This window comes from Pongo pygmaeus, chromosome 22, assembly GCF_028885625.2.
Source record: "Pongo pygmaeus isolate AG05252 chromosome 22, NHGRI_mPonPyg2-v2.0_pri, whole genome shotgun sequence".
NCBI lineage: Eukaryota > Metazoa > Chordata > Mammalia > Primates > Hominidae > Pongo > Pongo pygmaeus.
The window spans coordinates 35884152-35956240 of NC_072395.2; the positions used below are offsets into that span (position 1 = coordinate 35884152).

Consider the following 72089-nt stretch of genomic DNA (forward strand, 5'->3'; position numbering starts at 1 on the left):
AGCAGAATATATTTCACATATGAACACAGAAACACATGGATAAACAAAAATAATGAATAGTTCACAGTAGTAAAAAAAATACTATGTCTTCAAAACACTTAAGGGTATATACATAGGCAGAGAAATGGAAACAGAATCAGTAGTAGAAGTAAAGAAGAGCTAAATCACTCAGTCTTGTACACCATTTAAGATGTGTGAACTTTACTATAAAGCAATAGAATATAGAGTAAATTATAGTTCAGTTAAGAATCATCAATGAATTTTCATTCCAAATAGTCAAAGTATGATCAGTAACCCAATATTAATATTGTCTCAAATATCTCCTCTAAACTTATTTAGTAACTGCAAACGAACTTAAAAAAGTATTAACTAAGGAAAAGAGTAACTCGACAATTGTTTAACTATATGATCAAAATTAAAATGACAAGTAAGACTGAGGGGATCTTGTGCCCTTGGAGGTGTTACACTAAAAGAACAAAGTACCATTTATAAAATATTGTAGCCAAAAATTAGTAACAAACTTAATCACGAGAAAACATTAGAAAATCCAAAATTAAGAAAAAGAGTTTTGTTTGTATTTTTCAAAAATGTCACAGGTATGAAAGACAAATGACAAGAACACTTTTCAGATTAAAAAAGAACTAAAGAGAATGACAACTAAATTTAGCAAAGGATACTAGACATGAATGGGTGCTGGGAATAAACAATTACTTTAAAGGACATTCTTATTATTATAAAGCAAGTGACATATTTAAAATATAACTTTCAATGATTAGATGCTAACATTGAATCAAATATATATTTACTGACTTTTAAAATTATATTGTTATAAAAGAAAATGTTATTATTCTCAGAAAATACACAGCGAAGGCTGAGGGGTGACGATGCATGATGCATGCACTCTGCTCTAAAAGTTTTCATAACAAATAATATGGAGGAGGAAAGAGAAAGAGAATGATAAAGCAACTCAGGCACAGATGTTAAAATCTTGAAGAAAACAGTATATGGAAAATTTTACAATTTCTTTGCAAAATCTCTGTAAATTTAAAATTATTTCACAATAAAATATTTTAAGTATTCTGAACAGCAAACATAGAAGTTTTCTTCAAAGAGTTAAAATGTTATGATTTTATTTATTTATTATTTATTTATTTATTGAGAGAGAGTCTCACTCTGTTTACAGGCCGGAGTGCAGTGGTGCAATCTTGGCTCACTGCAACTTCCACCTTCTGTGTTCAAGTGATTCTTCTGCCTCAGCCTCCCGAGTAGCTGGGATTACAGGTACCTGCCACCATGCCCGGTTAATTTTTGTATGTTTAGTAGAGATGTACTTTCACCATGTTGGCCGGGCTGGTCTCAAACTCCTGACCTCAGGTGATCCGCCCACCTTGGCTTCCCAAAGTGCTGAGACTACAGGTGTGAGCCAACATGCCAGGCCAAAATGTGATTATTTTAAAATATTACCCTGGGTGCAGTGAGGAGGACAAATTAAAAGAGTTTTTATCTGATTACAGGCAGACCAGTTGTGAAGGTCTAGTAGTTATTTAGGTGAGTGATGACTGTGCCTTTTCATACTTCATTGAGAGCAGTGATGGATAGAGGCAGAAGAAAGAACTTGGTGATATACAAGCAATAGAAAACGGGGGAGGGGCGTAAAGAAGGTATTGTGTAGATGGTGCAATCAATGCAGTAGGCATCCAAGAAGGAATTAGGTTAGCTCAGAATGTGAAATGCCTATAGAACTATTACATGATAATATCTAGTAGCCATTTATCTATACTGATTTATAACTCAGGGGACAAATAATGGTGGAAATATAGTTTGAGGTTCATATTTTGTCAACAAAAGCATGCTTTATTCTGTGATAAACATTAGAGTTTTAGCATTTGTCCATGGAAAAAGTGGGAAACAAATGATTATGGAAGACAAACAGAAGAAGAATTTCAAGAAGGAAGAAGTATTCAGATTTGTTATAAACACAGCAAAAGTCAGGTAAGATCAATGCATTACTTTTCTAGGATTGTTATAAAGAAGTATGACAAATTGAATTGCTTAAACAATGGAAACTTATCATTTCACAGTTCTGGAGGCTCAATGTCCAAGATCGAGGTGTTGTCAAAAGGGTTGGTTCCTTTTAAAGGGGGCAAAAGAAAGCTCAGTGTCAGGACTATCTCCTGGGCTTACTGATATCCATCTTCCTTGCTTCTTCACATCCTCCTCCATCTATGGGTGTTTGGGTTCAAATTTTCTCTTTCTATAAGGACACCAGTTATACTGGACTAGGCACCCAAACTACTCTGGTATGAACTCATCTCAAATCACTACATCTGCAATGAACGTATTTACAAATAAATTCACTCTGCAAAGTACTGGAGATTAGAACATCAACCTGTGAATTTGGGGGATACAATCCAACTCATAAAAATCAGAAATAAAATATTTTTTGGGTTGGCCAAGGAGGGTGATATGGTTTGTCTCTGTGTCCTCACACAAATCTCATGTTGAATTGGGATCCTGAGTGTTGGAAGAGAGGCCTGGTGGGAGGTGATTGAATCTTGGGGGTGGTTTCTAATGGTTTAGTGCCAATCCCCTAGTGCTGTTTCATAATAGAGTTCTCTTGAGATCTGGTTGTTTAAATGTGTGTAGCACTTCCTCTTCACTCTCTCTCTCTCCTGCTCTATCATGTGAAGATTGTGCCTGCTTCCCCTCTGCTTTCTGCCATGACTGTAAGTTTCCTGAAGCCTTCCCAGCCATGCCTCCCACCTGTGGAACTGTAAGTAAATTAAACCTTTTTTTCTTTATAAACTACCCAGTCTCAGGTGGTTCTTTATAGCAGTGTGAGAATGGACAAATGCAGAACATTGGTGCCAGAGAAGTGGACCATTGCTATGAAGATACCTGAAAATGTGGAAGCAACTTTGGAACTGGGTAATGGGCTGAGTCTGGAACAGTTTGGAGGGATCAGAAGAAGACAGGAAGATGAGGGAAAGTTTGCAACTTCTAGAGACTTGTTGAATGGCTGAGACCAAATTGCTGATAGCGATATGAACAGTGAAGTCCAGGCTGAGGTGGTCTCATATGGAAATGAGAAAATTATTGGGAACTGGAGTAAAGGTTACTCTTGCTGTGCTTTAGCAAAGAGACTGGTGGCATTGTGCCCATGCTCTAAAGATCTGTGGAACTTTGAACTAGAGAGAGATAATTTAGGGTATCTGGCAGAACAAATTTCCAAGCAACAGTTTTCAGGAGGCTGCCTGGCTGCTTCTAACAGTGTGTACCCATATGTATTTGCAAAGAGAGTTTCTGAAACTGGAAATTATACTTAAAAGGGAAGCAGAACATAAAAGCTTAGAAATTTGCAGCCTGATCATGTGGTAGAAAAGAAAATCCTATTTTCAGGGGAGCGATTAAAGCTGGCTGAAGAAATTTGCAAAAGTAAAGAGTTGCTGAATGTTAATAGCAAGACAATGGGGAAAATGCCTCCAAAGCATTTCAGAGACCTTCCTGGCAGCCCCTCCCATCACAGGCCTAAAGGACTAGGAGAGAAAAATGGTATTGTGGGTGCAGGCCCAGGACCCTGCTGCTCTTTGCAGCCTCAGGACATGGCACCTTGCATTCCAGCAACTCCATCTCTAGCCATGGCTTACCTTGAGCCAAGGTACAGCTCAGGCTGTTGCTTCAGGGATGCATACCCCAAGACTTGGTAGCTTCCATGTGGTGTTGGGCCTGCAGGTACACAGAAGGCAAGAGTTGAGGTTTGGGAGCCTCTGCCTAGATTTCAGAGTTTGTATGGAAATACCTGAATGTCAAAGCAGAAGTCTGCTACAGGGGAAAAGCCATCATGAAGAATCTCTACCTGGGCAGTAAAAAGGGGAAATGTGGGACTGTAGCCCCCACACAGAGTCCCACTAGGGCACTGCCTAGTGGAGCTGTGCAAAGAGGACCACCGTACTCTAGACCCCAGAATGGTAGATCCACTGACAGCTTGCACCATGCTCCTGGAAAAACCACAGACACGCAATGCCAGCCTATGAAATCTGCCACGGTGGCTGTACCCTACGGAGCCGCTGGGGCAGAGCTGCCCAAGGTCTTGGGAGCCCACCTCTTCCATCCTTCTGTCATCGTGGCCTGCATGTGAGACGTGGAGTCAAAGGAGATTATTCTGCAGCTTTAGAATTTCTGACTGCCCTGCTGGGTTTTGGACTTGCATGGGGCCTGTGACCCCTTTGGTGTGGCCAACGTCTCCCTTGTGGAATGGGAGTATTTACCCAATGCCTGTATCTCCATTTTGTCTTGGAAGTAACTAAGTTGTTTTTTATTTTATAGGCTCATAGGTGGAAAGGACTTGCCTTGTCTCAGATGAGACTTTGGACTGTGGATCTTTGAGGTAATGCTGGAATGACTGAAGACTATGGGGGGATGGTTTGGAAAATGTGGTTGTGTTTTGAAATGTGAGGTGAACATGAGATTTGGGAGGGGCCAAGGGTGGAATTATATGGTTTGGCTCTGTGTCCCCACCTGCATCTCACGTTGAATTGTGATTCTGAGTGTTGGGATTGGGGCCTGGTGGGAGACGATTGGATCATGTGTGTGGTTTCTGATGGTTTAGCACCATCCCCCTAGTGCTGTCTTCTGACAGAGTTCTCACAAGATCTGGTTATTTAAAGGATATAGTACTTCACTCTTTTCTCTCTCTCTCTCTCTTTTTCTCTCTCTTCTCTGCCATGCAAAGACTGTGCTTGCTTTTCCTTTGCTTTCTGCCATGCTTGTAAGTTTTTTGGGGCCTCCCCAGCCATGCTCTCTATATAGCCTGCAGAACCATGAGCCAATTAAACTTCTTTTCTTTATAAATTACCAAGTCTCAGGTAGTTATTTATAGCAATATGAGAATGGACTAATACAGAAGGCTTAATTGAAGTTCAAGTAAGAAGTTAACTGCATGTTAAGGGAAGCAATGAGGAAACACCAGCTGTCAGGGTTGAGAAGGAAAAGTGAGGTGAGGGAATGAGGGCTACCAGCCACGTGGTGGGTTCCAGAAGTATGGCTGCTGTGGAAAAGACAAAGACCTAAAGAAACTTAATTTTTAAATTATGGAATGTAAAAGTAAAACAGAAGCTTGAATTCTTAAATTTCAGAATTTTCTTAAATTCTGAAAAGAAGCTTAAATTCTAAAAGAAGGCTCTAAGGCCAAATTACGAAAAACGGATAGTGAAGGTATTAAAAGAAAAAGAAATTTATAAGAAAATGGTAATCCATGAGCCCATGGGACTCAGAGAAGTCCAGGACCACCAATCCCATAGTAACAAGGAGATAGGGATAACAAATAATTTATATCTTTGCATATCTGTAGGTATTTTAAGTGAAAAATGTGGGACATTATTTTGCAAACAATTCAATGTAAATAACATGGCTATGCATGTAAATTATATAGATGTTATTATATTTTTATTACTATGGATAGCACTATAAAATCTTGTATTATTAGGTACACTTTGTAATTCTACTGGGAAATTACCAATTTAGAGAATGAGTTATTTTTCTGGAGCCTGAATAGTAAAAGAAAATTTTATGCAATGTATTGGATCACATCCAAAGCTAGATATCAATAAATTTTATCATAGATTTTGCCCTCTCATTGGATAATTCAGTTTTCTTATTTCTGAAATGCATAAACTAACCCCACCTTTATTAGGTGCATATAATCCTATGTAAATCAAACAAGATTAAGAAGACTTGTAATTCTGCATTCAAAAGTTAAAAGTATCTAATCCCAGTACTTTGGGAGGCCAAGGCAGGTGGATCACGAGGTCAGGAGATCGAGACCATCCTGGCTAACACAGTGAAACCCCGTCTCTACTAAAAAAAATACAAAAAAAATTATCTGAGTGTGGTGGTGGGCAACTGTAGTCCCAGCTACTCGGGAGGCTGAGGCAGGAGAATGGCGTGAACCCAGGAGGCGGAGCTTGCAGTGAGCCAAGATCGTGCCACTGCACTCCAGCCTGGGTGACAGAGTGAGACTCAGTCTGAAAAACAAACAAACAAACAAATTAAAAGTATCTCTAAATGGTACTTTTGAAATCCATTTTTATTGTTCCATAATGAAAATAAAATGAATTCTCAAAAAATTTAGTCATAAACTTTTCACAATATAATACTAGCTATATTCATTCTGTATTTCCATTACAATATAAAACTTTCTCTGGGATATGGATACCTCACACTTTTTTGTTGAGCATCAACATGAGTTTTTCTAACCACAGATTTCTAGATACATAACCTGATATACTGAAGTTCACAAGAAATCGGCAATCATTAGTGATCCAGCTAAAGTAAGTGATTAAATTCCTATGGGAAAATATAACTTTTTAAAAAATTAAATTTAGTTAGCTGAAAAATGTCAAGCACAATTAAAATTGACATTTTATTTTATTGAGTATCATATATTTTAACGAGCTTGGGTCCTAAAATGGTTTTATCATCTCCTCTAGTTCTTTAATTCTGGCATTCACATTTATCTAGAACACAAATCAACAAGCATGATCAAAAGAAAACAAAACTCTGCACTTGTAACTCAGATCAGCTAAACAAATATGGTAAAGTAATCAATTTGAGATTTGCAAAAGCTATTTAAGTTCTTTGAGGTAGGTAAAATTTTAAATCTATTTACTAAAAGGATCATGTGTGGAGAAAAATCTAATATATTTTGTTTTTTCTAAACATCATCTATTATTTTTATTATTACTATTATTATATTTTAGTTTAGCAATCCCTGGCCTCCTTGCTGTCAGCCACAGAAACTAAATGTTAAACTCAACCTATCACCCTAAATGAACAGCCTATTATACCTAAATACAGCCTAAATTACCTCTACATGCTTTTGAAGAGTCCATAATGTTGCTAGTTGTTATCTTTAATATCTTACAACAAAATAGTGAAGATAAAAATCTCGATGAATGTTCTTCATTTCACCCTCACCTGCTTCTGCTGGGACCTGGTTGTCCCCAATTCCTCACTCCCATAATTTTTACATTTTTGTCACCTATTCCTTTATTTTAAACAGTATACTCAGGATTCATCCTTAAGAAAACATATCATTTCCCAAGCTCGCATCTTCTCATAAAGATACAGATCTACCTCTCATTTTCCCTTTTAGACTCTGCAGGTCTCTACAGTCATGGCTTTGAGGATTATCAATGCCTCCTAATAATCACATCCTATATTCTACACACTGATATTCCTCTAATGTCCTGTGCCATTAATCACATTATACAGCCCCTTCCATTTTATCCTCAGAACAGGGTTTCAGGTAACCTAGATTCTCCTTTCTGACTCCTGTACTATCTAATCATAAGTCTCAGGACATATCGGTTAGTGATTTTTGTCTTCAATTTTCTCAGTAGTGAATTGAAGGATAGGTTTCATTTCTCATTCCTCTTGGGCAACAAAGTTACATAATGGGAAAATTACTGACACTGGAGCCACTCTGAAGTGGGTACAAATTCTTTCAGACAATTTATTACTATGTGAACATGATGAATTTACAGAATCACTCAGAAGCTGAGATTTCTCACTTACGGTAAAAGAATATCAATTCTTCAGATTTTACAGCATATGCTTCCTACTGTTGTGCTATGAGGCAAAAATAAAAGACCAGAATGTTTTATAATCTTAATCTTACTCTCTTAGATGAGCATCATCTAACCATAACTGTGCATTAGGCCTTTATTTTCAGACGAGTGCTTGATCACCCAGGATGTCCAGTGTAGTAGACACACCAGGGTTTATCTATATCCGTTTGTCCTTTTCTCCAGGCATGAAAAAGTTATACATGCTGCCCTCCTTGTGTAGGAAAGGGTCATGTGGCTAATTTGAACAAGCAATTGTAAATGCAAGCCACATACATTACTCACAGTTTGAAGAACTAAACTGCCAGTATGAGAGTCTCCAGCATTTTGTGTGGGTGTGTGCTGTCCAGAAAAGGCAGCACCAGATGATACATCATTATGGCATGGTGCAGCCTTTCTAATTTGATTCCTAAGTTGTCCTGTCGAACACAATTGCTTGGAGAATGACTCAACTTTCTGTGAACTTTCTATGAGAAACAGAGAGAGAGAAATACTTGTATTAAGGCAAGACTGAAACTTACACATGCAAAAAAATTCTAAGATATTCATTTTATTCAGTCAGCAGGATGCTGCCCCATTATTAGATAGCAGATTTTGGAAAATCTCAGTACCAAACACCTATTGAAATGTAATTTGAAAAATGTCTTAAAACTAGAGAAACAATAATATTTCAAATAAATAAAATGATTGTATTTCTTGAGAGAATGTTATTGTTTGCCATTATTCTCTCAGGCATCACATTCAGATAAAGACACAAACTTTTCCATTCCTTAGCCAACTTCCCACTATGATCCCAGGACCTCCTCCCTCCAAGATCTTTCTAAGTGTGCTGTCTTCTTCTCTCTCTCAGGTACAAAATGGTATTTTTAAGTAAACAACACTGAGTTTTTAACCACTTAGTTCTACTTTGAATGTGTACTCAAAGAGTTAATAAAAATTGCTTGAATTTTTATTTTAGTGGAAGTGTAAGCAACAAATAGCCAATTTGGATTTTCACAGAATCAAAACTCTGTCTTCTGCTTCTACCTATATTTTATTATAACGATTTTTGTATTTCACAGACATGTAAATAAAACTGCAAATTTCAATCAATTTACCTTTCTGAAAATAGTGACTTTTATTTATGTGTGCATATATGTATGCATAAGTATATCTAATACATACATTATTAGATATTTTAATATACATTATCTCATTTGATAGCAAATATATTTGTATGGTGGCAAAGGATTCTAAAATGACATTTAACACATACACTCAAATACAGCTCTGCTTAATTTTATAATCAAACAGGTGTTATAATATAGAAGATGATTTTTTAGAAATCCCTAAAGAAATTGATAGACATTTGTATTTCCTGTTTTCTTTGAAGGAGAGATTTACACAACATTTTTAAAAGCTCCAGTGCTTATAAACATCCCCTGTAAAACAAATTATAGTTTAAATCCATTATGGTTTCTATGTAAAAGGAACTCAATTTGGTTAAAAACATAAAATTTTCTTTATGTAAATTCTGAATTTTATATTTTATTAACATAATTAAGCTTTAGGGGGTGACAATATCCTTTAACGGAATTCAGCATATAATATATTGCTCTTTGTTTTCAGAAAAGAAGTAGGAAATTATGAAGAATACATGAATTATAGACAATAGCCCAGTTTAAAGTGATTTTACACTCAGAGATCTGAACCATTCAATTCTAAGGTGGAAGAAAGACCAAACATAAAAGATTTTCACATTATTTTTAAAAAACCTCCACTGTAGACCATTGTATGTAATGATTCTTCAGCCAAAGGCAATTTTCTTCTCAAGGTATAAAGTCTAATTAGGTATTAAGTCATAATCATGTGTTTTGAGGCTTTATTCTCGTAAATTAAGTCTTTTCTAGACTCCAGACTAGGCAGGAGAAAATAAGTTCATGAAGGAGAAAGAAGGAAAGGAGAGAAAAATAAATGTATATGCAGGCTGCAATTATTTCTCTTTACAATACGAACATTCATTACTAACAGAATTAAAATAGTGCACTTGGATATACTGGGGAGCCCAATATGATGGTCATTGCCAACTTCCTCAGGAATTACTGATCAATAGTTTTCAGGTGGTATCCTTTGGAATGTAACAAACTCACCTGATGTTATTACTTTTGTGTAATTTCCCTGCCAGTGATATTTCTTTTCTGGAGTGTCTGAAGTAAAAATTCTGTTCAGCTCCTACTTACAGTTTGCTCTCATAATTTTTATACTCCATAGACAGGTCAATGGAACTGCAAGTTTAAATCAATTTGTCTCTCTGAAAATAGTGACATATTTATTCATATGTATATACATATATGAGCATGTCTAGCGCATACTCATATACATTATCTCAGTTGAGAGCAAATGTATTTGTATTTGCTGGTGGCAAATGATTCTAAAATGACATTTAACCCATATACTCAAAAACAGTTTTGCACAAGTTTGTCACCAAATAGTAATCATAGTACAGAAGATGGTGGAATTCTCAACAAGAAGAAAGCTAACACTGTCAGGCAATGTGTTGGCAGAATTGTTGAAAATCTATCATTAAATTAAATACCACTGGCATTATATAGGGAGAAATGCTGCCATGCACATCCTTAACTCATTAAAAAATGCAGTGTTGGAAAGAATAGAAAATAACATATCCCTTTCCTATTGTCACCCTCATTACAGAGAAAAACTTAGAGATGTTATTTATCAGAAGAATAAGCAATTATTTTCTATGATGAAATTGGCTGTTTTTGAAATCATTCTGTAAGGGAAATGTGAAGAGAGGGTCTCATACAATTCTTTGGAATAATGTTATATGGAGAGCTATATATTTTTAAATATATCATTGTGTCAAAAGATTAGCGTGGAGTATTAAAACTAATGTGGTCTTACATGATTATCACAGGAATATAATTAAAAAAATAGTGAAGAGTTGGGGGAATTGACCAGCAACTAAGGAGAAAACAGCAGAGCAAACAGAAGCGTATACATCCATAATTAATAGTTGCAAATGTATTTTTTAAATAAGAAATATAAAAAAACACACCAGGACAATGAAGGTCTTGTAGAAGTCTGACAAAAATAACTTTCTAAAATATATGCTAACAGAAACAAAAAATAATTTAAGAAAACTTCTGGCTAGGCATAACAGTATTTATCTTCTGAGAAACAGAAAGTCATAAAAACAGCATAAAATAAAATAGAAACAATAATGAAAAAAGTCAAATGAAATGAAATAAAAATAATGACCAATGTTTTAGAAAAGACAAAATTGAGAATGATAAACTTCTTATGAAACTACTATGCTAAAGTAAACAAATCTATGATTAAAGATAAATCTATGACCTAATGTCATCAAACATTAAAGGATATAGACTTTGGTAACTTGCCTGTTGGATACCATGAACACTGCCGAAATAAAAACACATTTAGAATGCCAGATGAACTGTTATATAGGTAATTGTTAATTCATAGTTGACTTCAGATATGTACAAGGTAATATCACTAACAATAATTTCAGAATATTACATAATATTGAAAATGAGAAACAACCTAATTTGTACATTAACACAAGAGAATAGAAACTAAAATAGAGTATGCCTAAAGACTGAAGTAGTATGAGTATATAAATGAAAAATTAAATTAAATACATAAGTATATATATATAAATATAACACACACATATATACACAATGCTATATAAATTTATTATAGTTATAAGAGTATAAATAGTATTATATACTGTTTAGCAATGCTAAGTAAAAAGGCAAAGGGATAATATAATTGTGATTAATTTGGGGAAATAATGAGAGAAAGGGAAAGCGATTGAGAGGTGTGGATAAAAATGTCATGTGCAATGTTCCATTTCTCAACCTTTTTAAATATTACTTTTTTTTTTTTTTGAGACGGAGTCTCGCTCTGTCGCCCAGGCTGGAGTGCAGTGGCGCGATCTCGGCTCACTGCAAGTTCCGCCTCCCGGGTTCCCGCCATTCTCCTGCCTCAGCCTCCTGCAGCTGGAACTACAGGCGCCCGCCACCACACCCGCTAATTTTTTTGTATTTTTAGTAGAGACGGGGTTTCACCGTGTTAGCCAGGATGGCCTCGATCTCCTGACCTCGTGATCCACCCGCCTCAGCCTCCCAAAGTTCTGGGATTACAGGCGTGAGCCACCGCGCCCGGCCAAATATTAAATACTTATAATGATAAAAGTTTATTTCTGGATTCTCTATTCTGTTCCATTGGTCTATGTGCCTATTTTTATACCAGTACCACACTGAAATTGAAATGAAAAAATAAAAAAAGGTAAGTGGCTAAGAGAAATTTGTAACAGAGAAAACTAACAAAATTGATGTTTGACATCTTTGAAAATGTGTAAAAATTAGTGATATGGTTACGCTTTGTGTACCCGCCCAAACCTCATCTTGAATTGCAATCCCCATCGTCCCCCTATATCGAGAGAGACCAGGTGTAGGTAATTGACTCCCCGGGATGGCTTCCTCCATGCTGTTCTCAGGATGGTGAGTGAGTTCTCACAACATCTGATGGTTTTATGAGGGGTTCTTCCCACCTTCACTGGGCAGTTCTTCTTGCTGGCCTGTGAAGCAGATGCCTTGCTTCCCCTTTGCCTTCCACCGCGATTGTAAGTTTCCTGAAGCCTCCCCAGCCATGCTGAGCTGTGAGTCAATTAAAACTCTTTCCTTTACAGATTACCCAGTCTCAGGCAGTTCTTTATAGAAGTATTAAAATGGACTAATAAAATTATCAATTTATTTTTATTTACATATTGATAATTATACTATTATTTGAAAGCACTGTGTGAACAGAAGCTTTCTTAGCCAATAAAAATAGAAACGAATGCACTACTAATGTTACAGATTCATATAAATGAATCTGAAAGGCACAAAAGTCATTTTTAAACAAATCTATAATATTATTGATGCCCAGGTATAGGAATTTCCTTCCTTAAGTTTTGGCAAGGAAACTATTCTTACTGAGTTCAATTTTTGTTTTGTTTCTTTGTCTTGTCAGCTAAGGCATGACTCATAAATGTTTTTGTGCTTTACTTCCAACAATACATAGTTACACAAGCTACAACATGAATATTCTGTTTATGTGTGGATATGAGAAGGTAAAATAAATATTTTGTTTAAAGAAAATTTCTTCTTAAATTACGTAAGCCTGAGACTTATGTCTTTCTTTCAGCACCATAGCGCTCTAGCTTAAACGGTAAAAACAATCTCTGTACCACAGAACCTGTGATTTCCTTAAAGAAGATGTATAACAAAATAGGAGATTTTGCATTTAATTCTTATTTGTATTAATCTTAATGAAAACAGAGCAACTGCTTTGCTGCATGGTAAATTTGGGGAAGACGAAGCAAGGAGACGGCATGAGCCCAGGATCGTTGCCAGCAGCCCGAGTAACATGGTGAAAACCCATCTCTACTGAAAACACAATTAGCAAGGCCAAGTGGTGCGGGCTTGTAGTCCCAGCTCTTCTGGAGACTGAAGTGGAGGGATCAGTGGGAGGTAGAGGTTGCAGTAAGCTGAGATTGTGCCATTGCCCTCCAGGCCTGGGCAACAAGGAGATCTTGTCACAATAATAATAATAAATTAATAAATACTAATTAAAAGATGAAAATATAGGAAAGAAAAAACTTACCTGCAAAGGTAAATATATTGCCAAATTGGTAATACTCTAATACTGTAATGGAGTATGTAAATCACATATCTCTAGTATAAAGGCTAAAAGACAAAACTGTTACAAATAACTATATCTATGATAATTTGCTGAGATATACAAGGCAAAATGTGTACAAGATATATAAGATGTAGATTGTGGCATCAAAAATATAAAATGGGAGGATGTCTTTAATAAAGGTTAGTTGTTATAGCCTAAAATGGACTGCTATGATCACCAAGAAAAAACCTATAATAGATACACAAAAGATAAAGAGAAGAGAATCAGAGCATGCCATTAACATAAATCATCAAATCACAAAGGAAGACAGCAAGCGTGGTAGAAAGGAATAACAGATCTAAAGAACACCCAGGGAACATATAATACAAGACAGTGGTAAGTCCTTACCAATTAATAATTACTGTGAATATAAATCTATTAAATTCACTAATTAAAAGACACAGAGTGGCTTAATAGATAAAAAGACCCAGCTATATGCTGCCTGAAAATAAAATACAAAAATCTAAACATGGATCTATTTTGTTTTCTGCAGATACTCCTACTGGCTCAACAATAATCAGAATGGCCAAAATAGCACAAAGAAAGCTCTCAGCTAAAAACCACAAAAATAAAACATTATTTCAACATGAAAACAGACCACTCCCCCACACCACACTTCATGATTTAAGATTAGATTCAGCAATAGTATTGCAGTCTAATATGTTCTACAATTTGCTCTGTTAGTGTAGTGTAACACTATTCATATTTTTTTTCTGGGAGCATGACAGCGAACAAAATAACTTATTGCAAAGCCCTCATCTCTAAGAAGTCTATTATCTCAGTCTCATTGCTAACTTGTGATGAGAGCACTTAAAACGTGGATATTAAGATCAACTCATTCCATTTAGTCCATAAAATGATGGCAAGTAGTATTTCAAGAGTTGAATTTTGAAGTATTTCTGTAACGAAACAGAAATATCCATAAGCTAAACTACACACTTACTTCAGAAGTTAAACCTCATGTAAAATAGATGAACATACGCACATGTAAGTACATTATTTTTTCTTACTTTGATACTGTTAATTGCCCCATAAACATAATTTATATAATAAAATGCAGCGTAGAGTTACTGGAGGTGGTTGAAGGAGTGAAAGTGTTTAAAATTATCTTTAAAAACTCTTCACATGGTATTGGGCTCAACAGTGTACATATCACATCAGAGGGAAATGATCTATATGTTTTGACAATGTATGATATAAATCATGCTCTGTTATAAACGCTGTGCCTTAAAAGATTAATGTTGTCTAAAAAATGGTTTCCTGTGACTTTCCTGTTTAATAATGTTCAAATTACCAACAGTAAGATCTACACTTCTTACTAGAGCATTTAGAGGCAAGTAAGTCCAGTTGGCTAATCTAACTCGATTCATTTCCTGAGTTGTTTACTGGGTTTCAGCAACACAGATCCTTCTTCATGACATCAAAGTTTAGTTTATATCTTTCTTCCAGCTTATCAAACGTACTGTTTAACTTCCAAGGAAACACTTTTCCATCTCCTTCCCTTTGGTTTTTCTCTCCTGATTCTTCAAAATAACTTCCGGCCTCTAATTATATTGCATTTTCCTATAGAAACTAGGATTGCTTCACTGTCCGGACCAGTCTCTTTAGTTTTTTTATACAGGTGTTATTTTAATTGCTTTTTTTTCACTTGTTTCTTTGGAATTTTTATTTCCAGACAAGAATGTAAACTGCATTCAGGCAAGCATCATGTATAAATAACTCCTTCTTGATTTTCCAAATCCCAACATGCTATTTGATATGTAGCAGTAACTCAATAAGTATCTTTTGATTTAATGAATAAATAAATGAGAAAAGTTAACATAAAATATACAACAATAATAATACTGTGGAGATAGTCTTCTAAGATAGGCTTCTGTGATTTTCACCTCCTAGGATTCATGACCTTGTGTATTTACCACTCCCTTTCAAGCTGGCTGCACTTGTTGAGTTACTTCTGATGAATAGAATATGGCAAAAATTATGGTGTTTTACTTCCACGTTTAAGCTATACACGTGTATATATATATATATATGTATAGCTTATCTAAATGCAGTGTTTATATATAAAATATAGGTATATTGTTTTGTATTCAAGCACATATATACACACACAATATACAAATATATATCTATAGTGTGTATATATATATATATATACACAGAAAATATAGAAAACAATGTATAAATGCTCTGACATAACAGTGTGTCAGCACAGTGCGTGTGTGCGTGTGTGTGTGTGTATACACAGGACTGACAAACTCTTTTGCTGTTTTGTTGAAGCAAACTGCCATGTTAAAAGAAGCTGCTCATGTAACATAAATAAGGCTGACCTATGTTCAGCAGCCAAAAATATTATAAATATTATTAAAAAATAAAAGCTCTGATGTCCTCAGTCCAACACCTCCTGAGTAAATAAATCCTGCCAACAGACACATGTGCGAACTTAGGGGTTACTTCCTCCCTATTTGCACCTTCAGATGCAACCCCAGCCCTGACCCCCACCTTGATTGCAGCCTTGAAACAGAGGACACAGCTAAGCCACAACTGGACTCACAACCTACAGAAACTCTGAGATAATAAAAGTGCATTATTTTTAGTCTTTACATTTTTGGATATTATTCTGTGCTGTTTTAGGTAACAGATTTGAGCTGTTGGAGAGTCTGCAAGGGAACAAGTTTCACTATTATGAAGAAGGAAACATTACGGTAGAAAAGGTATAGAAAGAAAAGTAAAGATTGGAGAAGATGAATCTGTGCAGAAAAGGCTGGGTAATTTTTGCTTGTGATTATCCATTCCCTATGTCATGCAGCTTTATATTTCTTGAACTTAAAGATCAATAACATTTTCTAGTCTATGACATATAAATTTCTGCTTTCTTGAGCTAGTCTTGCTAGGTTATTATTTATTAAAATCAAATTTAAAAATCACTAAAACAATGAGCATCCTTATACAATTGAAAAAACAGGCAATGTTTAAGTAACTAATTAAGGGAAAGAACATAAAACTTGGGTACTTAGGATGTGTGATCCTTGAGGGTTAAAATATAAGTTTGGAGAAATTCAGAAGCAGAAGATGTATTTAAGGGGAAAAAAGAAGCATGATATTGAACACATGAAATTTAGAGTGACGAGAGGGCGGTTCTTGGTGAGGAGACAAGGAAGTGAGTCTAATTATTTAACTTACAGGATAAATAAAATCAATGCAGTGGTAATTTGGTTGATTAAGCATCATTTTCCATTTTAATGCTCTATGTATCTCAAATTACCTTTGTATTAGTTAGACTCATTTGCATGAACGGGAAGAAATCTCAAAATGACTTAGCTTAAAAATAAAGAAACAAGAACTTTCTAAGACATTGAACTTAGTATCAAACAATTTTACTAAAATGAAGCTGAGAGACAGAAGTGGGCATCAGGGGCACTGTAACTTGAGGCTTGAGTAATCAGAACTGTATCTCAGGCATCGTCTCTCTGAGTTTCTTCTCATATTAGTTTGATTTTAACAGCAGATGTTCTCCATGGGGTAGGAAATGCATCTATCAACAAGATTATAATTTTGTATCCCATACCTTCTGACATTGCTAGTAAGAGTGTTATGTACTCAAACTCAAGTCAAAATGCCATGACACACACATATTGACCCAGACTGAGGTATATATATATATATATGTATATAAAATATATAATATATAATTATATAAATATATCTAATATATAATTATATAAATATATCCAATATATAATTATATAAATATATCTAATATATAATTATATAAATATATCTAATATATAATTATAATTATAAATATATCTAATATACAATTATAATTATATAAATATATCTCATATATATTTATAATTATATAATATATCTCATATAGATTTATAATTATATAATATATCTCATATAGATTTATAATTATATAATATATCTCATATAGATTTATAATTATATAATATATCTCATATAGATTTATAATTATATAATATATCTCATATAGATTTATAATTATATAATATATCTCATATAGATTTATAATTATATAATATATCCCATATAGATTTATAATTATATAATATATCTCATATGATTTATAATTATATAATATATCTCATATAGATTTATAATTATATAATATATCTCATATAGATTTATAATTATATAATATATCTCATATAGATTTATAATTATATAATATATCTCATATAGATTTATAATTATATAATATATCTCATATAGATTTATAATTATATAATATATCTCATATAGATTTATAATTATATAATATATCTCATATAGATTTATAATTATATAAATATATCTCATATAGATTTATAATTATATAAATATATCTAATATAGATTTATAATTATATAAATATATCTAATATAGATTTATAATTATATAAATATATCTAATATAGATTTATAATTATATAAATATATCTAATATACATATAATTTAAATATATAATATATTTATAATTATATGAATATATATAATATATATATATTTTTTGAGACAGAATCTCGCTCTGTCACTAGGCTGGAGTGCAGTGGCGATCTCGGCTCACGGCAACCTCTGCCTCCCAGGTTCAAGTGATTCTCCTGCCTCAGCCTCCTGAGTAGCTGGGACTACAGCCTCACGCCACCATGCCCAGCTAATTTTTGTATTTTTACTAGAGATGGGGTTTCACTATGTTGGCCAGGATGGTCTCTATCTCTTGACCTCCTGATCCACCCACCTCGGCCTCCCAAAGTGCTGCGATTACAGGCGTGAGCCACCATGCCCGGCCGGTTTACATATTTTGACCAGTTAGCTGTCCCATTATATGAACACAACACTGGTGATGGCCATGTGGACTGAGGACATGATAGTTCATACAAATGGGGAGTTCTGTGTTAGAAATAACACTAAAAGCATAGGCAACAAAAGGTAAAACATAGATGAATTGGACTTTATCAGACTTTAATGTTTCAAAAAACACTATCAAGAAGGTGAAAAGACAACCTATACAATAGAAGAAAATATTTGTAAATCATATTAGACTCATATATGATAAGGGTCCAGTATCTAGTATATAAAGAACTCTTATAACTCAACAACAAAAATGCAAGAAAACTCAATGAAAATATGGTCTAAGGACTAGAACTGAGGTTTTTCTAGAGATATACAAATAGCCAAGAAGCACATGCAAAGGTGCTCAACATCATCAGTCAGAAGAGAAATATAAATGCAAATAAAAATCTTCATGAGATACTGCTACACAATGGGATAGCAATAATAATAATTATTATTGTCAGAAAAAAAAACTGTGTTGGCAAGAATGTGAGAAATTGGAATGCATTCCTGATTGGAATGTAAAGTTGTTCAGTAGCTATGGAAAACAGTTTTGCAGTTTCTCTAAATGTTAGATATAGAACTGCCATGTGACTCATTAACTGTACTACTAAATATATGCACAAAATAATTAAAGCAAGTATTCAAACAAATACTTGTATATGAAAATTCAGTACGGCCAGCATCCCAATCCAAGTGTTTATATACTGTATATTTTAAGTGTGTGCTGGGAGTTTTTCAAAAAGATTCTAGGCAAGAATAAAATTTTAAAATTGATACGTGGATTCAGTAATTCAGACCACATCTGCACATTTTTTTGTGTGTATTTTCAAAGATGTAATAATAATTTGGCTATCACTAAGAAAGAATATTTTCTCCAAAATGAAACACAGATGTTGAACACAATTATTACAACTTGTTTTACAAACTATTTTGAGTTATTAGGATTATAATAAAATAATTACCTACAACTTCACATGTAAAAGTTATTGTTAGCCAATGTTGGTGTGTCTGTATATGTGATGCTACATTATTTGATAATCTTACCTTGTATTCAGCAACAGTAGTTTAATAATATAGTCTAAAACTAATATGACCATTCATTTTTAATAATATATGTGTGTGTGTACACACACAAAGTTATTGAATTTGGGGGCCTAAGAATCAGCATTTTTAACAAATATATTCTCATTGAAGAGTCTGTCTCCAGGTAAAATCTTATGTGTGGCTTTTCAGGCTTAATGATAGGCAGTTACAAATGTTTTATCTCACAAGTCTCATGGGCAAAACTGTCCTCCCATCCCACACTTGATGCACAGCCCGTGCCTGGTAGGTCTCTAAAGGGAATTGCAGTAAAGGACTCAGGTCACTTTGGTAGGCCATGCTCTTTGCATATCTGCATTTCTAGTAAAGCCATCTCTATTCCCACATCCTTTCAGAGGCTTCTTTATTTGGGGTCTATGACCAAAAACTTCCCCACGTGCCTCTACTGAGATCTTTTTATGAAACAATGGGAAGGGACATGGAAATACTTTCCTTCACTGCCACTCAGTACTCCGTACTTTGCCACACCTAACTCTTCTCCTTCTCTCCCCCTCTCAGATTCCAAGGTCCATAAAACAAAAACCTTTTGTTTTGAAGGCTTCCTTGGCAGTGAGATAATTCCCTTATTGATGCTGACATATCTGACCCTAAATGATTTTGTGGGAGAAAGGGAAGATTTGGGGATCTGATCATTTCTCTTCTTGCTTATACTATCACAATGATTGAAGGCTCAACTGTTGCTGTCATTTGGTTTGTTGTTTCATTCAACTACTCTTGACACATGGCTGGTCAACTTTCTCCATCTCAACTCAGCTCTTAATCCTCATTCCATCAGTAATTCTCATATATAATAGACATGGCACAGGACTTTTAAAAATGCAACGAATTAGCGGAACTTTGTGAAGTTATGATTAAAGTATGTAGTTATAGCAGACACTCTCTGTGTTCCCCAGACACCCTCTGATTATCTGTGCTGGGTACAGGTTAAATATTTCAGCTGTGATGTCTTCCAGAAAATTTCCCAAATACTTAGATATGTGCTTGGGGTTTATGAAGCCTTCTCCTCCGAACTGTACCCCTTCACCTATCCTCCATGGTAGTTTTGACCAAAGATAGAGTGGTATAGAAGTATGAAAATACCTTGCTTGCCTGGCACTGGGACAACCTCAGGTATTACTCATGCTGCAGAGCTCTCCATGAGAAGGATGCTAGCAGACATTTCAAGATATACGCTTGCTCAGTTCCTTTCCTCTTCCTCTGTCCTGCTTTACTCCCTTTAGAATTACTCTTGAGAGCAGTTCTTTGATAAATCATTTGCACAGGAATTCTCCCCTCGCCTTCTGCTCCTGAGAAATTTGACATAAGTATATAAAATATGGATATAAAATATAAAGAGAATTGTTTCAAAGCTTTTTCTTATTATCAATCTAAAACTACAGAATAAATGGAAAAAAATCTGAAGAAAGGTTTAAAGAGAAAATAGGAATAATTCTTATTTAACCAATAAACATAGTATCACTTCAGAAAGCAGATTTTCTCTAAAACGTCTTCTTTCTCTATTTTCGCTAAAATGATTTTATCTAAAATGTCAGCAGTCCAAAATGTTTTACACAAATATTTTATTAAGCATATGAGATATATTATGTTACTTAAATCAGAGTCCCCAGTCCCCGGGGCCATGGACCAGTACCAGTCTGTGGCCTGTTAAGAACCGGCTGCACAGCAGGAGGTGAGTGGCAGGCGAACTAAGAAGCTTCATCAGTATTTACAGTCGCTCCCCATCGCTGCTGGCATTACCACCTGAGCTCTGCCCGCTGTCACATCGGTGATGGCATTAGATTCTCATAGGAGTGTGAACCCTCTTCTAAAGTGCACATGCAAAGGATCTAGGTTGCGCGCTCCTTATGAGAATCTAACTTCTGATGATTTGCCACTGTCTCACATCACCCCCAAATGGGACCATCTAGTTGCAGGAACACAGGCTCCGAATTCCCACTAATTTTACATTATGATGAGTTGTATAATTATTTCATTATATATTATAATGTAATAATAATAGAAATAAGATGCACAATAAATGTGCTATGCTTGAATCGTCCCAAAACTGTCCCCCCAACATCCGTGGAAAAATTGTCTTCCACGAAACTGGTCTCTGATGCCAAAACAGGTGGAAACTGCTGACTTAAACTATTAATTATATAAAAGCCAGTATCTCTTACAAATATTTTGAGGGAAAAAATCATCATACTAGTGATATCAAAATAGGATATCACAAAACACAATCACAGACCAATTGTATTAGGTTGGTGCAAAAGTAATTGCAGTTTTTACCATTACTTACACTAGGCAAAGTAGAAGCCACAATTTTTAACAATATTATCAAGCATATACATCTCATTATTTCAAAAAGTAAGACACTTAATAAAGCCGGGTAGTTTTTATTATGAGAATAAGTTATACTTATTTCATAGAAAATATGTTACTGTATCTCACCAAATTAAAGGAGTAAAGAAGAAATTCCTGGTCACATTGATATATGGATTTAATAAAGTTTTACATTGATTTTAAAGAAAAACAAAAATATTTTATTTAACTGGAATGAACAAATTTCTTAAGACTACCTGAAATTAACAATAAATATATCATGTAGATTGGCAATTAAAACCTTTCACTTAAAGTAAAAAAAAAAGACAAAGTTACTACCTAACAAAATTGTTATAAAATATAGTAGTTCAGGCAGAAAGAGGTTGAGTAATGTGAATATATAAAAAATGAGGAAAAAATACTCCAAATAAGAAAAGTAAATTAAAATTATTTGCGTATAATTTTTACCCAGAAAAATCGAAGAGAAACAACTGAAAAATATCATTAGAACTAATGAAGGAAGTTAATAATATGAATAATAAGATGAATAAAAAATAGGTAAAAAGATTTACCAGCATCCGAAAGTGTTATGAAAAGATCCATACATATTAGGTAGAAACCATTAAATATTAATTCATAATAAGAAACATGGATAAGTAATATGACAAAATTTCAATTCACTAAACTTATAGTAGGTTTGCAAATTGGAAAGAATATCAAATTCTTTACATTATATTTACACACTGTTTCTCCAGATTAAATTTTCAAAGGATCAAATCCCAAAACTAAATATACTGGGAATTTGATTGGAAGATCACTGCGATAAAAGTTTTACTTGAAGAGAATTGATATCTTAATATATTGTCATTCAGTGAATGACTGTCACGAATGTCGTGAAATATGTTCTCACTCATTCAGATTGTTTTACCTGTTTCATTTCCTAATTCATTCTTCAATAATTTTTTGTTCCATAGAGAATTTTTTTTTTTTTTTTTTGAGACGGAGTCTCGCTCTCTTGCCCAGGCTGGAGTGCAGTGGCGCGATCTCGGCTCACTGCAAGTTCCACCTCCCGGGTTCACGCCATTCTCCCGCCTCAGCCTCCCGAATAATTGGGACTACAGGTGCCTGCCACCACGCCCAACTAATTTTGTATTTTTAGTAGAGATAGGGTTTCACTGTGTTGGCCAGGATGGTCTCGATCTCCTGACCTCGCAATCGGTCTGCCTTGGCCTCCCAAAGTGTTGGGATTACAGGCGTGAGCCATCATGCCCAGCCTCCATAGAGAACTTTTATAAGACATGTACCACTAAAAAAGAATGGAAAAATTGACCAATAGATGTAATAAAAGTCTAAACAGAGGAGTTTGTATTTATTCATTCAATAACTATACTAAGCATATGACAAGTATTTTTCTAAGTATATGGAATCCTATTATTTGCCTATATAAAGCTTAAAGAAGAATATCATAACATTATACAGATGATATACCTATCTGTGTGTGTTTTGGTAGAAATTATTCACTTTACCTAAAATATATGTAATCCTCTGTGATATAGGATTCGTGATAAAATATTCTTAAATGATCTAAATTATATAAAAATCTTAATTTGAAAAGCATAAGAAAATAATTTGGACAAAAAGAGGGGTTAGGAATAAAATTCCAAATCAATTAGGAACCACGGTATGATATTAAAACTACATTGTCAACTGGTCATGGTGCTCGCGCCTGTAATCCCAGCACTTTGGGTGAACCAGGCAGGAAGGCTGCTTGAGGCCAGGAGTTAGAGACCACCCTGGGCAAGATAGTGAGACCCTGTCTCTAAGAAAAAATAAAAATAAAATAAAAAATTTTATAAACCACATTGTCATTTAGTGACGTAATATGACAAATGTATACTTATTTTTGTTGTAGCACTCCCTTTCATTTTCAATTATACCCTCTCATTAATGTTAAATTGTATTATTACCTAAATTAATAATTAAGACTGAAGTTATGCACACTTATTGGCAATTAATATTGAATATCAAGCCACAGGTGTGCTTGGAAAAATATATGTTGCTTTCAAACTCATCAATAGTATGTCTTATATTTTCAGGTGTTCTAGTTTTAGTTTACACTTTTATTGTTAAACATGTGCCAGCAAATGCCTAGTAAGAATATACTTAAATTTTCTAGTTATCCAATTTTGAAATTAGTGTTTATTTCATCTCATTACTCTAAATATAGAGTAAAAACAAAATACAAAGCGTTGCATTAAACAGTTCTAAGAAATAACTATCATTTTGATTTGCTTCTTTTTTTTCCCCTTAGGATAAAACAAAAAGGTCAATTTATATCTTGAATTGCTCTCAAAATAATCTTAATCTGAGAAGTAAAATGATTAAATGTTTAAGGAAAAACAAAGAGTATTGTATAGAATATTTAATTTGACTTGATAAACACTATGAAGAACATTCATATACTTTAATAAGTAATGCTTATTTATTTGGAGCATATAAAATAATCAGTGGTATTAGTATGAGAATTTTAATGGTCATCAAAAATCTGACAAAATGTTTATCCTCTTTTGTGAGGTAAACAACCAAGTGTATTTTAAGAATCTGAGAAAAAGGAACAGAACCTGTGTAAAATGGCTTATGAATTGGTCTTGTACATTAAATGCCACCCAATTGCTTGCACTGCTCATTCCAAAGGCATTGAAGAGTTTCATTCCTATCAGAAATAACAGAAGTTGGTGTAGCCAGGGAGGAAAATGAAACTCTAGATGATTGAGTTGGCTGCAGAATAAAAGTTACAATCTGATTCTTCTTATTGTTTTCCTAGAAAGAAATTGGTACAGGTAACTGGCATACCAGAAATTTCTAGAAAAAGTTGGATATTTGGAGTGAAAATATATAAATGAGTGCAACTCATGATTATTTGGAGAGGAAAATAAGCTATTATAAAAAAGTTGCAATTAAATAAATCCATATTATACATATCCCAGCCTTATATTTTTGGTTATTTATGCTTATGCTCCATACATAAAATGTTTTAAAATGCAGAAATAATTATTACATTACTTTTTATTTAATTACGTATTGTTTTTCAATAAGATACAAATATAATCCTATTTTTGTTATCAAGGTATTTAAAATGTGTTTTTTGTTTTACTTTTTAATTTTATCCTCTGACAAAATTAAACACTGTGGGGAAAGAAGTAGTTGTTCTCCATTTTTCCCTTGTGCTTAGATATGGTGCTGGGCATATATTTCTTTGCAGTTAATAGGATGAGAAAATGTTATGGCAGTGACAACTTTTTATTTTGTGACCAAAAATTACCTACCAGCAGAAAGCTATACTGTGTCCCTAAATTATAATTTATTTGAGGAATAGGAGGATGTTGATATGAAGAGAAATTCTAATTAGTGAATGTAATTGAATGTGATTAGTCTATATTAATTTCAGCATCCAGAATAAGCTATTGTTTAATTAACTTCTTATACATATAAATTAAATTTTATTACATTAATTGTAATTACTAAAATATACATGTAAATAACTATATAGGAATAAATTGCAATCAAAACAAAGTTTTTTTTTCAAGAATTTCTTTTATGAGTCACAGAAAGTCAAGACAAGCCAGTAAGATTTAAAGAAGGTCTCATGTTGGAATTTTTATAAACTGACATACGGAAAGGTGGTATCTCATCACTGGTATGCTAGTAAAATGTCTATCTTTCTGAGGAAACAAAACCTATTATTGTAATGTTTGCTGATTTTGTGATACAACTATTTCCACTGTTGACAATTTCAAACTCGCAACATGGAACCACTGATAAGGGAGTTGGGAAAGAATGTCCGTGGTGGTCTCTTGTAAGCCAATGCACGCCAGTAGCTCCAGCACACCCTGTTACTGATGATTATTTTATTATGATGAAATGATAGCAATTGATTCAATTAGAGATCAGCTGCATAGAGTTGTTAAATACAAGATAACCACAAAGTAGAATAAGAATAAATCTCTGATGACCCAAGCATAACGCTAATGCATAGAAAATCAGAAACACAGTATCAATGTTAATTAATTCCAAAGATCACCCAGAAAACGAAATGTCACTCACAGGCTTTGATTCCCAATTATATACAGATAATTGGAGCTCAGTGTACAATTACATGTAAAGTTGGGTACAACAATTAAATAGTCCACTGTGTACAAATAAAATACATCATCAAAATTAACTGAAGATTAGTTAGAAAAATAAGTGTATTAGCAGAGTTTGAAAACACTGAACAAGCTACAGAAATTATCTCTCAAAAATGGTCAATGCTTTTAAAATGATAAAAAATAGATTATTAAGTTTCAAAATGTAGAAATGAATGACTGCCATGATCTTTCATTGTCTGAACCTTTCCTTCCTGTCCAGACTCTCCCCTAGCAGACTCCCTTATGACACCTCTAGCCATGTACCCTCTTGCTCTGTCATGTACCCTCCTGGCTCTTCTTATAATGTGTCAAATTCTGCTCTGCCATGTACCCTCTTGGCTCTTCTTATAATGTGTTGACTTCCCTTGAATTTCAGCAACTTGAGCCTTCTTGTAGTTGTTACCAAAATACCAGGAGTTCAGTCTAGGTCCTGCTGCTCACTGCACAGAAAACCAATGACTGAGAGGATGAGCATTGCCAAAAAGGAAGGCTTTAATCAGGTGATGCAGCTGAGGAGATGAGAGATCAGTCACAAACCCATTTTCCTGACTGAACACAATTAGAGGTTTATATAGCAGGGAAGAAATGTAACTGTGTGGGGAACTCGGGGAGGATAAGGAACAATCATGATGAATGAGGGTCCTGGCATCTCATCATCTGAATGCAATAATCTGGTCAGTTTCGGGTTTTTTTAATACTTTTTTAGAGGCCTTAGGGATCCTTTCCTGGGGAAGGAACTCAGATAAAACAAACGTAAGTTTCAAGCTTAAAGCCCAGAAGGGTCAATTTCTATGTTCATCCAACAGAACTGTGTATGAAAAAACTGGGTGGGTTTAATAGTGTTTTGGTATCCACACTTCTATCATTGAGACACTATTCACCTTCTCTTACACCTCACCTATATTAATGTACTCCAAAGCACTTATTTTTCTGAAATTGTATTATTTACTTTTTGGGCAGATATTCATAATGTGTCTCACTTAATACATTGTAAGTTCCATGAAAGCAAGTGAATTAGTTTTTGTTATTATTATTATTGTTGTTGTTGTGTAAGGAACTATTACAAACAGTGGCTTAAAACAGTGAAAATTTATTATCTCACGGTTTCCTTGAGTAAGGATTCTGGGCAGGGTTCTCTGCTTATAGTCTCAACCAAGCTAAAATAAAAATGTCAGCCAAGCTATGATCTCATCAGAGAGTCTCAGCATTCAGTTGTAAGCTCACTGTGTTTTAGCAGAATCCACTTCCTTGTGTTAGTGAATGAACCAAACATAGGTCGGCCTCATTCGTGCAGCAAAGCAAAATACTGACATCCAAATTGCACCACAACAGTCAGGCATTTATTGCAGGGCACCAAGCAAGGAGAATCAGACAGCTCATGTTCAAGACCCAGATTCCTGGCTGGCTTACAAGCAAGGGTTTTCAAAGCCGGGGGAAATTTTCAGGAGTGCAGAAGTTACAGTCTAAATTAATACACAGAGTTTATACATTGGTTTGGCCTAAGAAAAGTTGTGATATATTGAAGCAGAAGCTTACAGGCCTTAGGCAAATTTGAAGATTTTCTGATTTGCAATTGGTTAAGGAAGAGAAGCTTTGTTTAAAAATTTGGGGTCAGCAGAAAAAGGGTTAGCTCTGGCTTGTGGACGTGACTTCCTCCAGGCCCCTCAGGAAGAACAGTAGAAAAAAGAATTGTGATCAGAGCTCAGTCCTCAGTTCTCCCTTATCTGAGGTCTACATGCCAACAGGTCTTTTTGTTGGGGGCCCAGGTTTCTGAAAAACAATTCAAGGGCGTATGTTAAGATACTATCTTTAGTTTCTATAAGGAAATAACCTCCCATGATTCTAACTTCCTTTGCTTTTTTTTTTTTTTTTTTTTTTTTGAGACAGAGTCTTGCTCTTCTTGCCCAGGCTAGAGTGCAATGGCACCATCTCGGCTCACTGCAACCTCCACCTCTCAGGTTCAAGCAATTCTCCTGCCTCAGCCTTCCGAGTAGCTGGGATTACAGGTGCCCACCACCACTCTCAGCTAGTTTTTGAATTTTTAATAGAGACGGGGTTTCACCATGTTGGCCAAGCTGGTCTCAAACTCCTGACGTCAGGTGATTCACCTGCCTCAGCCTCCCAAAGTGCTGAGATTACAGGCGTGAGCCACTGCACCTGGCATGCTTTGCTATTTTTTAAGCTACTATTCCTATATGTTTATCAAGTTGCCCATTTACTTCTCAGAGCTAGCTAGATGCCTGGAATTTCCCTTGATGGAACTAAAGATTTTTCTTTATTTTCATGCTGGGGGTACTGCAGCCCCCTAAGAAGGTTTTTGCTCCATCTTACTTGCAGTTAAAGACAGTGGTTCCTGCTTTCTCATTAGTTGTCAACTGGAGCCATACTCAGATCCTGGAGCCCACTCACCATTCTATGCAACATGGCCCTCTCCAGAGGTGGGACTTTGCTTCAAGGCCAGGTGGATACTCTCTGTAGTCTGCTAGTACAGAATCTTATACAGTCGTGCATTGCTTAACTTAATGATGAGGATATGATCTGAGAAATGCATTGTTCGGTGATTTTATGATGTAAACATTGTGGAGTATACTCAAACAAATTTAGATGGTATAACATACTATGCACCTAGGCTATATGGTAGAGCTTCTTGCTAGTAAGTTAATGTATTAAGTACTGTTACTGTACTGAATACTGCAGACAATTGTAACACAATGATAAGTATTTGTACATCTAAACACAGAAAAGGTACAATAATAATATGGTATTATAATCTTAAAGGACCATCATTGTATATGTGGTCAATGGTTGACCAAAATGTTATGCTGTGCATGACTGTACAAGGTCATGTAATCACTGAATTGACCATCTGTAATATAATTAAAATATATTTGCTTTGCCTCTGATTCCAGGCAAAGAGATCCTAAAACCCCTGGAATCTCCCGAGTGAGAACAGTATGTTTTGTATGTTAATGAGACAACTCTTTGGAATAGGGGCTAGATAACTTCAGGATGGGGGCTGGAGTCATCAGTTCATCAATGAGGAAAACCAACCTAGAGATTAGAGGGTTAGAAATTGTTTTCTTTTTGTTTTGTTTTGTTTTCTTCTCTTCTTTCTCTCTCTCTATTTTTTTTTTCCAGTCAAATGGAGTCTCTCTCTGTTTTCCAGGCAGGAGTGCAATGCTGCAATCATAGCTCACTGTAGCTTCAAACTTCTCAGCTCAAGTGATCCTCCTACCTTAGCCCCCCTAAGTAGCTGAGACTACAGGAGCACACTCAGCTAATTTTTGTATTCTTCTTTTTGTTTTCTTTCTTTCTTTTTTTTTAGATGAGGTTTCACTATGTTGTCAAACTGGACTTGAACTCCTAGTAACCTCAAGTGATACTTCCATCTCAGCTTCCTGAGTCTCTAGGATTATAGGCATGAGCCAGGGCACCGAGCTCAAGGGTTAGATTATGCCTACTTGAAACTATGAAACTTGTCATGAAACCACGGCAAAAAAAAAAAAAAAAGAAAGAAAGAAAAAAAAACAACTCTAAATGGAAAGATTTGGGTAAGCTTGCAGGTTGGTGAACACATTTACCTGCTAGGAATCTGACACACCCCAGCTACCCTGGGGAGTGAAGCTTCTGTGTGCTCAGGACCCTTCTGGATGTCACCTTATGTACCACATTATTAGTTTGTTTATTTGCATCTTTAGGGTAAAGCTGTAATTATAATTATAGTGCCTTTATAAGTTTTGTGAGTTAATCGAACAAATTATCAAATCTGAGGTCAGGTTTTGAAAACTCCCAAATTTGCAGTAGGCCTGGAAGAAGTATGGGTTCCCTGGAATTCCTACTTGCAGCAGGCATCAAGATGTTGGAAGTCTTCTGGAACTGAGCTTTTAACTAGTAGGATCTATGCTAACTCTGGGTAGTTAGTGGCAGAATTGAATTCCATTGTAGTATACCCAATTTATGTCAACATTTGGAAAAGTGGGTGTTATATGAGAAAACCAAGCACAATCTCATCGCTTTTGCTATATAAAGTAACCAAATTAAAGGGGTGAATATTCTTTCGTGTTTACGGGTCTCACCCACAGCTTATGGGAATTTGATTTTACTGAGCTTGTACAACAGACTGAGGGGTAACATAAAAACTACCTTAAAGTTCTTCCAACCATGGAAATGATGTCAGATACCTAGTGTCTAAAATAATACTTGACATATGTCCAGTATTGATTTGCTTCTTGACAGTTAAGTTTTTTCATTGGGTTTATTGCGTATGCAAGCTAAAATCTTATTTCCAAAGATTTAAAATATTGAAGTCATTTTAATGTTAAATAATAGAAGTAGGCAATATCCATTTTTTCTTTTTTTGAGACGAAGTCTTACTCTGTCACTCAGGCTGGAGTGCAGTGGTGTGATCACAGCTCACTGCAACCTCCACCTCCTAGGTTCAAGCTATTCTCCTGCCTCAGCCACCGGAATAGCTGGGATTAGAGGTGCTACTAGGAATGCTTGCTCCCCAGTGCAGTAAAGAAATAACACTTGAACGTACATTTAATTTCCTCAGCAAAGCCCCTTTTTTTTTTACTTTCTGCAGAAAGGGTACACTTGCCAGCAGTTTTGCTACAAGAGTACACCAAACAAAGGAGACAGGGTCATTTATAACCTGATGCGTCAACCCTACTGCTGTGTCCAGTTTCCATTGGCTGGAACAGGACCTCACATTGTGTATTTGTCCTGATTGGCTAGCAACTTAGAACTTTTAAAAGAGGCAAAGGCAGAGGAGAACAAAGGAAGGAGGAAGTAACGTTTGGAATGCTGAGAAAGGTAAAAACACCTTCAAATAAGGAATAGGAACAAGCTATGACCTAATACTTGCTTGGACCAGTATAAGCATGCCAGGGCAGATATTTAGGCTAAATTGTGGGAGTTAAGAACATAAAGTACATTGATTTATTTATTATGGCTAGCAGATATTTAAAAATATTAGCAAAGGTCTTTGAATAAATTTTGCTTCTAAGAGAAGTTACTAATTATTCCTAATTAGATGGGGAGGAAAGTCTTTGAAGAGGAACCTCTACTTTACTTTTCATAGTGCCCATCACCACACCTGGGTAATTTTTGCATTTTTAGTAGAGATGCAGTTTCACCACGTTGGCCAGGCTGTTCTCCAATTTCTGACTTCAAGTGATCCACCCACCTCAGTCTCCCAAAGTTCTGGGATTATAAGCATGAGCCACCATGCCTGATCAATATCCATGTTTAGATTGATAAAGTCCTTCCTCTATGTCATATTTTAGACGCTGGTTCTACAAAGGTGATAAAAGAATCATCTAGCTGTTTATAAAATCATTTTGGAATTTTATAGTTGAAAAATGCTTTGTTTCTATAAGCTGTCACCTTGTAAACATAAGGACCAGAAGATATCATGTATAAATCTCAAATGCCTATTTTCTGTATGTATTAGTTTGTTCTCATGCTTTCAATAAAGACATACCAGAGACTGGATAATTTATAAAGGAAAGGTTTAATTGACTCAGAGTTCAGCATGGCTGGGGAAGCCTCAGGAAACTTACAGTCATGGCAGAACGGGAAGCAAACACATCCTTCTTCACATGGTGGCAGGAGAGAGAAGAATGCGTGCCCAGTGAAGGGGGAAGCCCCTTATAAAACCATCAGATCTCGTGAGAACTTACTATCATGAGAATAGAATGGGGGAAATTGCCCCCATGATTCAATTATTTCAATCTGGTCCCTCCCACAAAATGTGGGGATAATGGGAACTACAGTTCAAGATGAGATTTGGGTGGGGACACAGCCAAACCATATAATTCTGCCCTGGACATGCCCAAATCTCATGTCCTCACATTTCAAAACATAATTACACCCTTCCAACACTCCCCCAACGTCCTAACTCATTCCAGCATTAACTCAAAAGTCCAAATCCAAAATTTTATCTGAGACAGAGCAAGTCCCTTCTGCCTGTGAACTTGCAAAATCAAAAGCAAGTTAGTTACTTTCTAGACACAATGAGGGTACAGGCATTGGGTAAAAACACCCATCCCAAATGGGAGAAGTTGGTCAAAACAAAGGGGCCACAGGCCCCATAAAGTTCCAAAATCCAATAGGGCAGTCATTAAACATTAAAGGTCCAAATGATCTCCTTTGACACCATGTCTCACATCCAGGGCATGCTGATGCAAGAGGTGGGCTCCCACAGCTTTGGGCTATTATGCTTCTGTGCCTTTGCAGGGTCCAGCACCACTCCAGTCTGCTTTCATAGCTGACATTGAGTGTCAGCAGCTTTTTGAGGTGCGTGGTGAGAGCTGTCAGTTGATCTACCATTCTGGGGTCTAAAAGATGGTGGCCCTCTTCTCACAGCTCCACTAGGCGTTCCTCACTGGGGAAATCTTATGGGGACTCCAACCTAACATTTCCCTTCCACACTGCCCTGGCAGAGGTTCTCCATGGGGGCCCTGCACCTGCAGTGAATTTTTGCCTGAACATCCAGGCATTTCCATATATCCTCTGAAATCTAGGCAGAGGTTCCCAAATCTCAATTCTTGTATTCTGCATACCCACAGGCTCAATAACATGTGGAAGCTGCCAAGGATTGGGGCTTGCACCCTCTGAAGCAACAGCCTGAGCTGTACCTTGGCCCCTTTTAGCCATGACTGGAGCTGAAGCAGTGGGGGTGCAGGGCACCATATCCTGAGGCTGCATAGAGAAGAGAGCCCCCCAAAATAGTTTTCTCTCCTAGGGCTTTGGGCCTGTGATGGAGGGGCTGCCATGAAGGTCTCTTACATGCCCTGGAAACATTTCCCCCATTGTCTTGGTGATAAATACTCGGCTCCTAAGTACTTATGCAGATTTCTGCAGCAGGCTTGAATTTCTCCCCAGAAACATGGATTTTTCTTTTCTATTACATTGTCAGGCTGCAAATTTTTCAAATTCTTATGCTCTGCTTTCTCTTGAATACTTTGCTGCTTAGAAACTTATTCCACCAGATACCCTAAATCATTTCTCTCAAGTTCAAACTTCCACAGATCTCTGGGGCAGTGGCAAAATGCCACCAGTCCCTTTGCATAGCAACAGTGACTTTTACTCCAGTTTCCCACAAGTTTCCCATCTCCATCTGAGATTGCCTCAGCCTGGACTTCATTGCCTGTATCACTATCAGCATTTTGGTCAAAGCCATTCAACAAGTTTCTAGGAAATTCCAAAGTTTCCCACATCTTCCTGTCTTCTGAGCCCTCCAAGTCTCTGGGAATTTCCATACTTCCCCACATTTTCCTGTCTTTTTCTGAGGCCTCCAAACTGTTCCAGCCTCTGCCTGTTACCCAGTTCCAAATTTACTTCCACATTTTTGAGTATCTTATAGTAGCACCCCACTCTTGGTAACAATTTACTGTATTAGGCCATTCTCTTGGTGCTTAAAAACATACTTGAGACTGGGCAATTTATAAAGGGTAGAAGTTTCATTGACTCACACTTCCACATGGTTAGGGAACACACAGGAAACTTACAATTATGGTGGATGGGGAAGAAAACATGTCCTTCTTCACATGGCAGCAGGAGAGAGAAGAATGAGCACCTAATAAAGCAGGAAGCCCCTTATAAAACCATCAGGTCTCATGAGAACTAACTCACTATCATGAGAACAGGATGGGGAAAACTACTCTGATTATTTAATTATTTTCACCTGGTCCCTCCCATAACACGTGGGGATAATAGGAACCATAATTCAAGATGAGATTTGGGTGGGGATACAGCCAAATCATATCACTATACTATGCAAATTCTCCTCTTCTACTTATTGTTGTATTTCAAAGAGCACTGAAAGTCTATGGGTTAGAAGGTGTGTCATTTTGTTTTCCTTTTTAAGGTAAATCAAACAGCTACTGAGACACTATTTACTTGAAATGGAACAGCCTTTGCATGCAGTCTCAACTTCAAAGTTAACAAATAAATATAAATAAAATTTAAAAGCCCTCAAAGATGGATATTTAACTATTAACTAAACATGTTTAATAGTTATCATGGGGGAAAATTCACAATATGTATTATACGTGTAACACATAAACACCCTATATATAATTTCCTTTTTATTGTCATTATTTTCTGGTCAAGTAATCTTCTACCCTCTTTTTAAGACACCACAAGTTAATGATTGATAATTTGGCAGAGACAATACCACTGAGTGTTTTTCAGGTTGTGAATCAGCTTTAAACCTAAGGTATTGCTCTGAACATGTGGCCATTGACCCTGGGGCTTAACCATACCTCAACTATTGCTGAGCTTCAAACACTAGTTCTAGTGACAAATGGAACAAATTCTACAAACTGCTTCACACAAATAATGCTTTTGGATTCCTTGTTGTGCTCACTTGCAGTGCTGAGAGAACCATTTGTCTTCTAATCCTTATGGACAAAAATGCATTAGTCTTTCCACTTCTAATCCAATCCGTGCCATATTTCCTCTTGTGAATAAATGGTTTTGTGGAGTCTCTGTTGGTCATTATAATCCCTGGCTTATGAAAGCTTCTGTGCTATTCAGAACTTCTGTATTCTTCTGCAACCTTCAATATAGCACTTTGTCTGTCTGTAAGTAACAGTTAGATAGTTCAGGATAAAGATGTCTTAATCTTATCATTACTTGACTTTATATAGCTATTTAAACATAATGTAATATGTGCATAACTATATATAAAAAATAAAATGTCAAGGATGTTAAAAACAGATATAATATGTAAATAAAATAAATATCATAATTTTTTAAGAAGAAACATAGTATATGCTTTAAAGATGGACTACTAGGCAATTTGACTCCTGCCTGTGTCCATACACTAAACAATTATAAAATGTATACTCACTGAAAACCTTCACTTAGTACTGTATTTATCAAACCCTATGTACTTTCAAAATTTATACCAATTAACACCCTACAAAATAGTTATTACTATTAACGTCATTTTACAGATGAAAAAGCTGAGAGACTGAGTGATTTTAAACAATAACCTATAACATCATAAAATTTCAGTTTCTCCATTTGCATAGAATATGTGTGTTTAACAAAACTTTTCAATATATCTATATTTTAAATGACATTTTAAAATTCGTGGAAAGCAAGTTCTAATAAATTACAATGTGCATAATATTGTCTTGATCATGGTTTGTGCTCAAAGTAAGTGGTTGATTATTTAAGGAATTCAAGTAGAAAATGTATAGCTATTTTTAAGGACTGTGAAAGATTAGAAAGTTTTTACACTACGAGAAATCTAAGTAGGTATCTTTTCAAAATTGTATGAATTACAGTAGAAGATAAAAGACTCCTGAATCAGATACAAAGAAGAGTTTATTATTATCAACAATCAGCATAGCTAGAGTACTGGCATTTCTGCACCAGTTCCTGAGACCCAGTTTTCATAGGGTAACGTGAAGAGGGATAGTTAACAACCTGCATAAGTGGTAAGCTTCCTTACTGCAGAAAAATCCCGAGTTTATGTATGCCCATTATTTTTAACTGTGCAGTTAGAATGTTTATTTTTTGCTCTTCAGAAGTAGATACTCTATTTTCTAAGGCTCTTATACAAACACTTTTAAAAACATAGTTTGGAAAAAGGTACAAATGTGTCCTCATTTGTGAGATAATGCATAAATGTAAGAAACCACCAAGAATTTTCTCCCTAAGATTCTTTTTAAAATTATTTACCCTATACTGCCCTGATTTGGGTAGTGTATATTTTTTAGATAGTCAAATATTTTTATCAGTTTTCAAAGTAGATGTCCCCTAGTCACTACCTACCTACCTGTGAACCTGTCTCTACAGCAGTAGAAGTATGAATGGTACATCTATTCAAACAAGAGAAATGACATAAAAAACTACATTGATTGGATATCTTGTGTGTCATTCTCTAGGTCCCATGCTGGTTTTAAGCATAACCATATCAGCTTAATATAAAACCATGGACTTCCTAAAATTAGAGAACTTAAAGGAGACGAAGCTACATGAAAGAGACCCTGGATTATTAACTACGCGTAGCTTTAGTGAAGGTTGGATAGAAAACAACTATTGCTAAAAGCCTAAGTCAACAGGATTGATATACAGGTTGTTTACAGAAGCTATGTATACTGCATATCAATCCATTGTCTTGAAAACATTATACTCAAATGAATTTAGTTGAAAGAATATACTTATAAGTATGTCACCGTTAAGGAAACCAACAACAGATGGCACAACACCCAGAGACTAGTACCAGCATTAATCCACTACTCCCCTTAGGTCTAGAGTATCAAAATAAACGAGATAAATAATATTGCAGCCCTATATTTTTCATCTTTCGTGGTTTCACCACTTGTTTCTATGTTACTAGGCAGTTCATCTTACTAGAAAAGTGGGGTCTACCTTTCAGGCCTTTAATTTTTAGTTTGGCCATGTGATTTGCTTCGACCAGTTGTTAGCCCACGTGATGCATGCAGAAATCTAAAGCACATTTGAGTGTTTGAACTTTCAGATTTGCTCTTCTGCCATCACTGTGAGAGTATTCCTGAGCCAGCCAGCTGGAGGGAAAAACAGGAGGAGCAGGGCTGAGTTGCACCAGTCATATACGCGTGGCCATCTTGTATCATCTTTAATGCTATTTCATCTAAGTCTGAAAGTGGAGAAGTCTTGAGAAAAGGGAATTGTGCAAAGAGAGATAAGAAACATGGAAACTGAGGGAATCTAAAAAGGTAAACAAGAATTTTGTCCCAAGAGAGATTCTTAGTTAAAGACAATTTGTATATTTATGTCCGATATTTTCTCCCATATTGTCATTACTGAAAAGTTCTATATCATATCTTAGGAATACTCAACTGTTTTTGCTTCAATCTTTCAAAAATGGCATGCCATTAATTAGTCAATTCAAATTCTTCACTTAAGGAAAGTAGAAAACAGAGAAAGTTATTTACAACTTAGTCACAATCACAATCACAAGATGACAGAAGCAATCAGCTGATTCTGTCATCTTCTGGGTGGTAGCACTTTTCCTGTGAGGTCTTTATCTTGGAATCAACAGTATCTATTTCTGAATTCCAAAGAATAAGATAATTAAATGTACCTTTAATTCAAATAAAAGATAAACTGTTTTTTAATCATCGTTTAGTAAACTAAATTTCTTTGAATGAACTATGGTTTATTTATATTGAAATATGTACAAAGGTTAAATATGTGATGTTTGCATATTAATCATCTATTATTTTGTAACTTTTCTATTATAAGAAATAAGATCTTGCTCTTAGTTGTCTATGCATTTGAAGTCTGTGCAACTTCCTTCTTTAATATTGTTTATTATTTAAAATTAAATATAAAATAAATATAAAAATTATAATATTATTTAAAAATAATTTTATTATTTAATAATAAAATTAATACAGGCCAGGTGCGGTGGCTCACGTCTGCAATCAGAGCACTTTGGGAGGCCAAGGCGCAAGGTCAGGAGTTCAAGACCAGCCTGGCCAACATAGTGAAACCCCATCGCTACTAAAAATACAAAAAATTAGCCGGGTATGGTAGCAGGTACCTGTAATCCCAGCTACACAGGAGGCTGAGGCAGGAGAATAGCTTGAACCAAGAGGTGGAGGTTGCAGTGAACCGAGATCGTGCCACTGCACTCCAGCCTCGGCAACAGTGCGAGACTCCGTCTCAAAAAACAAAACAAAAAAATACTGGACAAAAGATAATGTACAATAGCAGTCCCTTGACCTTATGTTTTAAATAAAAAATAGAAGATTGTAGCTTAGCTAGGGAAACAGTATAATTGCAAGGTAGCAAGTGCGTCAGCTCAGCCTTCACATTCTCTGGTCATAGAATACAGATTGCCAAATTTTAAATTTAATCTGGGAATGTACCTTGAACAACTGTGAACAACTATCTTGGAATGTGCCTTGCAGATAAACCCCTTTATTCAAGGGATGCTAGTCTACTGGCCTATGTCCATAATTTAATGGATTTTGCTCCTCTGTTTCTCCAGACCCACACAGATGTTCTATTTCTTCACTATTTAAAAGTCTTTTTTGTTGGACTCCACATTTCTGTGATTGTAATGGGAAATACAGCTGTCTTCTGGTTCAACCCATCAGACTCTAATCACAGTTTTAATAACAAAAATATATGTAACCATATTACATATATAGGTAACCAAATGGTTACTAACATGTAACCATTATTGGTGCTATTGTGAAAATCACATGTCAAAATAACTTACTATCACTTCAAAATACTCCATAGACAGAGTAATTTGAAAAGTAAGTCTATTTTGTTATAATGAGTCAGCCACAAATACTGAGTTAGCTTAGCACTAAAAAATGGGATAGTCTTGATTACATTCCTTCCATAGTGTAGTGTATACATCTGTATGTATATTGTCTGTTTTCTTCATACCTTTTGTGTCATAAGCACAAGGGACAATAGGAATTTGATGATTTCATGACCTGATCTAAGCCATTATGATTATATTGAACCATGCCTTGCAAAAATTAATGTTGAAAAATAAGATCATTTATGAGACGAAACTATGATGTAGCTTTGAAAATACAAAGCAATTTTATAAGTTCAGTATAGTTTTTAAAAAGTAATTTTACACTCAAGAGATCTGAATCTTTCTAATTGTAAAGTGAGTAAAGGAGCAAAAATAAAACATGTTCACATTCTTTTGAAGAAACCTCCACAATAGACCATTGCATACAATGATTCCTTAGCCAAAGGCAAATTTCTTCGAATTTCTTCCTTTGGCCTCTACAATATACATAACACATACACATTGCCAGATTTTAAAAAAATTAGGAAGGACTAAAGGAATTAAATAATTAAGTTATTTAAATATATATATATATAGCAACAAAGGCTATCATATCATTATAAACTGAATATTATAAAATGAATATTAAAAGTTAATACAATTCCTGTTTATTTTAAAGTCATAAGACATACACCTAGAAAACATGTGCATCAAAAGAAATTCAAGATGAAATTTACAACTCTCAAAAGTAATGAAAACCATGATGGTTTATGATAAAACTATTCATAAAAGCCAAGTTTCACTCAGTTTATAAACTAAAGTGTCTTCATAATCAAACAGAAAAATTAAAGTAGTTTTATATTCAAATTAAGATGTTAGAGAAAAAAATTCCCAATTAGCTGAAAGTAATTTAGAAAATTTAAGTGAAGATTTAAAGTAAAATTAATAGATCAGAGAAATGAAGATTAAAATATATATGAATGCCATATTTGCCATATTTTGAGCACCCAGTAATTGTTTCTGGTTCCTAATGAAACAAGAGAGTTCCCTGACCCCCTTGCAGGACTTGTGACCAAGGTGTGGCTCCTTTGCTTATCTGTCATTAACTCAAACCCCTTATAGAAGGGGAAGCATGCAGAGGGGCAGGTGCAGGAGCCAGGGAGCAATCTTCTGGGTTCTGGCCCCACTATAGCATCTAGGGGTGTGTTACAATTAATGCCGTTTTAGCAGTTGCTGTCAGAGGATGGCTAGGAATTAAACCAGCTCAGTGGAGAGTCAGGGTGACAGCCTTAACATCCTGCCCTCTTGGTACCGGGGTCCTTGTCTGGCATCCAGGAAGAATCAAGTCACTCGGACTTGAAGGATGGTGAATGTGGGGATTTTATTGAGTGGTGGAGGCAGCTCTCAGTGGGATGGATGGGGAGCTGGAGAGGAGATGGAGTGGGAAGATGATCTTGCCTGGAGTTCAGTCATCCCACAGCTGAGGTCCTCTCCAACCGTCCCCAGCCAAACTCCTCCTGATGTCCAGGCACACCTCCTTTTCTCTCCTTCTCTGATGTGCTGCTCTGCCACTCTGCCGCTCCTCTACTCCTCTGTTTGTGGAGCTTGGGGTTTATATGGGCACAGGATAAGGGCATGGCGGGCCGGAATGGTCTGGGAAAAGGCAATATTTGAGCGTGAAAACAGGAATGTCTGTTCCCATTTAGGGCCACAGGTTTCCAAGCTTGATGGTGGGGTTTTTCCTGGGCACCACCCTTTTCTACCCAGTATTTCCCTGTGTCCTGTCTGTACCACTACCATTTCCTTTTTGTTTTTCTCCTTTGTGTGTGTGTGTGTGTGTGTCCATGTTTATTCTTTACTTTCGTCCTAATTTTTTCCTTTTTCTAATCATGCAAACTCCTGGAAAATTACTTAAAATTATAATTCAGGGATATGTCAAAATAAAAAAAAATTAACAATGTAGTTTGAGGATAAAAGTGTCAGTGATGAGAATGAAAGTTCTGTAAGCATAGAAATTATTTAAAATGAATGAGGAAATTCAAGTATAATATGTAATTAAGATTATTACCATCTCACTGAAAGCGTTTGTAATATGTAATTATCAAAAAATTAAGAATAGTTACTGGGAAAAAATATAGAGCATTACAGAGAAAAAAATACAAGATGCACATATCCTAAATTTACACTATAGAAAAATGAAAAGAAGAAATTCTACAAAATCTAAAAAAGAAAAAAAGTTTGTGCTTTTGTTTATGGAAACAAAAGTAAATAAAGAACACTTTCATGTTGTATTAGTCTTCTAGTGTTTCATAACAGATTGTCACAAAGCTAATGGCTTAAAGTAACGCATAGTTTTTTAAACTTCCATTTCCATTTCATAATTGAAAACAAGAGGTGCTCTTTGCAGTCCTCTAAATAGACTCTATTACAGCATGGTGAGCTTACCTTTTTACCAAAGGTAAATTTGGTCACAGACTCCTTCCATATTCAAGGGCAAGGATTTATACAGGCCTTGAATATGGGGACAACTCTAAGATCTATCCAATATACCTAGTAAATAAATACCCTTGGATTGGGTTAAACAATCCAATACTATAAAATTTTCTGAGGATTGACAAAGAAATAGTATTTAAATAAAAGAAGAAAAATGTGTTCTGATATTGTGTTAGTAAAATAGCATTAAACACAAAAGGCATAAAAAAGGGGGGAAATCACGAAGTGGGCTACACACTGCGAGACTGAACTGGCTGTTAGAAAAATAGAAGTACGTCAGAAATAAAATAGGGTTCATTTTAACTCATGAATTCGAATCTCCATTTATATGTCACTTCCTAAATATTGTATCTTCTATCACTTGATCCTCTAGCTTTTCTAGTTCTTCTTTTTGATATGTCCATTATACATATAATTAGTTGATTAATATTTGTATTCTAGCCTTAACTGCAGTTCCATGACAGGAGGTATTCAAACAGTCACTATTATCCAGAAATATATCTAGTATGTAACAAAAGCTTAATAAACCTTTAGCAAATTAAAATTAAAACAGGCTGGGCGCAGTGGTTCACTCCTGTAATCCCAGCAGTTTGGGAGGCCAAGGAGGGCAGATCACAAGGTCAGGAGTTCAAGACCAGCCTGGCCAATATGATGAAACCCTGTCTCTACTAAAAATACAAAAATCATCCAGGTGTGGTGGCAGGTGCCTGTAGTCCCAGCTACTTGGGAGGCTGAGGCAGAAGAATCACTTGAACCCAGGAGGCGGAGGTTGTAGTGGGCCAAGATCGTGCCACTGCACTCCAGCCTGGGTGACAGACAGAGACTCAGTCTGGGGAAAAAAAATATTAAACAGATCACAGAATGAAATACAGTGAGAGGAAATAATTAGAATATCAAAAAATAAGCTATTGAGGCTCTTCTTAATAAACTTAGTACTAATGAAAATAAACATTATTGCTATAAGTAGAATTTCAGACATTTTTAGTTTAATAAATATAAGAAAACAAAAGAATTTGAACTAATATATTTCAGGAGAGTTTGATTAAAGCTATTATATTAAAGTTAGGCTGGAAATTTCAGATGATCAAACATGTATTTTTTCTTTAATCAAGGCTTTCTAGCTGCCTCTACTCTATTTATTCAATATATATTTGCACATTCTTAAGATACCTTCAATTAAGCTTATAAAAATATGAATTTACATTTGCAGCATGATTTACTTTTCAGGATTGATCTTCAAAAATTTGTACAAATTTAATATCTTATAAACATTGCATTTTTTTCTAACACTGCCAAAATATAATTGATATCATGAAAACTTCATTTAAATTACTCAAATATGTCAACAGGCAAAAATATATTTAGTAACCACTACATGTATAGAGAATAAAAATTCCAGTTTGGATGTGATGTTATATATCAGTATGTAAAACCATGCTTTAAACAGACCATTTTGTTCTTTAAAAAAATTATCTGTAGTTTTCTCTGTGGAACCTATAATATTAGAGAAAATTTCTCATAAAAGGAAAAAGGGGAGGAAGTAAAAAGGAAGAAAAGAAGGAAGGAAGAAATTAAGGAAAACAAAAGGGAAAAAGGAAAAAACAGGTAACAAAAGAAAGAAAAAACACAAGTATCCTACACAAGTATACAGCTCATTGTACTCTAGTGAGATGAGTGAATTATAGATACAAGAACTTAATAATAATTTTTGGTGTTTATTTGAAAAGCAAATGCTGCCTTTCTCTATATCAGCTTATGCTGGATATCTTATTATCCTAATCAAAAGTCAGTATAACAGAAGAGTAGAAAGGAGTACTGAAATGTGATTGAGATAAAAATTATTTAAATGTAAATAAATAATAATTAGGGTGTAGTGAATGAAGAATGAGGTGAATGAAGAAAGGAGCATTAAAAAGAATAAAATGTGGGCCAGGCGCGCTGGCTCACGCCTGTAATCCCAGCACTTTGGGAGGCTGAGGCGGGTGGATCACGAGGTCAGGAGATCGAGACCATCCTGGCTAGCATAATGAAACCCCGTCTCTATTAAAAATACAAAAGAATTAGCCGGGCGCGCTGGCGGGTGCCTGTAGTCCCAGCTACTCGGATGCTGAGGCAGGAGAATGGCGTGAACCCGGGAGGCGGAGCTTGCGGTGAACCGACATCGCACCACTGCCCTCCAGCCTGGGCGACAGAGCGAGACTCCGTCTCAAAAATAAATAAATAAATAAATAATAAAAAATAAAGAATATAATATGATGAATATAACTCGTTGAAATATAACTCGAATTCTCAAATAGCGTTAATATAGCAAAAAAGTCAAAATACAATAGAATGCACAATAGTTTCAAATTAAGACTGAGTTGATTGAAGACAGTGAAAGAAATGTGGAGAGCAGTAAGAGAAATTAAAGAATAAGAGAAATAAAGAATGAAGGAAATGAAAGCACACATCATGAAGGAAGAAAGGAAAAGGGAAGTAAAATACAGCAATGACATTAAAAATATTAATGAAGAAAATATGGGTATGTCATAATGGAAAAAAAATTAGAAAGAACAATCTGAAAAATATTGATGCCTCTGTAAGGAAGCATGAAATGGAGAGTTGGAATATTGTAAAGGTCTTTTTATCTCCTTCTTGTTACTTAGGCTGAGTGTTGCAGAGTCCTAACTGAAGGCAGTTGACTTCCCCAAGACAATGAGACATCTTGGAAAGGCCGACTCTGACCGGCAGTGACCATATATCAGTTCCATATGACAGAATGTCTCCTTCCAGTGGATGTTGATAACCTTGTCATCTGTTGCCTAAATGACCTTGTCTGTTGTCCATTAGTTTGATCTATCCAGAGGGGGAACAAATCACTCTCCTAGATGCACAATCATTCTCCTGGTAAATGTATTAGGCTTACCAAAGAAACGTACAAAATCCCATCTCAGAATGGTTAGTTTTCCAAGCTGAACTACATCATGAAGTAAACCTGAAGATCAAAAAAGTGATCAAAATTACTTTTTTTTTTTTGAGACGGAGTCTCCCTCTGTTGCCCAGGCTGGAGTGCTGTGGCGCGATCTCAGCTAACTCCAAGCTCTGCCTCCTGGATTCACGCCATTCTCCTGCCTCAGCCTCCCAACTCAGCGGATATTACCACAGGTCTTGACATAACTCAGCCTTTGGAGGCATCACTCAGGATGGTAACAGACATGGCTAGCCTTGGAGATACTTCTCATTTTAAAATCGCTTGCCAGCTTGTGGAATGGAACTTACACCATCAGCTCTCCTGACTCTCAGGTCTTCAGACACAGGCTAGAACTGTACATTGTTTCTCTAGCTTGTCAACTGCAGATCCTGGGACTTCTCAGCCTCCAAAATCATATGAGCCAATGCTTTATCACAAATAAATGCATGTGTGTGTTTGTGTATATATATATTTATTTATATCCTACTAGTTACATTTCTTTGGAGAACCCTAACATATGCTAATATATTATGGATACCAAAAGACTTCTTTCAAGGCATGTTATATTCAAATATAAATAAAAAATCTTTAAATATACCTTTACCTTTGATATCTTGGGAAGTTCCTTAGATCAGAAGACGTTTTCTTGAAAGTCAAAGTAATTACACATCTTGCAGATGCTAGATCATGGTTGATGCATCAGTCTGGATACAGAAACTTGCTTGTCTGTTATTACCAAAAATAAATAAATAAATAAAAACCTCAGCATCTTCTGTCAGGTTATAAATGTCACCTTGTGATAACATTGCCCCTTCCTTTGCAGGAGCCCTTCTGCGTTTGTACATTGTTTCACACACAATACAAAATGTCATAGGCCTGACTGGATTATCAGCTCATATAAAATATAGTAATATTTTATACTATATATAGTTAATATAGTATATTAATAACTAGCACTTATTTTGTGTGTTTCTTTTTTCTTTGTCCCATTAATGTGCTGAAGTGATTAAAAATATTATTACGATGTGTCATCAACTTTATAAGAATTACTTATAAGCCTAGGCCTCAAATTATCCTTTTCTGTATGACAATTTCCATGTAAAAATCCCAAATATAATTGTAGGACAAACTTCATTAAGCAATACAATAAATATTCAGAATAATTCAATAGTCAAATCTCATAACAACAAAGAAACTTTACCATACATTTTACCTCTGACTTACATAATTCACATTGATAAGAACACCAAATGTCATTGGAACAGCTGAACTGGAACACAGAAAATGCTTCATTTGTGTAAAAATGCCCTTTTCTCTTGCACCATTTTAATCCGTTCTGTTCATTAAGTTAGTCAGCAGCCTATAAAAATAGGTTAGGGTAAGTTATTCCAGAAGGAGGGAGTAACATCAGTTCCCTGCAATCCCATGTTCAGTGATTATCAATGGTCGTTACTATCTAATGTAGAACTGACTCAATCAAGTAAACATGGTCATATTGAATACTGATATACAGGGCTGGAAAACCATGAAAGAACTTGCTGATGGGATTTCTCAATCGCTGTCATTGTGCACTAATGTAGAAATCAATAATTGATTTATTTTATCATCTTATCTTTTATAACCCTCAGTGTTACCTCACAGAATTCTGGTTGGATAAATCTTGTTGTAGACTTAAATAACATATCTAAAATTTGAGTATGATTTTAAATATTCGTTCTAATTTTCATTTCACATATGCAATATAAATTTAACAACTTCTCAGAATCCTTAATAAGAAAATATTGACACATCATGTGTTATAATAAATTATGTAATTACTTCTAATATCTCATTTATTCAAATGAAAAGTTTACCCTAAATGTGGTCAATAAGATCATGGTTCTGTGAATTATGTGTTTCTGTAAAGGAAAAAAAAAGTTTTCTAATTCTATATTTTGAAGAATTATTCATGGATGCCACAATATAATATTTGAAATTTGATTTGAAATAATCATTGGGGCATTGAAGTGATATCAAGCACAATTTCAATAAATTGATACTTTCTGAAGGGGCTAAAGAGGTTTACATATAATTTATCTATTTTATAGATATTTTGCCATCACTTCATAATAAGAGCAAAAACAAACAAAACAAAAATGATGTGGTTAGTTTACCATCCAGTAGAGCAACATTAATTCTCAGCTAATGTCTCAAACTACAAGATATTGACATTAAATAATAAAATTTTATACGTCTATTTTTCCATTTTATTAGTAGCAAACTTTTTGTTAAAAATCTTAAACAAAGCAATATAAGAAAGTACCTAAACATATACGTTCTCCATGTAACAATTTGCCACTAAAATGTATCTTCTTAGTAGAATATATGTTCAAAATTAAAACACTCTTTTTCTTTCACCTTTTTAACCCTGTTTTGAAAATGAGTTACGTAAAGGTAATTGGAATGGCTAAACTGTGTCCCCAGCATTTGTATGTTGAAATCCTCACCTCTAGTATATTAGAATGTGACTGTATTGGAAGATACGGCCTTTAAAGAGGTAATTAAGTTACAATAGGGTCATTAGGGTGGGCTCTAATATAATAAGTCTGGTTTCCATACAAGAGGAGGAGATTAGGACACAGACAGCGAAACATCAGAAGTGCACACAGAGATTATCTGATTACATGGTGAAGTCTGCCTTCTGCAAGCCAAGGAGAGAGGTCTCAGGTGAAACCAAATCTGTCACCATCTTGATCGTAGACTTCCTGCCTCCAGAACAATGAGAAAATCAATTTCTGTTGTTTAAGCCACACAACCTGGGGTATTTTATTATGACATTTAGAGCAAACAAACACAGTAACTTTTCCTAAATTTTTTTCTCCTTCACATAATTACCTTTTCTATTAATATGTGTAGTTGTCTGCTAGGACTACTATAACAAAATACCTGAGACTAGGTGATGTAAATAACAGAAATTTATTTTTTTACAGTTCTTGAGGCTGGAAGTCAAAGTTAAGGTATCGGCAGGTTTATTTTCTCCTGAAGTCTCTCTTCTTGTCTTGCAGAAAGCATCTGCCAGATGTGTCCTCAGAGGATCTTTTGTTTGTGTGCGCATCTCTGGTGTCTCTTTCTCTTCCTATAAAAACACTAGTAATATTGAATTAGGGCTTCACCCTTAGGACCCCATTTAAGTTTGCTTACCTTGTTAAAGGCCATATATCTAAATATAGTCACTTTAGGTTAGGGCTTCAACTTATGAATTTGGGAGTTAGCACAATTGAATCCACAAAATATGCATATGCAATGGGCACTTTATATGTTTATTTGATTATAAACGTACATTTTTGTATTCAGGAAATGAGAGATGGTCAAAAATTTGCATAAAAATGCCTGATTATTACTATTCCTCCAAAATCTTTTTACTGTATTATGAATAACCATTCTGTAGATAGACTTCATTCTACTGTCATTTCAAAATGCAGTGCCAGCTTTTTTAACTCTCCTCAACATAATATCTGCCTTTTATAAGATTCAAAACCATTAATATCATGTCTTTATTATATGATGGATATTTTGTAGTCCCTCTTTCTGACAGTACCCCTCCACTCGCTATGAACATTTTTGTTTTTTAACTGTAAAAAAAAATTAAGCATGAATTTTATTGAAAAGTGCCTCCCATTTGAGTCTAATGAGCTGTGAAATATAGTTTGGATACAAGGACGAAGATAAATAGTTTTCATTTGTAGCCTACAGAAAATAATTTGTTCTGCTCTGGGAACTAGTAAGTCTAAAAAACACCCTGACATAAATTCTCTCTTCTTTTAATAACAATGAGCATTTAAGTGGATGGGTGAATTCCTTTGGACTCCATGTGATTTATCAGAACAAATCTTATTAAAAATGTAATGGTTCAGACAATATTTAATAGTAGTCATTCATTTATGATTAAACACTGTATCTAGGATAGGCTTTTAAAATGAAAACAAAATGTAAACATCATTCATAAATAATTGCTGAATCTTGAATATTTATTCTCTCAATTATTATTACGTATATTTCTTTGTTCTTTAATTTTAAACTGAGAGAATATGTTTAATTACTCTGTGGAAAGGTAGGCCTATAAAGTTTTAGTGTTGAGCCCTTCTTATTATACCCTACAATTGGCTTGTTTAGTTTAAAATTGATGTGAAAATAAGATGTTGCCACGACAGGTGTTTATTAAAGGTGAAATGACTGGGAGGTATCCTTGCATTATTAACATTAACTATACTGATCTAATCATATTACTAATTCTTACACATATTTTTACTTATTTATTTTACAACAATATGTTCAAATCATAAAGACATAGTTAATATGACTATATTTAGGAAAATATACTAATATAACTTCTACTCATAAAGTTTTGAATTTTTAATGACTTTAGTTAATGCTTCCATCATCTCTCAATTTGACCACCGCAAAACTTTATGAGATCCACATATATATGTCAGTAATCAACCTTGCAGCCAGAACATATTCTTAAATACATTGCTTTCTAATATAAAACATACTTTTTACTCTTCTTAAAACAATAAAAATGAACTTGATCTGCCTACCCTTCATCAGGCATTCCCTCTGCCTTTCTACACTTCTCTTTAACCTGCCATTTTAAGTTACTCCCATTAACCTCAGTGTCTTTGCACAGCTGATTGCTAACAGAACATCTACATGTACTTTTTCCATTCGTATCTTAATATTTACATTCCAGATATAATCTGTACAGATTGTATATTGTAATATAAATGTGAATTATTCAGAGACATTTTAAGACATTTTGTTTCTTTCCCCCAAACTTCCAGGAACCTCATTTTTCTGTCTTCCTTTATAATAATATATTCAAATAAGTGTTTAATGTCTACATCTTCCCTAGCTTTTAATTTCTATGAACATAAGGAGTAAGTCTTTTTGTTCATATTATATTCCACATGCATAAAAATTCTAAAAATGGGCGGTCAAGGCAGGTGGATCGTTTGAGCTCAGGAGTCCCAGACCAGCCTGGGCAATGTAATAAAACCCCATCTCTGCAAAAATACAAAAGAAATTAGCCAGGCATGTTGGCGTGCACCTGTAGTCCCAGCTACTTGAGAAGCTGAGGTGGGAAGATCACCCAATCCTGGGAGCTCAAGACTGAGGTGAGCCGAGCCATAATCATGCCACTGCACTCCAGCACAGGTGACAGACTAAGACCTTGTCTAAAAAAAATCTTAAAATATTAGTTACTCAGTGAATGTTTATTAAATAAATGAATAAAAGCAGGAGAAGAGGATACTTTGGGAACAATAGACTCAGTGTTTCCAAGATTGGCTCCTCCATAAAAACAATGTAATGAGAACATTAGCAAAACATCGAAAACAAATTTAAAATAAACTGTTTTCAAGACTCTAAAATTAACCAAAAATTTGCAAAATTTCCGGAGCACTTATTCAAGAAAAATAGTGAATCTCAATGAGAACAGTGAGCTTCTTGGTAGCTTACATTGCCTCATTTACATCACACTCTTCATAGTGGTACCCTCAAAAATCAATAACCTCAGCCTGGCGTGGAGGCTCACGCCTATAATCCCAGCACTTTGCGAGTCAGAGGTGGGAGAATCACAAGGTGAGGAGATGGAGACAATCTTTGCTAACATGGTGAAACCCTGTCTCTACTGAAAATACAAAAATTAGCTGGGTGTGGTGGCACACACCTGTAATCTCAGTTACTTGGGCTGCAACAGGAGAATCAATTGAACCTGGGACGCAGAGGTTGCTGTGAGCCAAGATCATGCCTCTGCAATCCAGCCTGGCCACAGAGTGAGACCCCATATCAAAAATATAATAATAATAATAATTCCCTCACAACCAATGTACTTGTAAAAACCGCCACTGTAGTACCACTTAGAGGGGTCCAACAAGTTTGGAGCTCCTAAAAGCCCCATGTCCAGAAAATTCTCTTTATCTGACTAGACTCACAGTCCTATCAATACAAATAGCCATAAACCCAGGCTGATATGGTTTGGCTCTGTGTCCCCACCCAAATCTCATGTTGAATTGTAATAATCCCCACGTGGCTAGGGTAGGACCAGGTTGAGATAATTGAATCATTGGGGCAGTTTCCCCCATGCTGATCTCGTGATAGTGAATGAGTTCCCATGAGATCTGATGGTTTTATAAGGGGCTAGCCCCCTCATTCAGCACTCATTCTCTCTCCTGCTGCCCTGTCAATAGGTGCCTTCTGCCGTGATTACAAGTTTCCTGAGACCTTCCCAGCCATACAGAACTGTGAGTCAATTAAACCTCATTTCTTTATAAATTACCCAGTCTTGGGCAATTCTTTATAGCAGTGTGAGCACATATTAATACAGTAAATTTTACCAAGGGAGTGGGGCACTGCTAGAAGGATACCTGAAAATCAGGAAGCAACTTTGCAACTACAAAATGGGCAGAGGTTGGAATAGTTTGGAGGGCTCAGAAGAAGACAAGAAAAAGTGGGAAGATTTGGAACGTCATACAGACTTGGAAGGCTCCAAAGACAGGAAGATATAGAAAAGTTTGGAACTTCCTAGAGACTTATTGAATGGCTTTCACTAAAATGCTGATAATGATATCGACAATAAAGTCTAGGCTGAGGTGGTCTTACATAGAGATGAGGAAGTTGTTGGGGACTAGAGTAAAGGTCACTTTTGCTATGCTTAAGCAAAGTGACTTGTGGCCTTTTGCCCCTGCCCTTGAGTTCTATGGAATTTTGAACTTGAGAGAGAGATGGTTTAGGGTATCTGGTGGAAGAAATTTCGAAGCAGCAAAGCATTCAAGAGGTGACACAGCATAAAAGTTTGGAAAATTTGCACCTTGACAATGTGGTAGAAAACAAAGTCTCATTTTCTGGGGAGAAATTCAAGCTAACTGCGGAAATTTGCGTAAGTAATGAGGAGAAAAATGCCCATTGCCAAAACAATGGGGAAAATGCCCCCAGGACATGTCAGAGACCTCCGTGGTAGTGCCTCCCATCACAGGCCAAGAGGCCCAGGAGGGAAAAATGGTTTCCTGTGCAAAGTCCCGAGCCCCTGCTGTGTGAAGCCTGAGGACTTGGTGCCCTGCGTCCCAGCCACTTCAGCATGGCTAAAAGGGGTCAAGGTACAGCTCAGCCTGTTGCTTCAGAGGATGCAAGCCCCAAGCCTTGTCAGTTTACATGTCGTATTGAGCCTAGGTGTGCACAGACATCCAGAATTGAGGTTTGGGAATCTCCTCCTAGATTTCAGAGGATGCATCGAAACACCTGGATGTCCAGGCAGAAGTTTGCTGCCGGGTAGGGCTCTCATAGAGAACCTCTGCTAGGGCAATGTGGAAGGGAAGTGTGGGGTTGGAGTCCCACTATAAAGTCCTCACTGGGACACTGCCCAGTGGAGCTGTGAGAGGATCACAGTCCTCCAGACCCCAGAATGGTACGTAAACTGACAGCTTGCACTGTGTGCCTAGAAAAGCCACAGATACTCAATAACAGCCTGTGAAAGCAGCCTGGAGTGGTGCTATATACTGTAAAGCCACAGAGACAGAGCTCCCCAAGGCCATGGGAGCCTATCTCTTGCATCAGTGCAGCCTGGATGTGAGATATAGAATCAAAGGAGACCATTTTGCAGCTTTAAGATTTGGCTGCCCTACTGGATTTCAGACTTTCATGGAGTCTGTAGCCCTTTTGTTTTGTCCAATTTCTCCCATTTGAAATGGATGTATTTACCCAATGTCTGTACCACCATTGTATCTAGGAAGTAACTAACTTGCTTTTGATTTTACAGGCTTATAAGCAGAAGTGACTTGCCTTGTCTCAGATGAGACTTTGAACTTGGACTTTTGGGTTAATGCGGCAATGATTAATACTTTGGGGAACTGTTAGAAGCACATGATTGTGTTTTGAAATGTGAGGACCTGAGATTTGGGAAGGGCCAGGTGCAGAACAGTATGGTTGGGCTCCATGAGAAGAGGGTAACAGTCCTCCAGAACCCAAATCTCATGTTGAATTGTAATAATCCCTATGTGTCAAGGGTGGGCTCAGGTGAAGATAATTGAATAATTGGGGCAATTTCCCCCATGCTGTTCTTATCATGACAGTGAGTGAATTCCCATGAGATCTGATGGTTTTATAAGTGGCTTCCCCCTTCATTTGGCACTCATTCTCTGATTTTAGGTTTCCTGAGGCCTTCCCAGCCATGTAGAACTGTGAGTCAATTAAGTCTCTTTTCTTTATAAATTACCAAGTCTTCGGTATTTCCTCACAGCAGATTGAGAACAGACTAAAAGCAGGCTTTTGTCAAAAATAATTAAGTAGCAATTGTTTAAATTTGAAGCTTCCTGAGGCACCAACACATGCAATACAAGCTAAAGGTTAATCAAATGACTAAAAGCACAGTGTGGACAGTAAGATGTCCATAGAGGGCTTTAAAAAGTTCTGGCATATTCCTGGGAATCTAGAAGTTCACACTCATTTGTAGGGCTGTGCCAAACCTAGAGAAGATCAAAGGAGTGCTAAATATCTGACTTCTGGCTAACTAACTTTTATGTCTGCATAAGTAAGAACTGAGGGCTAAAACAAAGACAAACACTGCCATAGACTTGAAGGTATGCCTTAACACACACACACAGAGTACCCTGGCAAAATCTGGTGGATTTACTTGTTCAAGACATTTGAGAAAACCTCTTCTCACTCATTACCTAAACACTAAGTTAATCAAGAAAAGACTTCAGTGGCCACACACAACAAAGCATACAGAGTTTACAGTCCAGGAAAACTCACCAAACAAACAGCAGCAGAAACAACACACAGCAACAAATCCTGGAGGGGAAAATGGTAATCTGCTTCCCATATAAACACAAATATTTTATAGATGTTCACTTTTCAACAAAAGCTACAAGACATGTAAAAAAGAAGAAAAATATGAAAGTAATGCCCACATGCAGGAAACAAACTAAAGAAAAATAGTTAATAGAAACTGTTCCCTTGGGCTTGGACAAAAATAACGAATAAAATCAAAGAAAAAAAAACAAAAATTGTTTTCAATGAAAGCCAGACATTGAAATCACTAGAAAATTCTTTTAAGTCAGCTACCATAACTATATTAACCGAATAAAGAAAAACCATACCCAAAAAATTAAAATATAAAAACAATATCTCACTAAAAAGAAAATACTTAGACATAAAAATTGTAAATGCACACAAAACTGAAATTCTGGCATGGAAACATACAATAACTAAAATTTAAAAATTCACTATAGTGGAATAATAAAATACTACACATGGCAAAAGAAAGAATCAGTGAGCTTAAAAGATAGGTCAATTGAGATTATTCATTCTGAAAAATAGAAAAAATGAATGAATAAAAATAAACAGAGATTTATAGACCTATGAGACACCATTAAGCATGCCAACATAAGCATAAAGGGAGTTCCAGAAGGAGAAGAAATACAGAATATGTGGTTTTTCATGGCTATTATTTATACAGACTCGGTGGCTTAAAAACAACAGAAATTTGTTCTCTCCTACTTTTAAAGATCAAAGGTCTGAAATAATTTCACTAAAGTGAAATCAACATGTCAGCAGGAAAACACTCCCTATGGAGGCTCCAGAAGATAATCAGTTCCTCCCTCTTGCTTCTTCTCATGGTTTCTGGCATTCTTTGAGTTCCAACTACATCACTTTAATCTCTGCCTCCATTATTCTATTTCTTCCTCCTCTTCTGGTTCTATCAACTCTCCCTCTGCCTCTCTCTTACAAGGATATTTGTCCTTGCATTTAATACCCATCTGTATAATCTAGGATAACATTCCATATCAAGGTCCTTAATTATATCCACAAGTGCTCTCTTTTCCTTACAAGATAACATTTAAAAGTTTCAGGGAGGATGACCTAATTTTGGGTGTATGTTATTCAGCCAACTACACAGCGAAAGAGGAAGAATGAACATTTGAAGAAATATTGATTAAAAACTTTCTGATCTTGATGAAAATGTTAATTTATAAGTACATGAAGCTTAAGAAATTTTAAGTAGTATAAACTTAAAGATACACCTATTCTCCACACCTATTAAACAAATGAAAGCCAAAAAACACAGAATCTTGGAAGTATTAAGAGGGTAGTGACTTATCAAATACAATTGTCTCTTGACAATATTTATAGCAGACCTTGCAAAAGAAATCAAGAAGGCCAGAACATTATATTCAAAGTGATAAAAAACAAGACTGCCAATCAAGAGTTCTATATGAAACAAATAACCCTTCATAAGTGAATAGATAATAAAAAACAGAGGATCTATCATTAGCACACCTGACCTACAAGGAATACTAAAAGAAGTCATTAAGTATGAAATAAAAGGTACTAGACAGCAACTCAAATTTGTACAAAAAACAGTAAGAACTGATAAAGATGTCACTTTTATGGGGTTGTAATGTATACAAATGAAATTTTCTTGATAATAAATCACAAAAGAGAGGGTGATAATGATGTTATATTGGAATACAGTTTAGTACGCTATTACAATTAAGTTGATATTTATCCAAGCTAAATTGCTTTAAATTAAGACGTTAATCCCCAGGATCACATCCAAGAAAATTACTAAAACAAATATAGTAAATGACATCCTAATAAAATTTAAGTGATACCTCAGAAAATAACTATTTAATCCAAAGAAGACAATGATAGAGAAATACAGGAATATAAAATACCTAAGTCATGTAAGAATCTAATAGCAAAATGTCAGGCATAAATTCTACATTATTGGTAATTACATTACATGTAAACAAAGTGAATGTACATATTGTCTGCAAGATTTAAAGACACAATAAGTAGAAAGTACTTATGTACTTTTTAATGGAAAAAAAAGTCATATAACCAGCAATCAGAAGAGTGATTGAGTAGTTATAACACTGAGAAAAAGATTTTCAGACAAAAATTGTTCTTAGAGAAAAAATTGGACATTTTTTACTGATAAAAGTGTAAAACTATTAGGAGAATGTAACAATTATAAACATATATGCACCTAACAACAATGTTCTAAATTACATTTAAAAACCTACAGAATTAATGAGAGAAATATACAATCTCAACCATAATATTTAGACTTAAATATTCTACTATTGACAATACATAGAACGAGGAGGCAGAAAATCAACAAAAATTGGAGGCTTGAATGACACAAAAAAAATCAACAAATTCTAACCAATATCTATGGAATATACTATGTAAAAACAGCAGAATACACATTTTTTTCCATTGTCTATAATATATTTTCTTGGAGAGACTATATGTTCAGCTATAAAATAAACCTCAAAATATTTGAATGGCTTAAATCATACAAAATATATTATCTACACATAATAGAATAAAATTAACAACTAACAACAAAAGTACATTTGGAAAATTTAACAATATGTGCAAATAGTGTGGTGCTCTCCTAAATAACCAATTTAAAAAAAGAAAAAAATCACAAGGGAGATTATCAGATGAATAAATACAAAATCACAATATACCAAAAGTGAAGGCATGCAGACATAGGAGTACCAATGGAAAAATATATATCTGTAAATAACCATATTAAATGAAAAAAGAAAAGATCTCAAATCAATAACCTGAATTACCACCTTAATAAACTAGAAAAAGCACAAAAAATGTAACCCAAAGCAGGCAGAAGAATAAGATAATAAAGCTTACAGTGGAAGTAGATTATTGATAAAGGATAGGAGAAATTAGTGATATCAGAAGTTTATTTCCTGGAAAAGTCAACCAGGATGACAAGACTTTATCTGGACTGATCAGATAGAGAGCATGATGGAGAAAGTACACAAAACATTTAAATAAGCAATAACAAAATTATAAGAAAATACTATAAAAAACTATATTCCATTATATTAAAGTAGACAAATTTCTAAGAAAACATAAACAATCAAAAGTCATTTAAGAAGGAATAGAAAATCCAAATAAATATGCAATAAGTAAGGATGCTGAATTAGTAATCAATTTTCAACCAATGGAATCCCATGCCTAGCCAGCTTCAAAGATGAATTCTATCAAACTTTTAAACATAAATAAACACCAATTCTCCACAAACTTAAGTGAATATAGAAGAGAATTGACTACTTTGTAACTCATTTTATGAGGCCAAAATTACTCTGTTGCCTAAACCAGACAGACTTCACAAGAAATGAAAATTATGCAACATATATATGGATACACACTCCCAAATTATCAAGAAAATACTAGCAAATCAAACTCGGCAATATATGAAAAGAATTGTGCCCTGTGACCACAAATTATGCTAAGAATGCAATGTTAATTTAACATTTAAAAATCAATGAGTGTAATACATTATGTTAATAGAATAAAGGAGAAAAATCATATGATCATCTCTATATTTAAAAACAATATTGGACAAAAACCAACACCATTGCACAATATTTATTAGAAATGACAAATGAGTTCAATAAGGCTGTAGCCACATGATCTATATACAAAAATAAATTACATTACTATATTCTAGCAATTAACAATCCAAAATAAAATTAAGAATACAATTTCATTTCTGTGTAAAATGTCATTAGAATTTTGAAAGGAATTGCATTGACTCTGTAGGTCATTGTGGGTATTTTGGACAGTTTACAGTTGAAAAAAATAAAACCCTTGGGAGTAAATTTTACAAGTCTTGTGGGTGTAAGACTTGTACACTGAGAACTACAAAATATTACTAAAAATATTGAAGCAGACTTAAATATGTGAAAAGTAATCCATGTTTATGTAACAGAAAAAAAAATTTAAATGGCAATAGTTCCCAAATTAATATGCCAAAATTCTTACCAAAATTCCAGTATCTTTTTTTTTGCATAAATATGTGTGTGTGTGTTTGTATTAGTCAGGGTTCTCTAGAGGGACAGAATAGGATATATGTGTGTGTGAAAGGGATTTTATTAAGGAGAATTGACTCACATGATCACAAGGTGAAGTCCCACTACAGGCTGTCTGCAAGTTTAAGAGCAAGGAAGACAGTAGTGGCTCAGTCCAAGTCCCAAAACCTCAGAAGTAGGAAAATGGAGATTGCAGCCTTCAGTCTGTGGCCAAAGGCACGAGAGCCCCTTACAAACCACTGGTGTAAGTAAGTTCAAAGAGTGCAAAGGCCAAAGAACCTGGGGTCTGATGTTTAAAGGCAGGAAGCATCCAGCACAGGAGAAACACAAAAAGCAGGAAGACCCCCCCCCAGTCTGCTTCTTCCACCTTCTGCCTGCTTTTTCTAGCCAGCTGGTAGCCGATTGGATGGTGCCCATCCACACTGTGAGTGCGTCTTTCTGAGTGTGCGTTTTCCTCTCCGAGTCCACTGACTCAAATGTTAATCCCTTTTGGCAACACCTAGAAACGATATTTTGCATCCTTCAATCCAAACAAGTTAACACTTAATATTAATTACACTTAATGTGTAGTGATATAAAACCTTCCATTTAAGGTCAGTTAACTTTTAACAAGGGTATCAAAACATTTTGGTAGGGAAAAAAGTATCTTTTCAAAAAATTGTGCTGTGAAAACTGGGTATCACATGGAAAAGAATAAAGTTGCAATCCTATCTCAAATCATATATAAATTTAACTCTCAATATTTCAACGAATTAAATCTAAGGGTGAAAACACTAAATCTTTTACAAGTCATATAGCAGTAAATCTTTACATCTTTAGTTAGGCAATTGTTACTTAGATGAGACATAAAAAGTGTAAGCAGCAAAATAAAAAACAAATGAACCTGACTTTTGTCTAAAAATAAAATATGCTTACATATTTATTAAACATAATTCAATTTCTCTTAAAATATAAACAAATTATTTCACGTTCCACATTTAACTTCTGCACCATTTTGAGGAGGAATTTTTTTTTAATCCCAGGTTAGTATATCAAGATATTTAAAATTTTGCCTATGAAGAAACATGGTAAACACTTCCACAATCAAAAACAATGGAATCTTCAGCAAAAGATTAGTCTATTTAACATAAACAAAAACTATTTTATAGGTCTAAATTAAACAGAAATTGAAATAAAGAAAAATATTCACCTTGTAAGTATTACTAATTTTTATTTTTTATCAGTTTTTATTCTACTACTGAAGAATATGGATTGTCTTGTTTTAGAAAACATCTTAGAATGACTCCTTTAATCATTTTTATTTTTTAATCCTTCTTTATCAATGAGATACCTGACTTTTAAATAGTTGTGCTGGGATTCCTCCTGACTATCAAGTAACTCCTTAGGGAATGTCCTCAATGATCAGATGATAAAAGAGGAGGCTATGACCAAGAAATATTCTGGGTCTTCTACTTACACTCAAATGAGAACATCTGTCCTTTATCAGCTTTGAAAATGTTTGAAAACATGTAGTAGCTAGCATAAAGTACTTTAATATGAAGAATTTAGGATGGGATAAAATACAGAAGGCAAGTTTTTCAGTTTCGTGAATCAGGAAACCATAACATGAGTATACATCTTTATTTTATTATATAAACGTAGCTAATGTTGTCTACTTTTGTTTGTTTGTAATTTGATTCTTTGCCAGACTAGATCTTTTTCCTCTCAGTTATAAGGAGGCTTCATGTGCATACATCTCTGGATCTGCAAGAACAGAACTTTAGTGTTTGAATTCATTTTAGCAGTCCTAATCTCAGATCCAACTTTCGTGTTGATGCCTTTAGAAATAAAACAAATAAACTTTTCACTTCTCAAGTACAGAAGAGTCCAGTTTTCTTCGTACATTGAATGTGATGGGCAATATGGGCTGAAGAGTTTGCCAGAGGAAGAAACATGTTTGGTCTTGGAATTAACATGTATAATATTACAGAACACTCTACATTATCCATTAAATCAAAATCATTGTGATATCATCCTGACCCAAATAGAATAATGGGAAGGTTCTGTTTCAGAACTAATTTTTCTGAGGAGTTTTATTGACTAACCGGATCATCCATTGCTTTGTTCCCTTACTGGAATGGATAAAAAGCTATAAAGCATCATTTTTCTAGGAAATTATTGGAAATGAATTGATCTATTGCTTCTAGACAAGAAAATCATGTTAATCTAAAACAAAATGTGCTTTTCAATGGAGGTGATCCAAAGAGAAATTAGGATGATTAATTCAAGGCAAGAACAAGTCTGATGTCTGATTAAACTCCTGGCTGAATGTAGTGAAAATCTTCTTGATAATCATTAAGTGATAGGAGTCACAAGGACCATATTTGGTCATAGAAATATAAAAGATGGCATTAGAAGCTACGAGGATACTTACTATCCTTTGTTCATCCCAGTATCTGGCTTAGTTTATCAAGATTTTGTACAAGTGTTCTGTTAGAGTACCTACTTAAACACTTATAAAATGGCAAGAGTCATCACTAGCAACTAGAATCTGGATAGTTTTATTTGATAATTTATTTATAAGGATTTAAGAATTAGTTCATTCGGCCAAGCACCGTGGCTCACGCCTGTCATCCCAGCACTTCGGCAGGCTGAGGTGGGCGGATCATGAGGTCAGGAGATCGAGACCATCCTGGCTAACACGGTGAAACCCCGTCTCTACTAAAAATACAAAAAATTGGCCAGGCGTGGTGGCGGGCGCCTGTAGTCCCAGCTACTCGGGAGGCTGAGGCAGGAGAATGGCATGAACCCGAGAGGCGGAGCTTGCAGTGAGCCGAGATCGCACCACTGCACTCCAGGCTGGGCCACAGAGCGAGACTCCATCTCAAAAAAAAAAAAAAAAAAAGAGTCAGTTCATTCTAAACTTTGTACTGACAAATTGGAATGATTCTCAAACCAAGTACCAGGAAACTGAGACAACATAAAATTTTTCTAGAAAGTGAAAGTTACTGCTGAGTCTAAAAATTTCACCTACTCCAATTCTGAACTTATATGCCAGCCACAGTTTCCAGTTATTTCTACATCAAATTGGATAGTTTTTTTTTTTTTACTCTCAGTGACTTCAGAACAGAAGACTTCTTATGACTTATCACATAGGTAATATGTGTTAGCATTTTTTCATCTGACCATATCATGCATCAACTAAAACAGTAGGCAATATTACATACTGAATGATTTAAACGATAGTCATTTTTTATGTTTTATGTTTTTGTTTTTATGTTGGATATTTTCCTTTTGTATTATAATATTTTTCCTAGTTAGAAACAATAGTTTTAACTTTTATTTGTAAAAATTCAAATTTTCAATCAATAGTAGATAAATTCCAATTGAAAAATCAAACAATGCCTAACCTTTATTTCATGTATATTCCTAATAGAATATTAAGTATTGATAATTAGTGAATAGGAGCTGTGGTATTAACATGGACGCAACTAGGCTGTTGAGATTCTGCCTGTTAATTTACTTGTAAATAAACAATTAAAACCTGCTAGTACTGTCAAAAATTTTCAATTTTTTTTCCCCTTGGTCATGGGACAAACTACATTCTTGAGTTTGATGATAAGACTTCTCAAATGAAAACTGGTTAAAAAAAGTTTATTTCAAATGAAAATTTTCTGCTAAATATGCTGATGGAACAATGGAAGTAAAGCACATTCTCACAAAGAGAGATGGAAACTGCTCCATAACTTGTAATGAGAACTGTGTGGGTGCTGTAAATTGAATTTGAGCCATGGAAACTTTTGTCTGACATTGAAAAGAATCTGAAATTAAACAGGAGAATAAAAATTTGTCTAAGCAAATTTTGGCAACTGTTTCAGCAGCACTTATTTCTGGGCAGCATTTGTGGGTCATTCGGCAATAACATTCTCTATAGGTTTTCAGTGAATTGCTCTTAGTAAATTGGATGTCAGCGATTTTATTTTGGAAAACTTCTTTATAATTCAATGATGCTTTGAACTTTTAATTTATGACTCTAATTGTATAATAGGAGGTAGTCTAAGCAGAGTGTTGCCAGGAAAAGCTATTTCCAATAATACAGCTGAGAAGATATTCTGAAAAATCCTTCTGTTATGAAACACTAGAGATTGGCTATTAAAAAATGATTTACATCATTTTAAATATATGTCCTTGATGGAAGCAAACTAAAGGGAATATTCAAAGCTAAAAATAAAACAGGCAAAATCAAGGAAGCTCAGTGGTCTCTGATACTAATAAATGCCCTGAGAATCCAAAGACCTTAATATGTTGAAGGCAGGCTTGAGAAGATAAGGGAGAGCCTTGGATAAACACACAATGAGGAGTAGAGTCTAAAACTTCTACATCTATTCTGTCCAAAAAGATTTACATATTCGCTGAGGTAAAGAACTAGAAAAATAAAATTCACTTCTTAAAAGATAATAACAAGGAAATGTCTCCGTTGCTCCATGGTTTAAAGTGTTGGAAAAAACTCCCTCCAAAATCTCACAAGTACAATGAGCTCCTCAGGGAGTGCTGTGGCCACTAGTTTCATCATTGTATACTCCCCTAATAAAATATGCATATTTAATTCTCTACCAATAAAAACTTTAATCTACAATTTAAACTCTCTCCAAATAAATTTCTATTTCCATATGCTTTCACCACTAAATTCTGCCCAAATTTGAAAAAGCAATAAACATTACAGAAACTTGTCCCAAAAACTGGGAAAAAGAAAGCTCTTCCCAACTTATTATTGTATAAGGCCTTAATACCAAAATTTAATAAGGAACAGAAAGTAAAGTGATAATCCAGTTTTTTCAGTGAACATAAAAGCAAAATCCTAAACAAAAATTTTTAGAAAATCAACTCCTACAACATATAAAACCAATACAGAAATCAAACAAAAATATATTATATTGACCAGGATTTATTAGGACTACAGTGGTAGATAAACTTTCAACCACATTATCAAAACAAAAAGGTAAAAAAAAAAATAGTATGATCTTGATAGATGCAGAAAAAAAATCTAAAATCTAAAATCTAAAATAAAAAATGTAGCATCTGTCCATTAATATAAATCTTCTCAAACAAGAAAAGGCAGGGATACTCTCTCAAAGCCTATTTACAGACAGAGACACAAACAATGTGAGGAGTAAACAAAACACATTAATAAAAAATATTGAATGCTTATCATTTGGGATCATAGATTAAACAAAGATGACTGCTATAAGACTTTTATTTATTATGGTACTGAAACTCAAAATGATTGCATTATATCAAGAAAATATAAGGTTAAGTAGTATTATATAAGGAGGAAATATTCAAATTTTGATAGAAAAAAATAAACTTTTATTTTTCAAAATAATTTGATTACCTGCATAGAACACAAAAGGTTTTCTGAAAAACAGAAATACAAAGAAACAAGATATCTAAACTCAATTTGCTTAGTTTAGGCCTGAAAAAAGAACCTCAATTACATTTTTGTGTCTGTCAGTAAAATTAAAAAATATAATTAAAATATATTAAAGTTAAACATGTAAACAAAAACAAGGATATTTGGATATGAATATAACAATGATATAAAATTTACCCAGAGAAAATTTTAATTCTCAATGAAGATTGTTAGAAAAGATCTAGTTATGTAAAGATAATTTGCTTATGGGTGTGAAAGACCCATTACTGTAAAGGTATCAATTCTCTGTTAATTGATAAATTGAATGCAATTTAAAAATTTTTATGTGGTGTTTACTTATAAAGAACATTGACAAGCTGAACCTGAATGTTATAGAAAAGCAAAATAATAATGTAACCAAGACACTCCTGAGGAAGAGTAAGCAGGGTGGCCTGTCATTCTAGTTATCAATCTATTATAAAAACTACAGTGATTAAAATATTGTGTCATGAACATCATCATTTTAAAAAAGATCTATGATAGTTATTAGTGAACCCAGAAATTCAATATTACTTAGTTTATGTAAGAAGTAGAGTGTGTTTCAAAAGCCTAATTCTAACATTGGCATAATAAATTCATATTCCAATGCAGCAGTAAGGAGTTGATGCCACCTTTCAGCTGCTGGAACAATGTCAGTGGATGCCTGCTAAAATTCAAATCTTAAATAAGGTCAAATGTTTCACCACATACTATCAAAATGTCAAGATTTTAATTGAAAGTCACTCATTATAGCAAGAATCTATAAGATCTCATGTTAAATAAAATGAAAAAATCAACAGATACTAAAACTAAGATGACAGAAATATTTAAATGATCACAAAAGAAATTTAACATAGCCATTATTAACTGTTTCAACAAGCAATTATAAATACATTTGAAATAAATGTAAAGAAAAAGAAAATATAGCACAGAAATAGAAAGACACATAAAAAATAGAAGATTAAAAATGTGGAAACTTTAAAACTGAAAAATTCAATAGACAAAATAAAAATATATGTAAGTGTACTTGTATACTGAATATTGCAATATTAAAGAAAATCTAAATAAATAGCACCACAAAGTTTATACATTGGAAGAATTATGGTGAAGATGTAAATTCTACCCAAATTGAGAGAAATGTTCATTGCAATTCCTCTGAAAATTCCTGTAAGACTTTTCCAGACAAGTGTATTCTAAAAGTTGTATTGTAAAAGTTATATAGAGATGAGAGGAAATGAAAATAACTAAAGCAATACTATAGATAATAAAATGAGTAGACTCACTCTAGTCAACACGAAAACTTAACTATATAGCTACTATACTCATGACGGTATGGTTTTGAGAGGTAGAGGTACAACAAAGATAAACGAACGGAATGGAGTACCCAGAAATAACTTCCAAACAAGGACAGCCAACTGAGTTTTCACAAAGGTACAAAGCAATTCCTGGAGTAAGGATGGTACTTTTAACGAATGGCACTGAAGCCATTGGCTGTTTATAAGGGAAATAAAAAACCACACCCTACATTAATATTAAATAGAAATCAATCATAGACTTAAATATTAAATATGCCTTGGTTCAAGGAATAGAAAGTCACCAGTAAGGATGGCAATGCCAGTGGAACCAAGCTGCTTGAGGCTCTGGACTGCATCCTACCACAAACTTGTCCATCTGACAAGCCCCTGGTGGTATTGGTACTTTTCCTGTTGGCCAAGTGGAGACTGGTGTTCTCAAACCTGGTATGGTGGTCACCTTTGCTCCAGTCAATGTGACAACTGAAGTAAAATCTGTAGAAATGCACCATGAAGCTTTGAGTGAAGCTCTTCCTAGGGACCATGTGGGCCTCAATGTCAAGAAAGTGTCTGTCAAGGATGTTCGTCCTAGCAACGTCGCTGGGGACAGCAAAAACGACCCACAAATGGAAGCAGCTGGCTTCACTGCTCAGGTGATTATCCTGAACCATCCAGGCCAGTTCAGCACTGGCTATGCCCCTGTACTGGATTGCCACACGGCTCACTTTGCACGCAAGTTTGCTGAGCTGAAGGAAAAGATTGATATCTGTTCTGGTAAAAAGCTGGAAGACAGCCCTAAATTCCTGAAGTCTGGTGATGCTGCCATCGTTGATATGGTTCCTGGTGAGCACATGTGTGTTGAGAGCTTCTCAGACTATCCACCTCTGGGTCACTTTGCTGCTCCTGATATGAGAGAGACAGTTGCCACGGGTGTCATCAAACCATTGGACAAGAAGGCTGCTGGAGCTGGCAAGGTCACCAAGTCTTCACGGAAAGCTCAGAAGGATAAATGAATCTTATGCATAATGCCTGCCACCCCGGTCTTAATCAGTGGTGGAACAACAGCCTCAGAACAGTTTGTTTCAATTGGCCATTTAAGTTTAGTAATAAAAGACGGGTTAATGATAACGATGCATCGTGAAACCTTCAGAAGGAAAGGAGAATGTTTTGTGGACCACTTTGGTTTTCTTTTTTGGGTGTGACAGGTTTAAATTATTAGTTTTTAAAATCAGTACTTTTTAATGGAAACAACTTGACCAAAAATTTATCACAGAATTTTGAGACCCATTAAAAAAGTTTAATGAGAAAAAATGTACTATTAGACTTTTAGGATATAACATAGGGAAAAACCTTTACAACCTACAGTTTTTTAAAAAGTTTTTATATATAACACCAGGAACAAGATCAGTTAATAAAAAAAGATAAATTGACTTCATCAAAATTAAAATATTTTTGTGCGTGCATTATTTTGTAAAGAGAATGAAAAGACAAGCTACAGACGGAGAAAGTATTATAAAAGCACATATCTGAAAAAGGACTTATATCTGGAATATGTAAAGAACTCTCAAAATGCAACAATAAAAAATCCAATTATAAAATGTCCAAAGATACATAGAGGCAATTCACTGAAAACAACATTCTTATGATAAATAAGCACATCAAAAGATATCCAACATCACTAGCCATTAGGGAAATGTAAATTAAGACTACAAAGTGATATTACTATGCACCTATTAGAACAGCAAAAATTTTTAAAAATTGAAGTGACGATACCAAATGTTGGTGAGGATACAAAGAAACTGAATCTCTCATATACAGTTGGTAGAAATGTAAAATGGAACAGCCACTTTTAGAAGTAGCTTAAAAAGTGGTTTGGAAATTTTGTAAAAAACTAAACATATGCTTATCATATGATCCAGCAATTGCACTCCTAGCCATTTAAGCCAGGGAGCTGAAAATGTGTGTCTATGCAAATATCTCTACACAAATATTTATAGTACCTTTATTTATAACAGCACCAAACTGGAAACAACCAAAGTGCTCCCTTATGGACAAGTGGTTAAATTAACTTGGTACATCCATATAATAGAGTATGATTTAGCAACAAATAGTAACCGACTGCTGATGCAATCAACAGCTTGAATGAATCTTGAGGCCATCATGCTGACTGAAAACAGCTAATCTTAAAAAGGTCACATAGTATGTGAAACTTTTTACATAACAATAAAAAAGTGGCCAAATTATAGAAAAGAAAAAACAAATTAGTGGTTGCTGAAAGGTAGAGTTAGGGCCTATGAGAAGATGGTGAACGGGACTGTAAAGAAATAGCACGAGGGGAATACTTATGATAATGGAAGAGTTCTATGGCTTGACTGTGGTGATGTTTACACCAGTCTACATGTGTGATTGCACCATGTAGAGCTACACTCATACATTGTACAAATGTTCGCTGATAGTCATTGTTGATTTTATTTTTGTATACTTGAAATGCCATCTATACAGTATTTTGTTTGCCTTCCAAGCAACAACATGGTCAAATAAACATTGTGGATATAATTTATAGAAAAATAATTTAGGTTACTACTTTTACAATTCTATAGTTACCACTGCTATTGGACCAAAGGCCTAGTAAAAAAAAAAAATAAGGTGAAGTATACAACTATGAAATATGAAGAACCTCCTTAGCTGGTAGGAGGTGGGCTGTTGATTGCTGACATGGTCTTCTACAAGTCTAAAGTGAACTTAAGGCAGTAGCTCCTTCACTGATTGCGCATTCTTCACTGTCTGAACTAATTCTATTCAAATGTGGGCAGGTTTGTGTAAGAATGGCAACAGAAATCCAGATAAAGTCACGTGTTGTCTTTTCTGTTTTATGTCCTCCTTTGCACTGCTTTTTGGCTAATGAAGCTATAAACCAAATGAGAGTAACCTTGAAATATGTCTTCATCATCCATGCCAGTTTTTACCTTTGGAATCTCGTCTATCTACATGGAAAGATTTAGCTAAAGGTACAGTCTGGCTAAAAACATCCTGAGATGCATATTTTCTTTGCAATTTTTTATTTAGGTGAAACTGACAACGTAAAAATTAACCATGTCAAAGTGAACAATTAAATGGCATTTAGTACCAATCAAATTAAACAATTAAATGGCATTTGCTCTGTTGTAAAACTACCTCTTCTATCTAGTTTCAAAAAATCTTCATCATTACAAAATAAACCTTCATATTCATTAAATAGTTGCTTCCCCGCCTCCTCCAGCTCCTGGAAACCACCAATCTGCATTTTGTGCTGTTGTAAACATATCTCTAAGTGTATTTGTTTGAATACCTGATTTTAGTTTTGTGGTGATATATATGAAGGCGTGGAATTTTGGGGTTATTTGGTAATTCTGTGTTCAACTTTTTGTTTTGTTTTGTTTGATTTTAGAGAGCGAGGTAGTGATCTGTCACCCAGGCTGGAGCAAGCTCCATAGCGTAATAATCATAGCTCACTGTACCCTCAAACTCCTGGGCTCAAGGGATCCTCCCATTTCAGCCTTCCAAATAGCATGTGCCACCATGGCCAACTAACTTTTGTTTTTAATTATGTTTTGTAGAGACGAGGCTCTTGCTTTGTGGCCCAGGCTGGTCTCGAACTCCTGGGCTCAAATGATCCTTCTGCCTGGGACTCCCAAAGTGTTGTAAGCCACCGCTCCCAGCTGTGTTTAACTTTTTGAAGACCAACTTTATCCGATAAGGGTTGCACCATTTTACATTCCCATCAGCAACGCATAAGATGTCCAATTGCTCCTCATCCTCCCCGGACTGTTATTCTGAATATTTTTTTTGTCTCTCTCTTTGGTTTTTGATAGCTATCTCAGTGGGTTGAAGTAGCACCTTATTTTAGTTCTGATTTACATTTCCCTAATGTCTAATGATGCTGAACATCTTTTTATGTGCTTGTTGGTCATTTGTATAGCTTCTTTGGAGAGCACTTATTCAAATTCTTTGTCTATTTTTTTTAAATGGACTGTATTTGAGTTGTTATGAGTTCAATATATATGCTGCATACCTTATCAGATATAAGTTTTTCTAAAGTTTTTTCCATAATATAGCTTGGCTTTGTACTTTCTTGATTGTTTCCTTAAATGCACAACAGTTTAAAATTTGATAAAGTCTAAATTATCTTTTTTGTTATTGTTTGTGCTTTTGTTATCTGGGCTCTAATTGTAAAATAACTGTTTTAAAGAAGTCTCTTCCTGCTTTAATGAAATAAGAGTTCAATATATTTTAAGATTCAATTTCACGTTAGCTTTTATAATTTTACAGGTAAAATTTTAGCTACCTTTTTGTATCATGAACATGTCGTGGTCCATTTTCAAATATAGTATGTCAAAATGTTTATGAGTACAAATAAATTATTAATACAATTCTTATGCTCATTAAATACGGTTACTTTGTACCTAGAATATTCTGGAATATCTCCCTTTAGACCATGAATCTGTGGTTTTGAGAATTAATTTAAAGTATTTTCAAAAACCTTTGAATCTGTAAAAGAACAATTTTCAAATTGGAAGGTGCACGAGGTAGCAGAAAGATTGATGAGCAGAGATGATCAGAATTCTTCATTCTTCAGTGATTTGCTATTTGACCTCAGGCAATTTACTTATTTACACAGAGTTATCGTTTTTCTAAATCAGTAACTGGCATTTAGAAATTATACCTAATTATCTTAAAGAGAGTATTTTTTCACAATAAAAAGACACATTGAAAAGTTTAAAAAGAGTAATAGCACAGGTTAAATCAAGGGAAGGTTTGCTGTCATTTGTCTGATATTGAAACAGCAGGAGATAAAAAGTGATGTCAAAATACAAAGAAAAAATTAATACCAATAATTTTGAGTTATCTTTTCAAATTTGGTTAATTCAAAAGGAAGAATTACAATGGTATCTTGATTATTTTGTGAATTTTACAAACAAGTTCAACTTGCTCCCATATCAGTTGCTATTTATGGTGCAAAACAAAGTGTGAAATATTATTTTGCAGGTGAAGAATGGAGCACTTTGGTGTGGCTCCATGACACTGTATTCTTATTGCCGAAAGCCTTCATGACAATTTGATGATGTTAAATTGTTACCTTCTTACTCTAGCTATTAACTTGAATTGATATTTGATCTCTTTATAAAGAAGAAAATAAAGTATAACTTTAAAATCGTATTTTGTTTTGAAATCTAACACACTCACACAACAGAACTAAATGGATTCATCAGTGACATGCGTTATTCAGCTATCAAACAATCACTAACAATCATCTCAAGGTAAGCTTAATAGGTTATTGCAGTTACCTTTATAGTATTAGAAACGTTTAGTAAAGAATATTAACTAGGTGACCCAACATATACTGTCTTTTTTGGTTTCTTCTGCAATATATGACTAATTCATTGTAACGTTATCTTATCATGACAATAATTTTTTATGCATGCCGCTTAGTCATATTCCTGATACTATTTAAAATTAATACTTTTCTTTCTTGTCTATAGAATATTCAGTTTTTCATTGTTCACTTAAAATTTAATTTCTTTTTTCTCCAGAACAACAGAAAACCTATTTTGGGAAAATAGATATTTCTTATTGCATTTGATTTAGCTTCAGAATTAAATAATATGTTATAATCAAAGTGATTTCGAAGACTAAGGAGGTATTATGGAAAGTGCTCTGGAAAGCTTACTAGGAACAAATGTTCTCAATGAACTAAAGATGAAGAGGATGGATGATCCCACACCAGCACACTGTGATAATTTTTAACTGACTTTGTGAGTAATCTATTCTGAACCACACATAAAAGAAAAGGATAAAGCATTTTGTTCCCTACATTTGTCATTCCTCGGTTAATGTTTTTTACAGAGAGAAAATGCAAATCTAAGTTACCTAGGTTTTTTGTATTGAAGCTGTCTTTAAATTAATTTTTTTAAATATCTTCACACACTTACCTATAAAACCACAGAAAAATAATAGGGTTAGATGGATAATGGGTAAATGAGATAATTATAAATTAACTTTAATAATGAACCAATACTGCCATCTATCGCTTCCAACACAAGTCCATTACACAAAAAATTAATGTGCAATAAAATGAGGATATATGCCTTTAAGTCATTTTATATAGCTGAAATATCACAAATTTGATAGGCTAAAGTTACACTTCAGAATGTATTAGGTTATATACAGCACATATTTGTTACATTACATTGATTATATTTATTATCTTTTAGGACATAGCTTCCATTTATCAGAATTTATACCCTTTCTACAAAGCTTTATATCCTCTATACATGGTGTAAGTGTAGGGCCATACTAAGTGTCGGATGTTTGAATCCCAGTAGAAACTATGGATGTTGTATATAAATGGTATTCAGCTAAAAAATTAAATAAAACAATCTGCATATATGTAATTTATGCAACCATACTGAGAATTTCCACGCTCAGTTTTATACAAAACTTGCTGTAAGAAACGAAAGTGAGAAAAAAAGTCCAAAATCCTTCTGCCAAGAAGATATTCTTTCAGCAATTCTCTAACTTGCAGTATTGCTCTGGGCTTCATTTTGCCTCATATTTTAGTCTACCAGAAGCAAGTGATTACATGTAAAGTGAATCTGGCTTTCAGAGATCTAGTTACCTGCCTGGAACCATTCAGGTAACTCACAAGAAAATAATTGAATGACATCCCGAATATGATAAAGTAAACAACAACAAAAAGCAATGACAACATCAATCCAGAATTCTATACCAGCAGAAACCTTCTTTAAAAAAAGAAAGTGAATTTGAGACGTTTTTGAAAAACATGGTGCCTCACACCTGTAATACAAGCACTTTGGGAGGTCAAGGCAAGAGGCTCATTTGAGGTCAGGAGCTCAAGACCAGCCTGGGAAACATTGGGAGACCTAATCTCTATAAATAATTTTTTAAAATAGCCAGGCATGGTAATGCACACCTGTGGTCCCACTATTGGAGAGGCTGAGGCAGGAGAATCACCTGAGCCAGGGAGTTTGAGGCTGTAGTGAGCCATGATTGCACCATTGCACTCCAGCCTGGGTAACAGAGTAAGACCTCATCTCAAAGACAAGAAGGAAAATAAAAAGAAACACTCAGAAGATTTACTCTACAGGAAATACTAAGGAAGGAAAGTGATCTAGATGAAATGTGTTTCAGCAAGAAGGAAGTGCATCCGAAAGGAAAATTTTAACAGGTGACTGTTTAAGTACCAATTGTAACTATATCATGTAGGAATTTTTCCATTGGTGTTATTATGGTTTAATTTATATCCAGTAAATTTGACCAGTTTTAGTTTACAGTTTCACGAGTTTTGGCAAATGAGTACAGTCAGATAGTCACTACAATAATCAACATATACACCAATTCCATCATTGGAGAGATTTCTCTAAATGTCCTTTGTGGCTGTAGCTAGCCTCTTCATTAACCCAGCATTCATTGTTTCAGACCCCAATAATTTTACAGAGACCATATAAATAAAATCCCATGCTATAAAGAATTTGGGTATCACTTATTTATGCATTATGATGTTGTGTATATCAATAGTTTGTACTTTTTGTCATTTAGTAGTATTCTATTGTAAGCAAATACCATTTTTTGTTTGTCTTTTTATTTCTCAGTTGAGGTACATTTGTTTTGCTTCCAGTTTTGGTATATTAAAAATAAAGCTGGTATAAATATTCTTATATAGGTTTCTCAGTAAACTTAGTATTTTGTTTCACTTGGAGAGGTATCTAGGAGTGGGATTACAGAGTCATATCACAAGTGTATGCTTGATGCTCTAAGAAGACTCCCAAATTACTTTCCAAAATAACTGTTACATTTTGCATATTCAGCAATAGTGCATGAGAATTTCTGAACTTTGTGTTCTTATCAACACTTCTCATTGTTAGTTTGTTTGTTTAGATGTTTTAATCGGGGTCTTTTGATACATTTGTCCAGTTTTACTTTTGCGATACCTTATGACAAATGATGTTGAACATCTATTCTTGTGCTTACTTGCCATCTGCATATCTTATCTGATGAAATACTTTTTCAGATTTTTTTTTTTTTGAGATGGAGTCTCACACCGTCCCTGAGGCTGGAGTGCAATGCCGCAATCTTGGCTCACTGTAACCACCATCTCCCAAGTTCAAGAGATCCTCCTGCCTCAGCCTCCTGAGTAGCTGGGACTACAGGCATGTGCCACCATGCCCAGCTATTTTTTTGTATTTTTAGTAGAGACGGGGTTTCACTATGTTGGCCAGACTGGTCTCGAACTCCTGACCTCCTGATCCACACACCTCAGCCTCACAAAGTGCTGGGATTACAGGCGTAAGCCACCATGCCCGGCCCAGATTTTTATCCATTGTTTAAATGGGTTGTTTGTTTTCATATTGCTTGCACGTTTTAGTTTTTGTTTTTTATTCTGGATACAGATCCTTTATATAATTTGCAAATATTTCTTCCCAAAATGTAGTTTCTCCCTCCTTTCTCCTAACACTATATTTCAGATAACAGAAGTTTTAAATTTTTATAAAGACCAATTTATCAATTTTTTTGTCTTATATGCTTTTGGTATCATGTCTAAGGAATCATTGCTTATGCCAAGGTCCCAAAGACTTTCTTGTATGCTTAATTCTACAAGATTCTAAGCTTAAAAATACTGTCTTACGTTAGATCTAAAATTGGTTTCAAGTTTTTTATAGGAAGTGAGGTATAAATGAGGTATATATGGGGTATAAAAAGAGGCTGTTATACATATGTATATATATTAAAATATATATTTATATATACAAATATAAGAACACTTGTGTGTATATAAGTTGCATATAAATATATAACTATATATACAAATATGTATAATCAATATGTATTTATTATAGAATATGTTATATATGACATATTGTATATGTTGTATATTTATATATAGTTATGTCTTTATATAACTTTTATATAATT

The 72089-nt window shown here is 34.8% G+C and overlaps 1 long non-coding RNA gene and 1 pseudogene across 1 annotated transcript; one reads left to right on the forward strand and one right to left on the reverse strand.

The window, feature by feature from the left end:
* Positions 1–33258: 33258 nt before the first annotated feature.
* Positions 33259–56629, reverse strand: LOC129022608 (uncharacterized). Its single transcript, XR_008496486.2, has 5 exons — positions 56482–56629; positions 44740–44875; positions 44120–44241; positions 36200–36354; positions 33259–34396 (listed from the first exon to the last, which is right to left on the reverse strand). It is a non-coding gene; the product is annotated as an uncharacterized LOC129022608 (long non-coding RNA).
* A 6766-nt stretch (positions 56630–63395) lies between these two features.
* Positions 63396–64132, forward strand: LOC129022610 (elongation factor 1-alpha 1-like; annotated as a pseudogene).
* Positions 64133–72089: the final 7957 nt, after the last annotated feature.